We start from the raw sequence: 55,549 nt of genomic DNA on the forward strand, positions 1-55,549 counted from the left end.
GAAGAGGAACTAGAGCTGGTAGAACTTAACCAACAGTTAAAATGTGATTACCACTACCCCTCCTATTGTGTCACTTCCAAACTATATAATGCTACAGAATGGGGCTGGGATAAGATCAAAAACCAGTTAAATGGGCTCTGGCATGCCAATGTGTCCTTAGATATCACGGACCTCTATGAGCTCGCCACTGCCATCAGTGAGGCTAGTCACCAGGACCTGTCCCCCGATAAATTTTCCGAAGATTTCCTTAATTTCTTCAGGCATCCCTGATCTCCTTGGGGATGGCTGGAGCATACATTGATCAGTGTTGCCTTAGGCATCGGTTGCATAGTCTTTCTTTTGTGTCTGATACCTTGCCTTCTACAGCAGCTCCTGAGGGCACTAACATCTTCCTTTACGGCTCTAAAACACGGTATCTGTAGACTGTGCGGTGAGCGCTCACCTCCTCTGGGAGATGCCGAGTTGCAAAACAAAAAGGGGGAATTATAAGGGGTTGGTGCCGACCCCGGGGCTGTTAGGAACCTAGCACTTGGCCTGTTTCCTGGGTAAACCAGACAGGCTTAGTAGGAGTGGAACAGCAGGCACCCAGAGAAAGGGCCTCTGCCCTTGGGAAGCCCCTGTAGTCATCCTACACATGCAGACAGAGTCTGTCCACAAGGGACACACAAGCCCAGAAGGAGGGACCCAGTTGGCCATTACCTAATGATCTTGAACCATTGCCTAACGCAGTACTTTGTTACTTTACTTACTGGAACATCTTTGATACTTTACAGGGACATCCTGCCTCATGCCTCACGTAGCCCATGTGGCTCTGATACCCTATTGCAACATGCCCGAGCATTCCCATGCCCTCATAGACACTGTAGTGCAACATTCTTCCTCGTTCCCATACCCCTACAGATACCTCCTTGCAACAGTCCTGATCTTTCCCATACCCTTGTAGATACCATAATGTTATAGTAGATAACATAGATACCATACATTGCAACAATCCAGATCCTCCCCATGCCCATATCGATACCCATACTGAAACAAAGTGCAACAGTATAGCCGTACTGCAACATTTCTATCCTTTCCCACTGCAACATTTCTGTTCCTTCCCATGCTGTCATCCTCATACCCATTGGCCCCCTGCTTATGATCACGTAGTGCAAACCCTATAAAAATGGATGATTTCTCCCAATAAATCAGAGTCCCTTCCACCTTGACTCCCACCTCATGCGTGCCGAGACAAGGCCTTGGTGGACAAGGACCCCAACACCCTGTGATAATATTCTTCACAGTTATATGTGACATACATGGTCATGAGTCACGCATGTACCAAATTTTAATTCAAGCTCAACCTGAACCAACCTATTCCTAGATCCCTATTCCAATGCCTCATCTTGGCCTGGAGGCAAGCTTGGTTTCTCAAAGGCTATGTCAATGGAGCACAAGCTCTGGCAGGTTCTCCTGTGCTGGAAGGGCTTGAAGAATGATAGATTCAGACTTGGATGGAAACTTAGAAGCTATCTGGTCTGCCTCTACACCCATTTTATAGCTGAAAAGAATGATACTCTAGTGAAGCCACATGACTTACACAAAATCATACAGCTAACAGTGTCGGCGGTGGGTTTTCAGCCCAGAGCTTTTGATTTTTTAGAGCCACTACCTTAACCACTCCACCATCATCATGACCCTAGCTAAGTGCAGAGAGGCTCATTGGCCACTTGGGCATAGATTCTTTGTCCCTGAGATGCCCCAGTCACGTGCACCACCCTACTGCTTCTGCAGCAATGGTGGCAGAGTAGTAGGAAAGGGGACAGAGGCTGATAAGAATCATACAGTTTTAGACTATCGACTTTGACTTCCTTATTGGTACTTTAAATGTGAGACCCTTGTCTAGTGGTGTTTGAAAGGACATACAGCTGGAGGAAGTGAATAGGATCACCTCCCCCAGGGGTGAGGAACCTGTGGCCTCAAGGCCACATGTGGCCATGTAGGTCCTTGGGTGCAGTTTTTTGACTGAGTTCAAGCTTTACAGAACAAATCCTTTGACTAAGGGGCTTTGTTCTGTGAAGTTTGGATTCGGTTAAAGGGCTGCACTTGCGGACCTAGAGGGCCACATGTGGCCCCGAGGCCACAGGTTCCTCACCCCTAAACCATTCATGTAACTATGAAGGAGCAACTAGAAATTTTTGCACCTAGGGCAAGTGAAAGAGGGAAGGGAGGAGGATCATCTAGGGTGTGGCCACTAGGGATAAAGAAGAAGAAAGAAGGGTGCCCCCTGCATAAGGCTAGTGCCACTTTAGGGGACAGAGCTAAACAGGAGAGGAAGCATGCTTCCAAGGTGGTGCTGTCAGTGTTCTTTAAATTTCTCATCCTGAGACAAAGCCCACCTTTCCTCTCCACCCACTCCACAGTTTCACCTGTCACTTGCTTTCCTCTGGGACTACTTTGAAATATGCATTTACTTAATAATTATTTATTAAGTGCCAACTATAGTACTGGGCACCACGACAACACAAAAGTAATCAAGATAAGGTCTCTATCCTCACAGTTTACTATGAACTTACTTGGGCTTAAGGAGAGGGGTTAAGGTGCTATCCACATCTGGAGAAAGAACTATGGAGTCTGAAAGCAGATGGAAACCTACTATTTTCTCTTTTTTTGTTGTTTTTGTTTTGTTTTTTACCTTCTCATGGTTTTTCCCTTTTGTTCTGATTCTTCCTTCACAACATGAGTAATGTGGAAATATGTTTAATATGATTATGCATGTACAGTCTTTATCAGATTACATGCCATCTTGGGGGGGGAGGGACGGGAGGGAGGGCAAACAAAATTTGGAACTCAAAATCTTATGAAAATGATTATTGAAAACTATCTTTACATGTAATTGGAAAAAATAAAATGCTATTAAGTGGAAAAAAGAAAAAATATAAATAGTTACTAAAAGGTAAAAGAATAAACACATATACCATACATTAAAAAAAAGAGGGGTTAAGGGAGGCAGGGCAGGTATTTCCTCCCAAAGTGTGAAAAAGCAGAAAATTGCTTTTGCTCTTACCTATCAGAAGGCTCCCGATCCATCTAAGTGGAAAAATGAAGCAAAAGAAAGATGTAGCAGGAACCAAGTAAATCTGAGGGGAGAAGAATTACCAAGAAAGGGTGGGGGAATAGGGTCTTCCAAGAGACTCTGGCTTGAGACCAATGAGGAAGAGAGTCATTCTGGGGGGACCCTGACCCTTAAAAGAGGCTTAAATCTGTCCCTATATCACTATGTCCCCAAACCTGGAGTAGATCTCAAGGGAAAATCTCTAAAGCAAAACTTTCATATGGCCTATGTTGAGGGTCTCCCTGGAAGGGATTAGCAAGATCTCATTGTCAGTTGGGAGAAGTAGGTAGAGCGCTGGACTTACATTCAGGAAGACGGGATTGAATCCTACCTCAGACATTTACTAGCTGTGGGACCCTAGGCAAGTTACTTAACCTGTTTGCCTCAGAGACCTGCTTACCTGAGTAACTCACAAAGTGCAGATCTTCTGGACAGCTAGGCTTGTTTCTTTAATCCTTTAAGGTTCGAGATGATCCTGTGGGTGCTCATGTCCTCCTCTAAGAAGAGGTAGGTACTGTGGCAGGAATCACTTTGTACTGGGCAGTCAATATCAGTGCAGGAACTTTTAAATCCACAAGGTGACTGTAAGGACTAGAAATTGTCTATTTCTCAGAATCACTAGTTACCTGTGCTAAAGGAAGAAATGCAAAAGCAGAAGATGGTAGGTAGCCAGGGACACAGGTCCACCCAGGCAAACACACGATGATCAACACTGCCATGTGCTGAAGTTGTGAGCCATCAATGCCATTAGGGGAGGGAGAGGGAGAGAAATGCCCTACCGTCCTTGCCGGAGTCCAGCAGAAGTATCCCAAAAGAGGGAGGTGCAACCTGTTTCGTTGCTGCTCTTATAGATTACTGAAGAGTGCAGGCTCCTTCACAAGAGGCCATTCCTCTTTGAGGCAACCCCCAGTCACAGGAACCAAGGGGCCAATCGGGAGCCGCTACATATGTCACACATATCACATAGGGCATGTCAAACGTCCTTTAGCAAAGGGCCAGAGAGCACGTGGCCCTCAAAAAGAGGCTAAATTCCAAGCCCAACTTGTTGGGAAGCACTCTTGTTCACCCTCAGAGTATTTTTGTGACTTTTGCATTTCACCCCCATTTTGTCACATAATCTTGGTAAAGCACCTGGCTATCCTTAAGCATTACATAAATGATAGCAATTATCATTACTATTATGAGACTCAGAAAGCTCAGCTGAATCATTCGTGGTCACATAGCTAGTCTGTGTAAAAGAGGGCATTTGAAAACAGGTGTCCTGATCACAGGCCATTTCTCTTTTCACTAGACCATCTTGTCTTCCTATGTATGACTGTGAATAAGAACTTGTGTGAAGAAGCTGAGAACGTTGGGATGGAGTGAAAGGTAGCTTGTGAGAGCTCGGGGGAGTCATTAAAAAGATTAATGGTTGGGAAACTAGGACTCATTAAGAGAAGTTAAAGGCAGCTTTATAGACAGTGGACATAGCAATCTTTTAGAAAATATAAGCCAAGCAAAATTCTCCATGATCGGGAAAATTTACATAAGTTCCCCCCATACTTCTGTCTGTACATGCAGTCCTTCTCCGGTCTGTCTCATAGATTGCCTTCAGTCACCCTTTCATATATTGTGACACACAAGCCCCACTCACACACATCCTTCTTCACAAATTCTCAAGGCTGGTCCTACTCAGTCTCACTCACCCTGAAGATGAGGGGAGGCAGATGGAGCTCACTTTGAATGTAGCTGAGATGAGGTGCTCTTCTTTCTGCAGCTCAGGGGAGAATCTGTAAAATATACAGCTCCAACAGTGCATTCTGGGAGTAAGGGCCATCCTTAGGGGACTGGGGCCCCCAACAAATTGTACTATGTACCTTCTCCAATCCTCCTCCGTTCCTGAGCATTTTTTTGGCAGGAGAAATCTGTTTAAATTGTAGCCTTGATAAGAAAAAGAAGGCAGGAGAAGGCAGTCTGAGTGTTGTGAGTGGAGTATCACACATTATTTTGCACTATAGTTATTGGTGATGTGTCATATTCTTAGATTGTAAGCTCCATTAGGGTAGGGACCTTGACATATATGTATATGTATATGTATATGTATATGTATATGTATATGTATATGTATATGTATATGTATATGTACATGTACATGTATATGTATATGTGGATGTGGATGTACACACATACACATGCATATATACATATATGTATGTATGTATACACACACATATGTACACACACACACATATAGTCTGTCCCCTGGCAACTAGCTCAGCACCCTATATTCCACAGACCCTTATTAAATCCTGCATGAACTGAAGGGGGCAGAGCCATCACACCCACTTACCTTGGATTATAAGTCTATTGAGAACAGGTACCATGTTTTATTTATCTTTGCATCTCTGGTGAGGGTGGAAGGCAGTTGGCTCTGATTTCATGTTGAAATATGTGTGTTTTTTGTTTGTTTTTTAAGCATTAACTGGGGAAGCCACTTTCTTTCTCCTACCTACTGACTGGGCCCAGGAGTTGGTAATATACCTGTGAATGAAAGGGATTGGAGAGATAGGCCATGGCTTGCTTGACATCAGAGCATTTAGACTAGAGAGATTTTATAAATGTAACACATTTTGGAAGACAATTGTGTGCAGCTTATGCACACCAGAGGGGGATGATAGGGCCTCTGACCGAGCAAATGCTTTACTCAACATAATGGAAAGAGAAACATGAAATGAATCTTTGAGTCAGCTCTTGCACCTTTCTCTTTTTTTTTTAAACAAAAAAGTACAATTTAGGTTAAGAGCAAAAAGGATTGTTACAGCCATGGAAGTCCAGCGTTTTCTAAATGTCTTGTAAAATCAGCTCTGAGCTTTCAAAAACGAATCTAACTCAACGTGTACCAACTCGCACATTTGTACGGTTCTGGAATGTTTGTCCAACCCCTGGCTTCCTTAAGACTCGATTGAAGCATTTCACCTCCTTCAGGAAGCTCTTCCTGGTCTTCCCAGCTGCTGGTGCCCTCCTCTCCAGTTATCTTCTATCCACTCTGCATTTGTCTTATATGTTCTGATATTGTGTCTCTCCCATGAAAACGTAAGCTCCTTGAAAGCAAGATTGTTGTTGCTTTTTCTTTGTATACCCAAAGCTTAGCAAAGTGCCTGGCATACAGCAACCACTTTGTAAATGTTTGCTGATTGTTCATCGACTGATTAAAAACTAACAACCTTGGGGAATAACAAAAGAAATCATGGACAAGAGAGCAAGAAAGTCTATATTGGTTTTTTTTTTTCAAATCAAAATATTTATTTTATTTTATTTTCATACACTTAAATGGAAAATGAGAAAATAAAAAAAATTACCATGTACACAGCAGACCATAAGAGAGGATTCAATATAAAACAATAAATTTCAATTTCAAGAAAACCTATATAGTAAATACTACTACACCTTCTTTTCAAAGCTGCTCAGCTTTTCTTTGCTTCCTTGTTGGTTTTTCTTTGTTCTCTGCTGTGCACTTTTTACTTTATTTTTTCCTTTCCTTCCCCCCTCCCTACCCCAAAGGAGGCTACAATTAAGCATGGGTATATACATAGATACCTATAAACACACACATATATACACATATATACTGATACACATAAATGTAAGACCATACTATGCTTACTTCCTCCTATCATTTGTTTCTCTGAAGGTGGATAGCATCTTCCTTCATAAGTCCAAGTCTTTCCATTTTTTCTAAATTACCCCCCTCATCATTTTCTACACCACAGCAATATTCCTTTCTGGATTCCAATAGCATTTTTCTTCATAGGATCCTTGAGGTTAATTTGGGTATTTACAATAGTTAGAATAACTTGGTTGCTCAAAGTTGTTCTTAAAACAATATTGCTTGTTACTGTATACAATATTCTCTTGGTTCTGCCCATTTCACTCTTCATTATTTTGTGGAGGTCTCTCCATGCTTTTCTAAAATCATTGAACTCATCATTTCTTATAGCAGAGTAATATTACATTATGAACATATGCCACAATTTGTTTAGCCATTTCCCAATTGATGGGCATCCCCACAATTTCTAGCTCTTTGCCCCACAAAGAGAGCTGCTACAAATCGTTTAGAACATGTAGGTTCTTTTCCATTTTCCCTAATTATCCTGGGAAACAGAAGTAATAGTGGTATTGCTGGGTTAATGGGTACAGCAGTTTTATAACTCTTTGGGTATAATTCCAAATCTCTCTCCAAAATAGTTGGATCAGCGCACAGATCCAACAACAATGAATTAAGGTACCAATTTTCCTACATCCTCTCAACATTTGTCATTTTCTACTTTTATCATTTTGGCCAATCTGATAGGTGTAAAATGATATCTCAAGGTTGTTTTAATTTGCATTTCTTTAAACAATAATGATTTAGAGCACTTTTTCATGTGACTATATATAATTTTGATTTCTGCATTGGAAAATTGCCTCTTCATATCCTTTGACCATTTATCAATTGGGGAATGAGCTGCATTCTTATGGATTTGACAAAGCTACATATTTGAGATATGAGACTTTTATCTGAGGAACTGTCTATAAAATTTTCCCCCCGGTTTTCTAATTTCTTTCTGGTCTTGGCTACATTTGTTTTATCTGTAAAAAAACTTTTTAATTTAATGTAATTAAAACTATCCATTTTATATCTCACAACACCCTCTATCTCTTGTTTGTTCATAAATTGTTTACCTATCCATAAGTCTGATATGTAATATGTTCCATGTTCTTCAAATTTTCTTGTAGTATCTCCCTTTATATCTTGGTCATGTATCCATTTTGATCCTATATTGATCAATGGTGTGAGATATTGACCTATGTTCAATTTCTGCCAGACTGCTTTCCAGCTTTCCCAAAAATTTTTACCAAATGATGAATTCTTGTTCCCCAAACTTAAGTCTTTATACTTATTAAACGCTGGATAACTATATTCATTTGCTGCTATAGCTTGTATGTCTACTCCGTTCCACTGATCTACCTTTCTAGTTCTTAGCCATCACCAAATAGTTTTGATAATTACTGCCTTATAATATAGTTTAAGATTTAATACTGCTTAATTAATTAAATAATTAGTTAATAATTAACTTAATTATAATTAACTTAAATAATTAGTTCCTTTGATATTCTTGAACTTTTGTTCTTCCAAATGTATTTTCTTATTATTTTTTCTAGCTCTATAAAATGATTTTTGGCAATTTAATTGTGATGGTATTGAATATATAGATTAATTTTGGTAAAATTGTCATTTTTTTATATTGGTCCTGCCTACCCATGTCCAAAAGGCTATATTGTTAAGAGAAAGAATAAGTTAAGGGGTAATGGAGAAAGGAGTTAATCAAGATAGTTAGGGATACATGAGTATCACATAGGAAAAGATGAGCTATTTGGGGAGCTCAGTTATTCATTCATCTATCCATCAACCATTTATCAAGTGCCTACTATATGTCCAAAGCACTGTGCTACAAATTAGGGGAGATATGGTTCTTAGCCCTCCAAAAGATTGCAATCTAGTAGGAGGACATTAAGATGGGGTCAGATTAAGGAGAAAATAGTAGAGGAGGAGGCTAAAGAAGGAGCTGAGTGGTGAATAACCTGGAGGTTGAATGGGAGATGGGCAATGCTCTCTTCCTAGAATCAAGAGAACTAGGAATTTCCTTCTCTCACTGTGGGTATAACAAACCTTTTGCAACCTCTAGTGGTGACAATGGTCATGGGAAAGAGCTTGGGTAACTCTAATACAGCTAGAAACAGCATTGCTCATTCCAGCCAACAGGGAAATCTCATTCATTACAGAATACACCTCAGCTTTCTAGCTGAGTTTCTTCCTAGCTGTTAGCACTTTAGCCATTGTTTTGAATAGTGAATCCCACCAAGTTTGCTTTTGAGTCCCTACTGCTTGCCCCTCAGATTTCCTCCTCCTAGGTGCCCCTCCAATGCTCCCTATCCCTATGTGGCACCTCCATTCCCTTCCCAGATGAGGCACCATCCTTCCAGGTTTACCTTTCCTGTTTTGGACTTTTTCTGGGCTTTTTCCTTCCACCAAACTTAGCTACCCTACATTATATCTTCAGAGGATCTAATCTCTGTTTGGGAATTAATAACCTAATCTGCATGTAATGGCTGTCAACATAGTATGCTATACAACCCAGGCAAAATATCTGTGATTAATATCACTTGATACTAATAATCAAAGGGTCTTTGAAGAAAGCCCTTGTTATGTCTTCTGAGGGAATCTTGGAAGTAATCTATGATTTAGGCATATATGGGAAATATGTCATGTGTCTGATGCTTCCACCTATAAAATGAGACAATTCTAAGACCATAAGTTCAGGAACAAGTTCTGATCAGCATTGATAGAGGGAGTTTCTTCATTACTAGTTCTTTATGACAAAGAAATCACAGGTCCTGTTTCTCCCTCCCCCTGCCAAAAAAAAGAGTGTATGAAAGTGCTGGAAGAAAGAAAGGGTTGGAAGAGAGTGTTGAAGTCAAACGTCCTTAACCTGGAGTCTGGGAAGTTGTTTTCTTAATATTTTGAAAACTATATTTCAACATAATTGCTTTCGTTTGTAATCCTATGTATTTTATTTTATTCACTTGAAAACATTATTCTGAGAAGGGGTCCATGGGCTTCACCAGGCTGCCAAAGGGGTTCATGAAACAAAAAAAGATTCAGAACCCACATTAGATCAGAACCCATAGAAAAAGCAAGAACAATCCTTGCCCTCAAGGGGCTTACATTTTCATGGGAGAAACAATGTTTAATGTGAGTAAAACATTCTTATGGGGTGTTATTGAGTCATTGCCAAGGGCTTGAGATCAAAAGACCTTTAGCTGTCAGTATGAGACTGGAGATCATTTTGTTTGAGATAGTTTTCTATGTCCCGCTCCTACATACACTTGAGAGACAGCAATAAGAGAAGGAAATCCCTGCTTCTGACTTCAGGAAAGGAGAGTCCATAGCATTCCTCTCCTCTGCTCACCTCTACTTTATTCGCCCTGAGATCTTCCTACTATTAATTTATCATTATTCCTGTTTGCTGCACATACATGAGCAGAAGTGTAACCAATTTTAGATTACACGATTTTGTGGGCTAAGCTTGGTTAAAAGTCCTGGTTCTGATACTTAATAATGGTATGGCTGGGGGCAAAACACTGGGAGTCTTTTTCCTCATCTGTAAAGTAGAGGTAATAACACTTGCTTTCCTGACTTATAAGGAATTGTGAGTAAATCTCAGCTATTTCACTTAGAATCATAGATCTAGTCTGGAATGGACCTCAGGGGCCATGTCGTTCAAATGAGGAATCAGCAATCCAGGAAAGTTCTGACTTTGACCAAGGTCACATGGGTTGCAATCATCAGAGATGAGATTTAAACCCAGGTCCCCCAAGCACAGAGTTAATGCTCATTCCACTGCACCATATTTTCTCCCTTGGACAAAGTCCCTGACCTCTCATTCTCAGTTTCCTTACTGTTAAAATGAGGAGGAGTTGGACAGATGACACAGTGGACAGAGCCATGGACTAGGGAATCAAGAAGACTTGAGTCTGACTCCTACTCCACACACTTAATAGCTGTGTAATACTGGGCCAGCCACAGGACCTCTCTTAGGCTCACTTTCCTCAACTGTAAAAGGAAGATACTAATAGTATCTCCTTCATGGAATTGTTGTGAGCATCCAAGAAGAAAGGGATAGGGACTGGTCTTGGGATTTCACTGGTAGGGGAACTCCCCTCTGAGGAAACTCTGTCTACCAATGTAAGTAGGCATCTTTTCTACAACTTAAAGTTGTAGAAAGTTGCCTAGAGCACTGAGAGGTAAAGTGATTTGCCCAGGCTCAGTATGAGTCAGTATGAGTCCAGAGCCCAGTATGAGTCAGAGATAAGGCTTGAACCTATGTCTTCCTGCCTTCAAGGCCAGCATGCTAGCCACCCAATGAGATAATATGTGTAAAGTGCTTTCCAAACCTTAAGCTATGGAAATGTTTATTATCATTGTTATTGATGACAATTAGAATAATAATAATAATGTAGACTATTACAAGTAGAGATTGTTTCATACATAGCATTTTTATACTTGGCACCTATCATAGTAAGCACTCAATCAATGCTAGTTGACTGACCTAGTAGGCATTTAATAATGCTTATTTGTTGATTAATATTAGATCATCTCCTAAATCCCTTCCAACTTTAAAACTCAGTGATCTTATGTGCTTTCTAAACTGTAAAATGTTGTGTAACTGTAAGCCACATAAAATCTGAATACCCATATTGAAAGGATTTTCATAGCCATTTCCCTGTAATACTTAACAGGGTTAGGAAGTACCTGGCAGGTTTCTCTGTAGTGTGGTGACAAGGGACAAGAAGAAGCCATGGCAGGGATAGCAGCTGCTGAGTAATGAGTTTCTGGACCCAGTATGCTGAAAGATGGTGGGAGCCACTAAAATCCAAGATAGAGACAGTGGACAAGAAATTTCAGAGCCCAGCGTGAAGGAGGACCATTGACACTGCACTGGCCCCAGGATCCATGATAGCAGTGCATGATAGCACTTGATGAGTGAGTTTTGTAGAGGCTGTGACTGAATCACTGGGAGAAGACAGGAGGAATGAAGGTTTAATGGATGAGCCTCACTCAGGTCTGCTCCTGTTACTTTACATTGGGCGAGACACTTGTAGGTCATCCAGAAGTTAAGGGAAAAGAGGTTTACTTAGCCATAGTATAGAAAGGATATTCAACAAAGACACTCACAACACATAGCTCAGAAACAAAGCCTCTTTACTTCTCTATAAAAACTCATCTGATTAGTGAGGCAGCGTATGGTGACTCTCATGGCCTTTGCCAAAACTGAAGAGCTTCAGTTCCCCATGGGTGGGCCTTTTTATCTCCTTAGATGATTGAAAAGCTGTATCAATAGAAACTACTTTGACTGTTAGCCCCTTGGACTACTCAGGTCTTGGGGACAACTTTCTTGCCTTCTAAAGAGAGAATTAGCATAACCTACACAGGGAGCGGGGCCTGGAACCCTGGTAGATAGTGATCCTATCATAGAAGGAAATGGTACTTAAAAGAAAGTGGTCTATAACTATTCCTTTACTAACTGGTTTGAATGTGGGTCTGTGTTTGTTTTTTACATGCCTCTTAAGCCTGTTCTGTTTAAATGATTATTATTGGCCCAATGCTTGAAGAACAACTTAATACCTCTAGAGTATGGCTAGAAAAGAGCCAAATCCAGATGATTCCAAGGCCTAAGCCCTAGATGGGAGTGAAACTAATATTGAATTATTATTGGAATGTCTTAAGACGGAGCCTCATCTGTGTGAGACTGGAGCTGCCTTTCTGAGGCAACAGTTAACAGTATAAACCACACAATCTAGTTGGGCAATCTTTCTTACTGCTTACTATCTTTCTTACTGCTATGTATTTCTTTAATTTGAGCTAGGGCTTAGCCAATTTCCTTTTCTCCCTGAAGGTATAACAAACTTGGATACAATGATTCAGGAGGATTAGTAGGAGCAGTTCTTACCTCCCTATTCTGTCTAATAACCTTTTCTCAGTACATCTTATACAGTTCATTAGTTGGAATACCATCTATTCTTCCAAAATCTATCCCTGCTCTCAACAAATCAGTAAATAATTCTTTTCTTGTTAATCTATTCTGACTTTGATGCCGCTGGCTATTTATTCTTCTCTCTTGAGGAAATTTATCTTTTCCCCATTCCCTAAGTCACTTAACTATGAAATCTCATTCAGCACCTCCAAAAGATGGTGTCCTATTTCCCCAATTAGTAGAGTGAGAATTAGGTGCTTATAAGCAGGAGGAGCCATCTTCACTATTATATTTCTATGAGAAATTGTTAAGGGAGTACCGTGATACACATCTACATGTCCAATTATAATTGTAGTCTTTATTACCTCTTCCTTTAATTCACTCGTGCACTCTCTAAGGAAATACCAGGGTCTATCTCCACTAGGCCACATAGAGTCGGTAGGATATTGTTTTTATCATCCTTTTGTAGCTAAAGCTAACAGATTAGTTCCATTGTTACCTCCTCGCAAGGACTTACTAAATGAACTAAATGTCAGGTACACAACTTTCCTCCCCAAGGTAGGTTGAAAAGAATCTAATCTTTCCTGCCAATATGCATTAGTAGTAAATCACAAAAAGACTCCCCACTCTGCAGGTTAGGAGTCTATCTATGCCTGTCATATTAGCATCTGGTAGGAGGTAGAGAACACCAAGTAATTTGGCCTGTCATTTCCTTGTTTTCTTTCCAGCACTTTTGGTTCCCAAGCCTGCCATTGTGGAGTTGCTAGTAGCATGTGTCTAGGTGGCTCACCATCAAAGCATATCTCTAGGGCCCATATCTGTATACTTATGTTTGCTTGTTTTTCTTTGGTGGGAGAGTCATCCTCTGTCTAGGCTTCCTGAGATTTGGGTTCCTCTCTGATATGGGTAATGCAACAGGAAGAGCTCTGGCCACACTGCCAAGGACTATGGGGAATTCAGACTACAAACCATATATTCATCCAATTCCTGGCCTGCCAGGGACCTCAGCCAGCTCTGCTGCAGACCCAGAACTCACATTATTTATCCTACAAACCTCATTTATATTACTTTGGTGAGCTTTGCCAACATGTTTTTTCCTTTCCCCTAGAAAGTCTAGCCTAAAACTAGAAAGGGAATCTCTGTATCTTAGCTCCATCGAAGATTTTTTTCCTAAAATTCTCCCCCTCCCCCCTGTCTCTCTCTCTCTCTCTCTCTCTCTCTCTCTCTCTCTCTCTCTCTCTCTCTCTCTCCACATACACTACTTCAGTTTTTCATTTAATCTAAAATAACTTCAATGTCAGCATTCCCTTCATCAATGCAGATCACAGGTTATCAATTGAATATTTATTGAGTGGCCTAAGAGGTACAATAAAAAAATGAAAAAGCATTTATTAAGCTACATATTGTATATCAGGCACTAAGCTTAGTGTTGGGGATAAAAATATGAAAACGGGACAGTTCCTGTTCTCAAAGGGATTATATTCTAATAGTAGGAGATAACACTTATAGGGGAGTGGTAGGTAGAAAAGGGTGTTTTAGACTGGGGATTCACAATGGAGCCATTGAGCAGGCCTTTTCCAGAGGCCGTGGTAGTCTTGATATGATTCTTGTTTTCAGAGCAAGAGGTAGAATGGAGTAGGTAGTAAGCAGGTAGAGGGAGGTATGGATAGAATGACTGGATGGGATATAAAGCCTAACCCTAATCCTAAATAAACCCTACCCCTAACTCTAACCCCTAAATATGCACTCTGGATGGTTTGGTCTGGAGTCTGGGGTTGGCTAAATATAGTGTACCCTCCTCACCAATCAGGATAACATGACCCCAAGCAAGAGTTTCTTAGTTGAGTTATTTAGCGTCTCCTGGGTTTGGTCTCTAGAGGCACCAGGGTGGCACTGCAGGACAATGACAAGGCACAGAATTAGAAAATCTCTCAGTTTTCCCACCTCTTCTTCAACTTTTGTCACTTTTCTTTTCTGTCATATTAGCTAATCTGATAGGCATGAGGTGGTAACTCAGAGTTGTTTTAATGTGCATTTCTCTAATCAATAGTGATTTAGAGCATTTTTTTCATATGACTATACATAGATTTGATTTCTTCTTCTGAAAACTGCTTGTTCGTATCCTTTGACCATTTATCAATTGGGGAATGACTTGTATTATTTTAAATATGATTCAATTCTCTATATATTTGAGAAATGAGACCTTTATCAGAGCAACTTGCTATAAAAATCCCCTCTCCCTCAGTTTCCTTCTAATCTGGGCTACATTGGTTTTGTTTGTGCAAAACCTTTTAAATTTAATGTAATCAAAATTATTCATTTTATATCTTGTAATACTCTCTATCTCTTGTTTGGTCATAAATTCTTCCCATATCCATAGATCTGACAGGTAAGCTATTCCATAGGTGTATACATAGATAAACTAATATGCTTATGATACTGCCCTTTATGTTTAAATTCTGTACCCATTTTGACCTTATCTTGGTATACGGTGAAAGATGTTGATCTAGGCCTAGTTTCTGCCATATTGCTTTTTCAGTTTTCCCAGCAATTTTCGTTAAATGGGGCATTCTTGCCCCAAAAGCTTGGATCTTTGGGTTTATCAAATACTAGATTGCTATAGTTGTTTGTTACTCTGTATTATGTACCTAATCTATTCCCCTGATCCACCACTCTATATCTTAGCCACTACCAGATTGTTTTGATGATTACTGCTTTGTAATACATTCTGAGGTGTGGTACTTCCTTCCCATTTTTTTCATTGATTCCCTTGAAATTCTTGGCCTTTTATGTTTCTGGAGGAATTTTGTTATTATTTTCTCTATCTCTATAAAATAATTTTTGGTAGTTTGATTGGTATGGCGCTGATTAGATAAATTAATCAATTTAGGCTTGGCCTACATATGAGCAATTAGTATTATGTTTAGATCTGACTTTGTGTAAAAAATGTTTTGTAAATGATTTCACAAGAGATATCTTTAATGAATGTTTTCTACAGGAAGATGAGTTACAGAAATGCTGCACTGATTCATGAAGTTATGATTTCCATACCCACCTGTGCAAACACTGTCTAGTGCCAGCAAGATTTTGTAAGTCAAAACCCTGTTTCCAAAATACCACTCCTTTGCCAATGGATTAGTGTGTCTCTCTCATTCAAGGTGTGCCCTTCTTGCTGCTCCCAGAATCTATGGAAAGTGGAGAGAAGAGAGGCTTTCTTTTCAGCTCTCCTCAGGAGTCTTGGAAGATGCTTTTTCTGAATGGCCTAGTGGTTGGGGTGGGAGGGAGGGAGGTGTCAAGAGAAGGAGCAGAGCTGTAAGTAGGCCAGGGTAATTAGAGCTTTATTCCATGGTGCCAAAATTTAGGGGATATAACCCTTGTAGTACTTCAACAGCAAGCCAAGAATCTAATTGATAAAAATAATTAGTTAAAATGGGAAGCTACAAGATGATAAACCAGCAGCCATACCCTTGGTGATTTCTTCCCCACACCCACTGCCCATACCCACCCCTCATGTGACAGCTCCCACAGTGCTGGGAGGCATACTTTGTGCCAGTTATCCTGGGTGTGTTTGATGGTACTTTCCTCAAGCACAAAATTTGCCTTGGGGAGGAGGTAGAACATAGGAGTTCTCCACAATTTGCAAACACCTATCAGCAACCCTTTCTTACAACATGGAAGGAACAAGAACTTAACTACCCTATACAACTACCTTATAAAAATAAGCTGTAATGAAAGGCCACACTATATAATAATTACATACAAGCAAAGGAACATAGGATTTAGAAGTAGTCTCAATCCTCTAGTTAGAACCCCTTTTCGTATGGATCAGAAAGCTGATGCTGAGAGAAGTGACTTATCTAAGGTCCCACAGCTAGTGGGTAACCCTACTGGTTTTCAAGTCCAGTTCACCCGATTCTAAATCTGGCCTTCCACTATACCTTGCTAAAGTAGTCAACCTTTATATCTATTTGGTCATAAGATTTTGGGGTCTCATTTGCATATCTAAATTTGTCTACAAATGTGAGGAAATCCCACAGTCCCAACCAGAATGCAGCAGTGTATTGTTGCATTACTTTCTCCCAAATACTTTCAGAAATGTACCTCAAGTTAGCAATGTGAGGGAAACTAGGAATAATATTGCCCTCCTCCACTTCCCTCCAAATCCCCACAAAAATAGAGAGGGAAGTTGGTGGATTGTAATAATATCAGGGCAACTAGGTGCCAGTGTTTAGTGTGCCAGGCCTGAATTCAGGAATACTTGTTTTAATCAGTTCAAATCTGGCCTCAGACTCTTACTACCTGTGTGACCCTGGACAAGTCACTTCACAGTGTTCATCTCACTGTAGCAACAATGCTGCTTGCAGTTGCTGTAGTGGGGTAAGGCCAATAACACCAGCACACAGGAGGGCTGCTAGCACAGGTTTTTTGATCCGCTTTTCTAAGGAAAGTAACTTAAAGGGGTTTACAATCTCACTTTAATTAAACATACATATGTCATTCACCTAGTTCAAAGAAAAAAGTCAGCACCCTGAACTTCAGAGAAAACACAAATAGAAATTATAAGCAGAAATTACAGAAACAGAGCAAATAACACAAATAAAAATCAGGGCTTCTAACTGTCTGACCATAGCAATACATATATACATATCTATATATATATATAGATATATATAGATATAGATATAGATATAGATATAGATAGATATAGATATATAGATATAGATATATGTATAGATATAGATATAGATATATGTATATAGTTACCAGAGAGAGAAGCACCAACATCTGGGTTTTCAAAGCCAGGGGGCTCCTTAATGGCTATCCAGAGTCTCATCTGGCCAAATCACACACTCTTCCAATGAGTGAGCCCCCAAAGCTAACCTCTGAGTATATATATGCTTCTTCAGGGTCAGATGGCACCACAACCACGTGACTCAAACTCATGTGACTTAGGTTTCTTGTGACTTAATCAGGTCATCAAAGACTCTTGATTCAATTAAAGGCAAGGCTCAATCAAAGACACTTGATTGCCTTAGTGCTGAGAAGCACTCCAAAAGGAAAAATGGAGAAAAGTCCCACTTTGCTTGCCATTACACCCAGTTCCTCATCTGTAAAGTGAGCTGTAGAAGGAAGTGGCAAACCACTCCAGAGAACCCTAAACGGGTTCACAAAGAGTCAGACACAATTGATTAACAACAACAATATACTCAAGAAGGCCAGAAGGAATGAGAACAGCTTTGAAAGTGCCATGTTGAATGTTTTATTACTCAAAAAGAAAGTCAAGCTACGCATATTAGAACTTGTTTCAGGTACAATTCTCTTTTTCTATTTTGTGGTATATACAAATTGTTCATTTTATTTCACATTTGTGAATTTCAATTTTTAAAAAATCAAATATTAAAAAAAGAAAAGAAAAAGTAATGTACCTCAAGATCCAAAATCTAGTGACTCAGATCACAAAAATGTTGACAGATGCCCTTTAAATGAAATTGTCCCAAATGAATTTTGAAGTGTTTCCCTGTAAGTCTCCACACAATATTATTTCTTTAATGACCCCATCTAAGTATATACCTCATTAAATGTGCACCCAATAGCTAAGGAAGTATTCTATGGGTCTTAAAAAAATTTGGTTTACGAGACCATCATCCCTGCTAAACTGTTCATGGACACTGCTGAACACAACCGAAGTTGTATAGTCTTTAGCCTTGCATTTCAGCACCTCTCTTTTTCAATTCTTTCTCCATCTCCTTCCCAAGTACCTTCTTTAATATTTTATTTATTATTATAGTATTCCTTCCTTTCTTCTATCTTTTTTCAAACATCACTTTCTTTAGCTTCTCATCTTTCTATTTGTGTAAATGGCATGAATGAATCTCAGGTGTGGAGAAAAGCGCGTCATCAAACTAATGTATGCTAAGGTGTGAATGATAGTTTCTCTTTAGTCCTTTCATGGTGTTTTCTTATTAGTCCAAATTTTGTTGCTATCCTTTGTTTTTACATCATCTATATTTATCAATATAGCTCTCCCCTTTCCATCACCCAGAGAGACACCCTTTATAACAAAGAACAAAAAAGAGGAGAAGAACAATTTTGCAAACTAGCCAACATATCAAACAAGTCCTCCATTATATGCAAATTTCATAGCTCTGTCTGTTAAGTCTGCAAAGAAGGGAGTGAGGTTCATTCTCACATCTTTTCTTTAAGGTCAAGCTTGGTCATTGTGATTTCGTATCATTTATTTTTGATTGTTTTATCATTGTTCTTTCCATTTACATTGTTGTTGCTGATTCTGCTTACTTCACTCTGAATCAGTTCATATAAATCCTTCTATTTTTCTCTGTGTTCATCCAAATGAATATTTCACTGGTAAAATTTCACATGGTGTTGGAGAGAAATTTTGGAGTAAGTAGCCTCCATTAAATCATGCTACTTGTCCTATTGCCATACATACAATGGACCTAGGAGACAGAAAGGAAAAAGTTTATAGATCCCAGCTGCCAGAAACATTTTTAGCTCTCTCTTCTAATACAGAAAGGAGAAAGTCACTGCTCTATTTTCTCTTTCTCTGTCCAGCTTCCTTTCTTGAATCAATGCCCCTATGGCCAGGTTGTATATGGGCTTTCTAGGGAATGATGGGCAACTCCCATTACGATGGAAAGAGAGCTGACCCAAACCAGGTCACATATGTCTGGGAGTCATGTCGAATTTTATCTGATCTAAGGAATACTGCTAGAGAAGTGAGAAGCCTAAATCTTCCTGAGAATCTCCAGAAAGTCTTCAGAACAGCTTCCAATCTAATTTTAAATAATTTTGAAGCTAGGAGGACCTTAGTGCATGGCAGGCCAGCCTGAGATGTCACAGTCAGGATGTGGCATTGATAATTAGTGTGGCATGGTAGAAAAACATTGACCGTATGGTCAGAGGACCTGGATTTGAATCTTAGTGCCATACCTATTTCATATATGACCTTGGGTGAATAATTTAATTTCTCTGAATCTCACTTTCCTCTTCTATATATAAAGGGACAAAATATCAGTCTATACAGTTATCCCATCCCACTTAAAGTAAGTGATACCCTGCCCAGGTATAGTTACATATAAAATGGGACCAGGTTTTCACTGTACAATCACTAAAGTATCTTTCAGTTTTAAATCCTCCTTTGTCCCAGAAAGATTATAAGTCTGGCAAGAGAAGTAGTTCTGTATAGGTTGAAGCTTTCAATCAGTCCCTCCCATTGGTCACTTGTCTACCCCTGGCATACATAGAGTGAGGTTGAGGGGAGACTTCAGTAGGTGGGCAGACTGGAAAACCTGAAAATATTCCATCTTCTCCTGAACTGAAGCTTCAAATATTAATTTTGTCATTTTGTTTGAAGAGTAGTGAATTCCTAAGCAGCCACAATCAAACATGAGTAGAAAAACACCTTCCAAAATGAAATTTAAGTGATGTTTGGCTTGGTATTTCCCATTTTATATTATACGTACCAAGGCCCACCTCATGGACAAATGTCAATATTGGGCCAGCTAGGTGGTACAGTGGTTAGTACACTGAGCCTAGCATCAAAAAGACCTGAGTTCCAACGTAGCCTCAGATACTTACTGGCTGTGTGACCCTGGGTAAGTCACGTAACCTGTTTGCCTCAGTTTCCTCAACTGTAAGATGGGGGAAAACTCTCAGGTTGTTGTGAGGCTAAGATGACATCATATTTGTGCCGTGATTAGCACAGTGCCTGGAACATGGTAAATGCTATATGAATGCTAACAATTATTATTATTAATTGACCATAACCTCTTCTTTTAGGTAAAAATAGGAGAGGACTGACTTTCTAGACTTCTGCCTCTGTTTTAAAGTAATAAAGCTGGTGTTATTATGAGATAGTATCAGGGAGGGGAGGCCATGTCTACTCTCCAGATATAGAAAGTTTGTAGTTGAAGATGAATGGGAATCAATACATTCAAAGCAGAGAAAATTAGTGTCAAAAAGACTACTACCATTCCCTGAACTCAATGCTCCATTTCTCACATTGATACATTTTCAATATTCATCCTTCATGCCTGGAATGCACTCCCTTTTCATCTCTGCCTTTCAGAATACTTGTATTTCTTTTCTTTTCCTCTTTTTTTATTTAATATATTTAGTTTTCAGCATTGATTTTCACAAAAGTTTGAATTACAAATTTTCTCCCCATTTCTACCCTCCCCCCCACTCCAAGATGATGTATATTCTGGTTGCCCTGTTCCCCAGTTAGCCCTCCCTTCTGTCACCCCGCTCCCTTCCCATCCCCTTTTCCCTTCCTTTCTTGTAGGGCAAGATAAATTTCTACACCCCAATGCCTGTGTATCTTATTTTTAGTTGCATGTAAAAACTTTTTTTTTGTTTTTGAACATCTGTTTTTAAAACGTTGAGTTCCAGATTCTCTTCCCTCTTCCCTTCCCACCCACCCTCCCTAAGAAGTCAAGCAATTCAACATAGGCCACATGTGTATCATTATGTATAACCCTTCCACAATACTCATGTTGTGAAAGACTAACTATTTTGCTCCTTCCTAACCTATCCCCCTTTATTGAATTTTCTCCCTTGACCCTGTCCCCTTTTGAAACTGTTTGTTTTTGATTGCCTCCTCCCCCATCTGCCCTCCCTTCTATCATCCCCCCCACCCTTTTTTATCTTCTTCCTCCTTTTTTCCTGTGGGGTAAGATACCCAATTGAGTATGTATGGTATTCCCTCCTCAGGTCAAATCTGATGAGAGCAAGATTCACTCATTTCCCCCTCACCTGACTTCTCTTCCTACAGAACTGCTTTTTCTTGCCACTTTTATGCGAGATAATTTACCCCATTCTATCTCTCCCTATCTCCCTCTCTCAGTATATTCCTCTCTCATCACTTAATTTGATTTTATTTCTTTTAGATATCTTCCCTTCATCTCCAACTCACCCTGTGCCTGCTCTCTCTCTCTATATATATAGATATATACACATACATATATACATACATACTCACATATACATATATATACATAAAGATATATATATACATATATATGTGTATATATATATGCATATTCCCTTCAGCTACTCTAATACTGAGGTCTCATGAATCATACACATCATCTTTCCATGTAGGAATGTAAACAAAACAGTTCAACTTTAGTTAAGTCCCTTGCAATTTCTTTTTCTTGTTCTTTTTCTTGATTACCTTTTCATGCTTCTCTTGATTCTTGAGTTTAAAAGTCAAATTTTCTCTTCAGCTCTGGTCTTTTCACTGAGAAAGCTTGAAAGTCCTCTATTTTATTAAAAATCCATATTTTGCCTTGGAGCATGATACTCAGTTTTGCTGGGTAGGTGATTCTTGGTTTTAATCCTAACTCCATTGACCTCCGGAATATCGTATTCCAAGCCCTTCGATCTCTTAATGTAGAAGCTGCTAGATCTTAGATTATTCTGATTGTGTTTCCACAATACTCAAATTGTTTCTTTCTGGCTGCTTGGAATATTTTCTCCTTGATCTGGGAGCTCTGGAATTTGGCTACAATATTCCTAGGAGATTTGTTTTTGGGATCTATTTGAGGAGGTGATCAGTGGATTCTTTCAATTTCTATTTTGCCCTGTGGCTCTAGAATATCAGGGCAGTTCTCCTTGATAATTTCTTGAAAGATGATATCTAGGCTCTTTTTTTGATCATGGCTTTCAGGTAGTCCAATAATTTTTAAATTATCTCTCTTGGATCTATTTTCTAGGTCAGTGGTTTTTCCAAGGAGATATTTCACATTGTCTTCCATTTTTCCATTCCTTTGGTTCTGTTTTATAATATCTTGGTTTCTCATAAGGTCACTAGCTTCCACTTGCTCCAATCTAATCAGAATACTTGTATTTCTTTAAGAATCAAGTTAGGTGCTAAATTTTCCAAGAAGCCTTCCCTAATCTTCCCAGTTGCTTGTCTAGGGCCTTCTCCCTCCTGAAATTATCTTATATTATCATTGTTGTTTAGACATTTCAGTCATGTCTGGCTCTTTCTGACCCCATTTGGGGTTTTCTTGGCAAAGATACTTGAGTAGTTTGCCATTTCCTTCTCCAGCTCATTTTTCAGATAAGGAAACTGAGGCAAACAGGCTTAAGTGACTTGACCTGGGTTATACAGCTAGCAAGTGTCTGAGACCAAATTTGAATTCAGGTCTTCCTGATTTCAGGCCAGGTACTCCATCCACAGCACCACCAAGCTGCCCCTCCTTTTATTATACTCAACTATGTGCATGGTGTGTTTGCTCCTCCAGTAGAAGGTAAATTCCTTGAAGGCAGGAACTGTTTCATTTTGGTCTTTGAATTCCATTGCCTAGCACAGTGCACTGCACACAATGGAAGAGGAGTGAGATGAATAGAAAAAATAGAGGTGATACCCAGCAGAAATCACTATGGAGGGCAGTTTAGATAGGGAATAGTTTTAACCTCCTTCCATTGGAGGAGAAATAGGTGAAATTGATCATGCCAATGGGTGATAGATCAAGATATGACCTTCTTTTGAAATTTCTACTCTCCGTCCCCTTCTCTTACCTAGGGAGTGGAGAGAAACCCAAGGGTCCTTTGTACAAAATGATCTGTCCTTGTAGAGATAATGAGATCCATTCCTGAGAGTTTTAGCTTTTGGCAAAGGTCCCAGTTATATGTGCCTTCTTTTCTCTGCAAAGGTAGAAAGCTTAAAAATGTAGATAAAATTCATGAAACACTCTGAGCTCCAAGTAATATACTGATTACCAAGCCAGAATGGTGGTCTCCCAGCTAGCTAAATTTGGCAAAATCCATTAACCCCAGGTCCCCACACCTCTTTCTATAGCAAAAACATCAGCACGGTTCACAATTAAAATTATTTTTATCTAATAAACCACTGTTTAAAAAATACAAATAACCCAGTGAGGAAAATTTTAAATAGCAAAACCATGTTACCTATTGCATAAGGCAATAACAGAAGGGAGGAACAGAATAGGGTTAAGTAGATCATTCTTCTAGCAATTTTTCTTAGTACACACAATTCCACTGGATTCTCTTAATAGGCCAAGTGATGAGGCAGGAGGAAAGCACCCTTCATACGCTGCAACTGCTACTGGTGTTACTCCTCCCTCCACCATCCCCACATCTTTCTCTCTATGTCTTTTTCTTGAGAGACTTAACAATTGTTGCTGCAATGGAAAACTCCTTCCCTTTCCAATCCCACAACAGCTTCCTCTCTTTCTGAGCTGGGAAGGAATGCAGTTCTTAGGGTCTTTAGCAACATGAGGCCAGTGGTGGGATTCAAATAAATTAACAATAGGTTCTCCATGGAACCAAGCCGAGGCACCGCTGGCATTGCCGCTGATGTGGCAGTCGCAGGTCCCACCCTCGCTACAACCCGTTTGCCATCAAATTCAACCTAAAATTAGGAACCGGTTCTTTTGAACTGTTGTGAACCGGCTGACTCCCACCATTGCTTGGGTCCCATGAGAAGGCAGACAGTCCAAGTCTTGCCAGAATTACTATCATGGTAGTAAATGAAATTCACAGAGCCCTTCAAAATTTGCAAAGCTTTTTTTACATATATTTTCTCATTTGAGTCCAGGGACCATGTTCTGAAAGACTTAATATTTTCAGTTCTGAAACTTCAGTCCCCTGAAGGCCTTATATGATTTACTATACCTCCCACGACTTGTTATATGTTATCACTCCTTATTAGTTTGAAAGCTTCTTGACTGGGGATCTCACTTTTTTATTAGTGTCTCCAGTGCTGGCTATGATGCTTGGCACACAGTAAGTACTTAACAAATATTTTTTCATTCTTTTATTCATTTGTTTGCTCATTCACATCAACTGTAGTTTTTGTAATTTTTAAGTATAGGTATTTGAATCTCCATTTTATAGGTAAGGAAACTGAAGTTCATTAACTTTCCCATGGTTGCAGAGACAGGATGTGAAACTAGGTTTTCCTGACTTCAAACCTAATAATATGTTTAGTAGGGTTAACGAATATTTGTTGAATTAAATTCTAAGTGAAAGAAAATAATGGATTTCTGGATAGCTTTTGTGAATTCTACAAGCAAAGATTTTTCCTTTTCTTCCTTTCCTTTCCCCCAAGTTCTCATTGATTTTCTAATGAGGGACATTTCTTTATTTATGTTTATTTACTTGAAACACAAATCCAACAAGAAATTTACTCAAGTTGGTGCTGGTCCAGTAACGTCTTGCATGAAAATTCCTGGCCCAGCTGCAAAGGGAAGGAAGCTGCTTGGGCAGCTAATCAGAGGAGACCTGCTGGCCCTCACCAACTGTCCAGGGGCCACCCCTGCCCTACTGCCCTCAAGAATGGGAACACTAGCACACATACTAGCTTCCTGTCATAAGGACACGAAAGGGGATGCTGATTCTGTCCACGGCAAGAAGAGATGAATGAATGAAAAAGCATTTATTAAGTACTAATATACCTCATCTTCAGCATTGTCTTCAATTCTGGGCACCAGTTTAAGAAAGACATTGTTAGTGAAAATATGTTTAATATGAATGTTTAGGGAGAGTCGACGGCAGATTGCACGCTGTCTTGGAGAGAGGGGAGGGGAAGGAGGGGGAGAAAATTTAGAACTAAAAATCTTATGAAAGTGAATGTTGCAAACTAAAAATAAATAAATGAATAATTTTTAAAAATTTTTAAGCAAAAAAAAATACTGATAAACTAAAGAACAAAGAGAGGAGGACAACCAGCATGATGAAGGGCTTTGAGTCCATGACATCATCATCACCATTATAATCATAGTTAACGTTCATATGGCACTTACTATGTGCTAGGTACTGGGCTAAGCAGTTTCTAAATACTATTTCATTTTATCCTCATAACAGTACCAGGATGTAGGTGCTGTTTTTATCCTCATTTTGCAGATAAGGAAATTGAGTCAAACAGAGGTTAAGTGACTTGCCCAAGGTTACACAGCTACCAAGCACCGAGCTCAAATTTTAACTCAGGTCTTCCAGACTGACAGCTCTATCCACTGTAGCACTCAGCCTCCATTAGAATGTAAGCCGTTTTGAGCATAAGCCTTTTGAGGGGATATAAAGAGAGGCAAAAGATAGTCCCTGTCTTTAAGAATCTCACAATCTAATAGCCACATACAGGATAAACAGGGAGTAAATAAGACAGGTAAGAGGTACCAGAATTAAGAGGGGCTTGGAAAGACTTCTTGTAGAAGCCAATATTTTAGTTGGAACTTATAGGAAGCCAGGGAAGGCAGTAGGTGGAGATGAGGGGGGAGAGCACTCCAGGCACAGAGGACAGTCAGAGAAAATGCCTGGAGCTGGGAGATGTTTATGGCACAGTCAGGAGCCCGGTGTCACTGGACTGAATGGTATGTGATAGGAAGTAAGGTACAAGAAGACCAGAAAGGTAGAAGGGAGGTAGGTTATTGAAGGGTTAATGAAATATAAATATCTTCCCTGTACATTTATAGGCCTCCATGACTACATATGTTGTCCTTTCTCCTTGAAGCAGGGGCTACATTCCCAGGACTAAAAGGTCAGGTTATACCTGGCCATTTCCTCTTCCTGGAAGGGTTGGCCACCCTTCTAGGAATATATGGAGTCAATCCTGTGTCCTTTTGAATGCAGATGCTTGGCCACATCAATCACAGATGTCTTGCTCCTTTGAACAGTCCCGCAGCTCCAACACATCCTGTGCTGAGTCTCATAGGACTCCTGCACTGAACCAATCAGGTGCTAAGTCACATATGGCCCTGGCACCAAGCTTTGAAACTGGATATAATCTGGAAAAATTGATGTGTTCTTTGGAGTCTTACTTGTGGGGAAGACGCTTTGCCCGAGATGTGTTCCCAGCTGAGGCTCTGGGAGCTGAAATCAAGGGACTCTGCAACACGTAAACTCAGATACTGGTGCTTCCCTGGTTTGGTGATGCATGTGAACATTTCTATTATTATTTTAAGCTTTATTTGTATATTTCTATATCTCTTTAATCCTGTTTTATATTGTCCTCATGTGCAGGATAAATGTTACACTGATTCTAATTTGGTGTGAAAAGTGGTCATTACACTGTGCAATCTGATCCTAAAAAATACTTAAAACAGCTACACGTATCTCCTTCATGGTACAGTTATGAAGGTCTTTGAACGCCAAACAGAGAGTTTTATGCATGATCCTGGAGGTGGTAGGGAGTCACTGGAGTTACGGGGTGGGAGGTGGACATGGTCAGACCTGTACTTTGGGGAAATGACTTTGGCAGATGAATGGAGGATGGATTGGAGTTAGGGAGAGACTTTCGGCAGCGAGAGGAACCAGTAGTATATAGCAATGATTAAAGGATTGGGTGATAAAAACCTGCATCAGCATTGTGACAATGGTAGAGGAAAGAGGGGGATGTATTTGAGAAATGTTGTGAGGGTGAAATGGGAACTGAGGAAGTCCCCAAGTAAAACAGTACAGTTGGAGAAGAGTTGGACAGAGCCCGGCGGGATACTCACAATTAGTGGGCATGACCTAGATGAGGATCTGACAGAGACTGAGAAGGAACAGTCAAAAAGGCAATAAAAGAACCAGGAGACAGTGGTGTCCCAGAAACCTAGAGAGAAGAGAATAGCAAGGAGAAGAGGGCTATGGGCAGTGTCAAAGGCTGTGGAGAGATCAAGAAGAATAAATACGGAGAAAAGACCATTGGATTATCTTTCCTTTTGTATGTATCCCTAGTGTTTAGCACAATGCTTGGCTCATAGTAAGTATTTTATAAACATTTTGTCATTCATTTATTTGTCAGACATGCTCTAGTGGGGATTTCTTTTGTGTATGGGTTAGACTAGATGGCCTTTGAGGGCTCTTCTAACTCTGTGATTCTGTATATATGTTCCAAGCATTGTTCTACGTGCTGGGGATACTAATATAAAACTGAGGAAGTCCCAGCCCTCAAGGGCAGGGTCTATCAGGGAAGAAAGCATATATAGGGGAATGGTGGCCCCGAAGCAATGGTTTGGTTTGAAAAGTCACAGGGATGGTAAGTGGAGCCAATACTAAATAGCAACTCTTTCTCTTTTGGCCAGGACCCCTGAGGGTCTTCCCCTCCCAGTTTGATTTTTTTGTTTGTTTTTGATTACAGGGGCCATCCCCTGATTACCTCCTTAAAGAGGCCTATTTTGTAAAGGCCTTAGCCTGAAAGTGACAGGGTCTCCCATTGCATCCTGAGCCATCTCCAGTCTTCCTGGTGAATATCAGGCCACTGGACCCAGATGGCTCCAGAGGAGAAAGTGAGGCTGGTGACCTTGCACAGCCCTCACTCACTCAAATTAGTCAACGGCAAGTCATGTCATTATCTCCCTGATGCCATGGTCCTCTTACAAAACGAAGGACAAACACAAGATTGAGAGATACATCCTATGAAGTTACAGTGGCAGTATTAATCTGATTATGGTTCTGAGCAGGAAAAGTGTATACAGCAGGGCAGATGGCAAGAAGTGAATCATGTATGGTGCTGTTTAGATATAGTGGGTCATGTGAGGCATTCACTAATCTATTGTTGTTTGTCTTTCATTTTCAAAGAGGACCAATGATATCTTGGGGTGATGTCTTGACTAATGTGTGAATTGGATTTAAGTGAGGCAGAGCTGCACAAAGTCATCAGCCTCAACTCTCTTCCAGAGTCATCCAAGTCCTGTGGCAGGACAAAAGTCAAGATGTCTGGTGATGGCCTGGGATGCAGTGCATGACCTTGGTATCTTCAATGTCTGACCAAGCTCTAAGCACTCCACGGTGCTTGCTTCACCCACCTTCATGACCATTGGGACAAATTGTTCTCATCTGTCTGTTCTGCTAAGGGAAGTCTTCGCATGCCCAGGGCAGACATTCCTGTAACTCACCAACAGGTTTGAGGCTTCAAAGTTACCCTCAGCCTCTTTTAGCCTGTCTGCTGAGGTGATTTACTGGGGTATGACCATTGCACATGCTACAGCTTCTTGGAGCCACAGTTAAAGTTGAGTGCCGGGTAGACACCAGAGTTGGATAAGTAGCTCTGAAAAGGGCTCAGCTAGCTCTCATGTCAGAGACATGCCAGTCCTCCTGGAATACCCCATACATATTCACTGTTGGGACAACCTGGGATGTGGTATGGATGTTACAAGACTGAAAGGGTTAAGGCTTTCAGGACATGGTCTCTGGATCATAGGATCATAGATTTAGAACTAGAAGTGACCTTAGACCAACCCCTCATTTTACAGATAAGAAAATAAGGTGTTAGGGACACTTAATGACCTACCCAAGGTCAAACAGATAGGGTTGGAGGCAGGACACGAATACAGGATGCCATAATGTCTTTTATCAGCCAATGCCAAAGAGACAGGGCAATCTATTTCAATGATTGAAAGCCACCAGGGTCTCAATACCAAATAGAACACTTCCATTTTCCTTTCCATCTCTCCAGAAGTAATGGTAACTGTGATATTGCTATTCCTCCCTCCTATAGAAATATGACAGAAGACCTAGGTCCTGCTCTGGACCACCTACAAAAATTATAACCAACTGTGGAAGATCCTGAAGGGCAGAGAGAAAGCATTTACCAGCTAACAGGGCACATATGAGTAGTGAGGTTTGGGGAACTTTTCTTCAGACAGCAGACCCTGATCTCTTATGCCCTATTGCATTCCTCTACTACACGTGTATAGATCACAGAATCACAGATTTAGAGCTGGAAAAGACTGTAGATGTTTCTGGTTCAACCTCCTTAGTTGACCAATATGTACAGCATTTCATTGCTGATGAAGCTTTTCATACTCATTTTCTCATTAGAGCCTCATAGTAACTCAGGTAGGTTTTGCTTTTATCCTCATTTTACACAGGAAGAAACTGAGGTGGAAAGAAGAGTTAATTAATTTGCCCAGAATCATACAGAAGAGTGGCAAAGTCAGGACTTCAAAACCAGGTGTCCTGGTTCCCATAGTAATCTTTGGTAGATCTAGGGACCAAGCTCTACAAGAAGACTCAAGGATGACCAGGAAGGCATTGCAACTATTCCAGCTAGGGGGATGTGGGCTCCATTTCCAACTCCTGCTTCTGGGCCAGGCAAGCTCTGACACACAGTGGACCTACTTTTGCTTTTTTATTTTTAACCAGTCCTGTGATTTTACCTAAAAGGGGAATCTGTGAGGGACTGGTGAGGAACTTGCATCAACAATGCAGATTGGGAACTTTCCCACAATTTTGGAGGATTGCCTGGAGGCATTGAGAAATTGTGACTTGCCAGAGTTAGAGTCATAACTTGAACCCAGGTCTTCTCCACTACAAGTCTGGCTCTCTATCCATGATGACACTGTTTCTCAGGGCATACCCTACTTTATGGAAAAAGAGATAGAGAGACTTGGGGGAAATACTTCATTTCATTTTATCCAGATCAGGGATTTCATTGATATTGGAGCCTTTGGTGATGAAATTACCCGTACATGTGCAGCATCAGAATATTCTTGTAACCCGTGGTCTCAAAGAGTTGTCTAGGGCATGGAGAATTTGAATGACTTGTCTGAGGTCACCACAAAAATCCCAAATGGGGTCACGAAGAGTAGGACATGACTGAAAAATGAAATGTATGATATTAGACAAATCCCTTGGATTTTCTGGACCTCAAAATCCTCACTGTAAAGTGATGGGGGGGGGGAGACTAGTTAGTCTCCAATGTCCCTTTCAGTTCTAACCCTTTGATCTTATTATCTTATGAAAATGAACAAGATCAGAGTCTGAACAAAGAATCAGGAAGGCCTTGAATTTGGGTTCAATCTCAGCTTTCCTACTTACCACTCTTGTGGCCTGGTACCTTAATTTGCTCACCTGCAAAATGACACAGATGTACTAAATTAAGAGTTCTTAACTGTTTTTGGTGTCATGGACCACCTTGGCAGTGTGGTGAAGCCTATGGACTCCTCAGCATAATGTTTGTGATTTACATTCATAGTTGAAGGAAACGCTCAATTTCATTTAGAAGTTAGTAAAATTAAAAATGTAATTTTTCCTCCATCTAGATTGGAGTCCAAGTTAAGAAATGCTGGATTAAACGATCTCTAAGGTCCCTTCTGGCTAATCTTCTGACACTACTCTTTAGCTGAAGTCAAACCGGTAAAGTGTACGTATTTTTGATAAGAGCTTTTAAAAATAAATCTTGCTAAAGTTTTCTTCCCCATGAATGTCCCCTTGTGGGATATTTCCTAGCCCTTGTTCCTTGAGCTTGGCCTTTTGGTGCCCCCAAAAGGCGCCAGATTGGAAAGCCTGTGAAAGTTTGTTCTTGTAGTTAGAGATCATTTGAAATTCAAAGCATCTGGAGAGGGCTACCCCTAAGAAACATCTTCGAATAGGCAACGTTTGCCTTGGCTTGGCGTTCCTTCCTCAGTTACTGTCTCCTTTCTCCTTTGTACTTATGACTGACCCCTGGCTGGCTAGGATGCCTCATTTATACTTCTTCACCCAGAGAATTCATGGTCTGGAATTTTGCCTCATTGTCAGCCCCTGGTCTAATTTTACCCCATTCCCTCAGGGTCCTGTTCTCTACTGGATGACAATGAATCAGAGACAAATCTGTGCTAGTGTATAAGGAGTGAAGAGCACTGGAAAGAGCTGGGTATGGTTGAACTAGATAATCTCAAAAGTTCCTTGGAGTGCTGACATTCTGATTCTCATGTTATCTCTACTAGTTAACATATATGCTTCTTTAAAAAAATCTTGAGATTTTTATGTATTTTGTTTAGGATTTGTTTGGGGGACAGGTTGGTTGTTGTCCTTTATTCTCAAAGAGGACTGAAATGACATCACTATGTTGGGGTTAAGGTACAGTGTGTCTGACTGTGGCTGATCAGACAAATAGGAGTGCAGAATACTCTACCACAAGTTGGGCACAAATAGTCCATATGAACATTTGGAGTGGAGATGTCTCTAAATTTGTGCATCTCATGTTTCTTTTGAGCTACTGCAATTCTGCTTTGCTCATAGAGCATAGCACTTTCTTTGATGTGGGCACGCCACACTGGTGGTCCTGTGCCGGTGTATCCCACATCTCACAATAGATTCCAAAGTTCTTGAGAGAGACCTTGAGAGTGTCCTTGTATTGCTTTCTCTGACCTTTGTGTGAGTTCTTGCCTTGTATGAGTTCTCAGTGAAATGGTCTTTTAGGCAAAAGTATGTTTGGCATTGGAATAGCCCATCAGAGTTGCATTCTCTGCAGCAGAGTTTGAATGCTTGGCCAATCACCAAAGCTTAAAACTCATGTGTCATCCTCAGCTCCTCTCTCTGTCTCTGTCTCTCCTTCTTTCTCTCTCTCTCTCTCTCTCTCTTAGTCTCTCTCTGTCTCTGTCTCTGTATCTGTCTCTCTCTCTCTCTCTCTCTCTCTCTCTCTCTCTCTCTCTCTATCTCTCTCTCACTCTCTGGCTGTCTGTTTGTCTCTCACATACACACTCTATATCTTTTGTTGGCAGTGAGCATTTCACCAGTTTAAAAAGAAGAAATTTTTTTTTTGTCAATGCAGTAGCTAAGATTACAATTCATCTTTTTTTAAAATAGGTGTCTTCTGTTTTTACATCTTTACTTCTTAATTCCCAGCTAGGTATTGCAGTGGATAGCGTGTGGGGCCTGAAATTAGGAAGATCTGTATTCAAATGTGACCTCAGACACAAACTAGACTTGCAACCCTAGACAAGTCACTTAACCCTTTTTAAGACAGTTTCCTCATCTGCAGAATGAATTGGAGAAGGAAAAGGCAACAGTATCTTTGCCAAGAAAACCCCAAATGTGGTCACAAAGAATCAGAAACAACTGAAATGACTAAACGATAACAATTACTTCTCAATATACCCTTTCTCCCTAGCCAATGACATAACAAAGAATTGGAAAAAAATGTTTAGCCAACCTAACCAACACATTGTTGGATAATATGTGCAATGTTACATGCCCACTGTCCCCTCTCTCTGCAAAGAAAAAAATGTATTTTCTCATATCTTCCCACGGCTAAAGTTTAGTCCTTATAATAATATAATGTTTAGCTTCTTTCTTTCTTTCCTTCTTTCTTTCTTTCACCCTTTCTCTCTTTTTCTTCCTTCCTTCCTTCCTTCCTTCCTTCCTTCCTTCCTTCCTTCCTTCCTTCCTTCCTTTCTTTCTTCCTTCCTTCCTTTCTTTTTTCTTTCTTTCTTTCTCTCTCTCTTTCTTTTTCTTTCTTTCTTCCTTCCTTCCATTTATATATTTGCAGTGTTATGTATTGTTTTCCTGGTTCTATTTACTTCACTTACTTCAGGTCATATAAGTCTTTCCATGCTTCTTTAATGCTTCTCTTTCAATAGAATTTATCAGTTGGAAACCTTTGCTTTGCTCTGCTCTATGAAGTCTGGCAGGAGCATTACTGAAGGCAGAATACAAGAAGCTTTCTTGGCCTTTTTGAATCCTAAATTTCTGCCATTTGAAAGCTGACTCCTGGCCTGGGCATTCTGAGCAGCACATCATTTGGCTAATGTTTTTTTTTAGTTTGCCAGATATTTTTAATGACAATTATAAAAAACCAAAAACATCTTTTTCCCCCAGACTGCCTTTTTAAACAAATGATTTGCTTTTAGTTACAAATACTGTATGACAATGCCTTTTTTTCCCAAAACTAATACAAGAACAATTTTTGAACAAAATGTCTGATTTTCTTCTGAATTCTTTGGGAGTTGGGGTGAAAAGGTAGAGAGAAAAGCCTAATCTTTAAACATATTTTACTCAGAACTTTTCCCTAACCCTCTAACAAAACTGATATGAGGATATGAATGAATTTTTTTTTGGCTACGACCTTATGAGTGGCAGGTGTGGTACAGGCTTTGCCACTCTAGGTGCCCAAGTAACCCTTACACTAAGTTCAACTTTTGCAGATGTTTTCAAGTTGCCTGATACATCTCCAATACCCTAGCCAGGAGCAGCCAATTGAAGGCACAGTCAATACACACCCCTCCCCTTTACTCACCAGTGGCATCCCTTCTGCCAGCCTCCTTCCCCCTTCCTCCCTTTCTCCAAGCCTGCCTGACATAAGAAGAAGCTGAATCTGTATCTCCAAAACTTATTTCCTCTTTTCTATTATTTCAAGGAGTAATCCTTAAGTTCAGCAACGATGATTTGGAAGCAAATTCTTTTCCTCTCCTGCCTTACTGCATTTGTGCTTTTAGCTAGTAAGTATGAGCAACAGAGAAACCCCAGATCTTTTAACAGCAAAGACATACTAGATATCTATACTTTCTGCCTTGATGCCATAGGAGGAGAAACTGCATTTTCTAGAATGCTGCAGAAGGTGTGCGCACGCGCATGTGTGTGTGTGTGTGTGTGTGTGTGTGTGTGTGTGTGTGCTAAAGAAAATTACACAGAGCAGCCTGCTTTGTGGTTTCCTAGGAGGGCGTATGTCCTGTCACTTGGATGTGAGAGAATGAATTCCCTAAAGTAGTGATTAGGAAACCAGACTTTAAGGATGTAACCTTGTACATGACTGCAGGTTAAGGGTTTCCCCCATGGGATGCTAGACTTCTTCATTGCGCTCAACTTTGTCTCTGTGTTATTTTTACCTAGTTCTTGAGGCTGGGGAAGGTGCAGCTGTGGGCTCTAAGCAAGCAGATGGAGAAGAGGATAAAGAAAGTAAGTAGATCTGCTAGTTCAGCAAAGAGGGAAAGCCACCACGTCCTGCTAGCTGTCCCTAGAGCATCCCAGTGGCCCTGTGGCTTTTGTGATTAGTCAATGTTTCTGCTTCCAGATTTGAAGAAGATTTTCCTCCAGGAATCAGATGCTTCTAATTTCTTCAAGAAACGGGGCAAGAGATCCATCAAATCCCGGGATGAGCTGAACGGTGGGTGAGGAGACTGATCGGTGTTTGTGCCAAGTTACTTCCCTTCTCTGTCTCCTTCTCCTGCACTGGCTCCTAGGAGCCAGGAGTAATTGTTAGACTGAGGATAAAAGATAAGAAAAGAGACTTTCATTCATTTAAAATTAGAGAAAATATGCTTTTGTTAAGGTTCTCTTCATTTACCATACTACTCAGCAGTGTTTATTTGTGTATCCTGATATACACTGGTATGTAATTGTATGTATTTTAAGTTTGCATTTTGTATCTATGGATGGCATTTTATGAAGGAAGAGGCAGTGACACAGAGTAGAGAAAGTGCTAGATTTGGTATCAGGTCCTCTGACATTTACTAGCTGGGCAACCATGAGCCAAGTTTCTTAACTTCTCTAAGCCTCACACAATTTTCTAAGACTTATTTACTAAGTTATCTGACTTGGTGGAAGATATTCCCAATCTGAGAAAAATCACAGAGCACTGATTCATTGATTTCTTTCTCTCTGTGTCTCTATTTGTTTATCTCTGACTCTGTTTTTCTATCTCTCTTTCTGTGTCTCTATCTCTCTGTCTCCGTCTCTGCCTCTGTGTGTGTATCTCTCTGTCTGTCTCTGTATGATTGTCTCTGTCTCTGTCTCTATCTATGCCTCTCTCTCTATCTCTCTGTCTCCGTATCTCTGTTTCTCTGTTTCTGTCTCTCTGTGTCTCCCTCTCTGTCTCTCTGTCTCTCTCTGTATCTCTCTGTCCCTGTCTCTCTCTGTCTCTGTCTCTCTGTCTCTCTTGGTCTGAACCTGTAATTTTATCAGTGTAGGGAATTCAGTGTGGAAACTTCCTCCACAGAAGCAGAAATGCCAAATTGTCTATACGTTATAGTCTTAGACAAACACCTTTGAAAGACTTGAGAACTCTGATCAAAACAATAACCAACCCTGATTCTAGAGGATTGATGATGCCACTTGCTGTTCATCCCAGTCAGAGAGGTGATAGACTCAGGCTATAAAACAAGGCGTACTTTTTTTGCACATGCCCAATGTGGGGATTGTTTTGCTTGACTTTACACATCTGTTATGAGAATTTTGTTTTCTTTCTTTTAATGGGAAGAGGAAGTAAGGGAGAAGATTTAGATTTTCGTTAACTGAAAAACATTTTAATTTGTTTCTAAAAACTTACAGTTTTTGGTGAGTTGTCTGGAGCACTGAGAGGTTCAGTGATTTGCCCTTGGTTACACAGTTAGTAGGTAACAGAAGTAAGGTTGGAACCCACGTCTTCTTGACTCCAAACATGGTCCACTGTTCATTATGCCACGAAGGCTCATATATGTGCATAATTTGTTTCCCTGGTGGCACATAGCATAGTGTCTTATACATAGTGGACCTTCCATACGTAGTTACTTGATTACTAACTGGCTGGTAGAAATAATTTTTTAATGTGATGGGGATGAAAGGGTTAAAGAGTTTAGGGTTAAAATATCTGTCTCTTCTGAGTTAGATAAAGAATGCTTCAATAAGAAGATAAACATCTGGCTCTCACATAATTTTGGATTCAGAATTTTTATTTTTCGAACATAACTAAAATTTGATTAAATTTTATTTTTTCCAACTGAGGAAAATTAACCTTATCTCCTTCTCACCTCCCCACCCCATTGAAAAAGAAAGGAAAAAAGAACGCTTGTAACAAATACTATGGTAAAGCAAAACAATTCCCACATTTTTAAAAAATCATCATTTTTTGATTAACCAGGTAGTTTTCAAAAGAAGGGCTCCAAGAAAATAAACTCCTGGAGATGTTTCTGCTTGAAAAAGAGGCATTTCTTTAGGAGATGGCAATGTTTGCCATCCTTTTAAGTTGACTCCAGCCAGGGAGGTGTGGTTTGAAGCTTTCAGAAGTTCATTATAGACAGTGCACATAGTGTGTGGAATGAGCTCCCCCACATGCTGCAGGAGGCACAGGATAGCCTGGTGGACACTCAGAGCTCTACAGCAACTTCTCCTTTCAGTCTTTCTAGGCAACTAACACACAGTGAACTTCTGGGAATGGTGCTGAATGATGGGCACCGTGGCTACCCCTAAGGCCATGTGGGACCAAGGGCAGACAGCATTTCATAGTTGTTGCCAACACATTGCATTAGTGTGTGTACCCAAGGAGCTTTACTTTTATTTTTTTATTAAAGACAAGTATTTATTGAGTACTTGATTGTAAAGGACATTATTTTTATTTGACAAATGTAAAAACTCAAGAGTTTTAAATTAGCAGTTAAACTTTAAAAATGAAACACAAAATATTATTTGCTGGAGACATGAAGATGTGCAAAGAAAAATCTGGGTTTGCCTATGAAACCTGTATTAATTAACTTAAGCACAGGTAAGCACTTAATAAGTACATCTCTCTCTCTCTCTCTCTCTGTCTCTCTCTCTGTCTATCTATCTATCTATCTATCTATCTATCTATCTGTCTGTCTGTCTGTCAGCCAGTCTGTCAGCCTGTCTGTCTGTCCGTCCATCTACCCATCCATCTATCTATCCATCCATCTATCTATCTATCTATCCATCTATCTATCTAAGCAGTCTGGATCAAATAACGATCAAAATAAGTTAAATACTTTGCAAGCTTTGAGCACTTCGTATATGTCAGTTATCATGAATATCGTGTTATTTTGTCCAAGTCACTACAAGGCAAGGCTAGGCATCAGTTTATCTGAAAAAGACCCGGCAGTCTCAGTTGTCAATCTGAATAACAGCTCAGCGTGGCAGCTAAAACTGCCTAGGAGATTGGAGGTTGTAATGAGACAAAGCATCTTGCCCAGCATTTCTAGGCAGGTGATGGTCCTGCTACAGTGAAGAATTAAAACCCCAGTGAGCAATACCTATACATCTGGCATGTAGCTATTTATTTACACTTCTTCTCCTTACAATATAAGCTCTTGGGGGGCAGGACGTGTTTTTGCCATTGTTTCCTCAGCGATTAGTCCACAGAGTAAGCTCTTAATAAATTCTTGTTGATTGATTCACTGAAGTAGTTTTTAAGCCTTCCCTATAGCCCATACGTGCTGTGTCCCTCTCTGCTTCCGGGCTATGTCTCAGATTTCTTCTCTTCAATTTCAACAAACAATTTAGGTCCTTTGGAGACTGCACAGCACAGTGGAAATGCATTGGATTTAAGTGAAGGCTAGCCTTAACTTTGTGCCGAGTCGCTTAATTATCCTTACTACGCAAGTCCAGACCAAAATAAAAATAGTAAGGATAACTATTTATCAACAATTACTTATATCAAAAGAAATCCTTTTTCTTTTCATGACTAGTCGTCCTTATTCCTACAGTAAAAATCATGGGATTTAGAGGTAAAAGGGGCCTTAGAGGTCATTTAATCTAAAACTCATTTTTCAGATGAGGAAACTGAGCCCCAGAGGCATTAAGCAACTTGGCCAAGGTCACATAGTTACTGTTCGCCAGAGGTTTCAACTCTTCACTGTAACACACATGACTTGAATGATCACAAAGCAGTTCATTGTCTGTGCTACAGGGAGTAGAATTTCTGCCATTGAAAATATGTTTATGAAAGTAATATTAATCTTAAAAACATTCTTCTTTGAGACCATGCTACTCCCCAAATCTTGCAACTCTATTCCTGGCCTAGGTCCACTCATTAGGTAAATAATTTACCTCTCCTTCGTGTTAGTCTATATCTGCTTTTCCCCAGAGACAGATGCTATGAGAAGCAATCATTGGGCTTAATGACTGGGTTCTCCTAAGAAATTCGGCATTTCCTTCCTCCTTGTAAACTCTGTAAATTCTCTTCCACAGCGGAAAATAGGCAAAAGCTTCTAGCAGATGAGCATCGGCGGGAGTATTACGAAGAGCAAAGGAATGAGTTTGAGAACTTTGTGGAGGAGCAGAATGACGGTAAGGATCTTCCGTGTGTGTGTGTGTGTGTGTGTGTGTGTGTGTGTGTGTGTGTGTGTAAATCACATTATTCCCCCCTCCCCTTAGCATTTTTATACCGGTAGAAATCTGGTTTGAATTAATATCAAAGGCTGACTTCAAGGAAGAAAATAGGGATATGCCACAAAAGGGCAAAACCTAGAAAACTGTTAACAAAGCTGCACTACCCCAGATCTATTAAGGTCCAGCAGTCTTTTCACCTAGGAATCTTTGACATTAGTGACTGTTAGAGTACTCAGTGGGTTGAATTCCATTAAATATACAGTTTTTGCTTAAGAGTTGTTTAATGGAGACTATCATTAGAGAGAAATTTCTAGCTCAGAACAAAGACATTAAAAATGCCTATATGATGAAATTGAAATTCTAATAATATAAAATTATATGGCATGTAATGATTTTTTAAAGGAGGATGATAATGGATACTTCTCCTGATCCCAATTGGTTCTATCTGGATGCCAGGCCACTTGTATTTACTTACTCCTGGTAGAGAGATGAAGAGGGAAAGAGAAAAAAGACCTTTGGTTGGTCCTCTGCTCACTGGAAAAATAACCTTCTAACTACTGCCACTCATAGAAAGAGCCATAGTGTTTTCAGTTGCTCTTCAGAAGAGAGGCAGAATGGAGAGGTCTATTCTCCTGCCCCACCAAAAGGTCAAAAGAATGACCAGTATCTTAAAGCTCTACCCCTTTATGGGCACCAAGTCACCTGCTTCTATCTCATCTTCTGTGTTCTAAACTCTGACAGATTTACAGGTGAGTAGAGGTGTCTCCAACCTTTTGCAAGGAAGAAGTCAGTTTTGTTTGTTTTGGGGGGGGCAGAGCAATTGGGGTTAAGTGACTTGCCCAAGGTCACACAGCTAGTACATGTGTCAAGGGTCTGAGTCCGGATTTGAACTCAGGTCCTCCTGACTCTAGGGCTGGTGCTCTTCTCATGGCACCACCTAGCTGCCCCCAAGAAGTCAGTTTTGAAACAAAGGAATTCCGCCCATTTATTTTGGGAAGCTCAGTCTCATCAACAAGATTCACTGAGGACCACAGTTTTGACTCAAGAGGGTCCTGCCCTGTTCACAAACAGAAAGCCATTCCTTTAATCTGGTTAACCTTAAACACCAGGGAACCACTTTTTCCTGAGGGGAAAGAGAAAGGAACACGCATTTATTAAGCACCTCCTACGTACCAAGCCCTGTGCTAAGTGTTTTTTTTTTGTAAATAGTATTTTATTTTTTCCAATTACATATAAAGATAGTTATCAACATTCATTTTTTATAAGATTTTGAGTTCCAATTTTTTTTCTCCCTTCCATTCCTCCTCCCCAAGATAGCAAGCAATCCGATATAGGTTATACATGTGCAATCATGGAAACATATTTCCACATTAGTCATGTTGTGAAAGAAGAAACAGAATATAAAGGGAAAGCCACAAAAAGTGACAATAGTATACTTTAATCTGTATTGAGATTCCATAGTTCTTTTTCTTGATGTAGATAGAATTTTCAATTGTGAGTCTTTTGGAATTGTCTTGGATCATTGTGTTTCTGAGAAGAGCTAAGTCTGTCATAGCTGATCGTTGTACAATGTTGCTGTTATTGTGTACAATGTTCTCCTGGTTCTGCTCACTTCACTCTGCATCAGTTCATGTAAATATATCCAGGTTTTTCTGAAACCCACATGCTCATCATTTCTTACAGCACAATGGTGTTCTATTATATTCATATACCACAACTTGTTCAGCCATTCCCCAATTGGTGGGCATTCCCTTAATTTCCAATTCTTTTGTGCTAAGTGTTTTACAAATCTTATTTGAGATTTACTGTTTTGGCTAAAGCCCAAAGAAAAGGCAAAGTATCCAAATAGTTAGAAGATAACTGAAGGTCAGCTGTTAACATAAAACATTACTAAGAATGACCCAATGGGAAGGTTTCTAACAGTGTGAAGAATGGATTGGAGGTAAGAAAGTAGAGGCGGGAAGACCTGTTAGGCTCTTGTCATAGACTAGATGGGAGATAATGAGGGCCTGCTCTAGAATGATGGAAACGGGAATTTAGAATGAGGGGGACCAATACAAGAAATACCGTAGAGGTAGAATCAATAGGATTTAGTAATTTATTAGATATCCGAGATAAAGAAGAGAGAATAATCAAAGAAAATACTGAGTTTCCAACATGAGAGAATGGGCAAAGGGTGATGCCACAGAAAGAAAATGGTCAGAAGGAAGAAAAAATTGGAGGGAAAAAATAATGAATTTGGTTTTTGCTATCTTGAGTTTGAGGTACCAGATAGGGATATCTGTAGGCAGATGAAGATGTAGGACTGAAGCCTGATTGGAGATAAATATTTGAAAGTTATCTCACACTTAGGGAAACCCAAGAGTCTGTCTTGTAGGTCCTCATTTAGTAAATTTCTGGGATGGGGAGAGGATGAAATTAATGACTTTAGTTGAGTCTGTATTTGGCTCATGACTCACTTGTGGACCCCCACAGACCTTTTGACTATGGCTCTAACTCAATTACACTATACCTACTTGCCCATTCTATTACTCCAAATTTCCCTGCTCATACCCACGGCAAAACCCAGTAATGAGAGGAGTTGTATGAGGAGGCAGAACCTGGCTGTTTTTCCCCTGCCTTCACAACTCATCCAATAAGTAGTGATGATGGTTGCAGTGGGATACTTAGCTCATTTCCAAGTAGCTTGGACAGATGCCCAACTTTTGACTCTAGTATCTAGTCCTTCCCATCACCCCTGGCTTTGAAAAACCTCAAGTTTTATTTACCACATTTCTACAGAGATCTAACCTCAGGATGGGAGCAAAGAACAGTGAATTAGAAAAGAGATTTGTAAAACACGAGTCAGGCACACACACAGGCACAAATCATCCAACAATGAATGGTATTGAGAGATGCCAACCTTCCCAGGGCAACATGGTAATACTGCTACCAATGGCCTTTGTATGTTGTTGTATCCTGATCACTCAGATGCCCAGAACAATTTTTAAAGGCCCCCAAATGCTGCATTTTCTAATTAGTGAGGTTTTTATATATCTTTGCAGAGAAATTTTATATTTTCAATGAGGCGTTATTCTTGCTATGTGCACCTTCATAGGGTAATAGATTTAAATTAAAACTATCCTTAGAAGTCAACCACTTCATTTTAAAGAAGAGGAAACTTGGGCCTGAGGGGGCTAAATGACTTACCCAAGGTCACCTAGTAGTAAGTAGCAGAGCCAGAACTTGAACTCAGGTTCTCTCACTCACAGTCAGCTCATTGAGCCACTACACCACTTTGCTGCCAAGGGTGGACTGCCTCGCTTTAGACGGGAATCAATTTCTAGGAAAGATTTAACGGCAACTAGATCTTCCCATTGTCAGAACCCTTTCTCTGGAGATCTCCAATACCTGTTTGAATGAGAAGTCTTAGTAATGGTTTCGTATTGGGATGCATTTTGTTGTCATTGTAGAGTTGTTTTAGTTGTATCCGACTCTTCATGACCCCATGTGGGGTTTTCTCGGCAAAGATGCTGGAGTGCTTTGCCATTTCCTTCTCTAGCTCATTTTACAGATGAGGAAACTGAGGCAAACAGGGTTAAGTGACTTGCCCAGGATCACACAGCTAGTAAGTGCCTGAGGTTGGATTTGAACTCAGGAAGATGCTTCTTCCTCATTCCAAGCCCAGTGATCTATCACTGTACCACTTAGCTGCCCACTGGGCTACATATAAGCAGACAGTCAGGTTACCTTCTAGACTTTGAATAAACTAACCCAGAAATGTACATGCACATGTTCTGAGAGGAATTCTTAATATTTCAGGTTTATACATGGCTAGAAATTTCTCAGTAGTTCTGGGGTTCCATTTAATTTCTTTGGATGGCTCTGAGCTGGATAGAAAGCCTCCCAGATTTTGTTTCTTATTTTTCAGATACTTCCCCCTGCCAAAACTTCAGGTCCCTCAAAAGTCCAGATACCTTGGGCTCACTGGGGCTTTTGGCAGCATCATGGCGTTATCTTCACTTCTTGGCAGGCTGGGTTTCCTCCCTGCTGTCAGTAAGTGATGAGCTTAATAGGCTGTAGATGAGTGGTAATGTGTGGGCTAATATAGAAGACGATTGCTGTATCTTACTGAATAAAATCTGAAAGTGACCTTGTATAGAACTCTTTGAATCCTGTACTTCACTGCATAATCACCACGGATTTTATGCCAAAATTTTATTTTTGCAAAAAAGTGGGGTGTGGCCATTAAGCGAAGCTTTAAAAAATTGTGCCGGTATTACTTAAAAATCATGTATTACTAAACTGCATTGCTGGCAGATGAATTGTACAGGTTAGCTAGCGTGGGATGATGCAAGCCTTACCATATCATGTGACTTACTCATGGCAGCTTCGCCTGCCCACCCACGCCCCCTGGCGCCTACAGCTCTTCATTGGGTTGAGTAACAATAACGTTAGTACTGAAGAGAGCTCTAAACAAACCATGCGAGTCAGCTTTCAAAAATATACTGTGCTGAGAATTCTAGGCTCCTGGCTCGCAATGCAAGAGAGATAAATGTCTATCCATATGCCACTGGTGAATACATTGCTGCTCTGTTTACATTTTAAGTGGCGTGACAAACAGAATTATACCATGTGATGATTACTTCATGAAAAGTTACAAACCAGCTTTTGGACTGGGGGTGCACACCCAGGGTGCAATGATTATGCAGTAAAATATGATATAGTGAAATTATGATAATTCCTTTGGGAATTAAGGGCCCATATACCCTTGTCAAAAGAGGGAATCTCTGTGTTCTAGTCCCTGTTTCTACAAAAAGCCACAGGGGATGTCAGAGCTAGGAATAATCTAGCTCAAGCCTCCCTGGGTCTCTTCCACAGCTAAGAACTTGAATTTAAGACTCTTAAAGAATTCCTATATTGATTTATATCCCCAAAGTAATGAGATGGTTGTAAAGCCTTGGCTATGGTAAACACCCAAGAGAGTTCTTAATGGGGGCTGTCCAGTTGGACTTTGCATACATAGGCAGTGCAAGTGACATAATCAGTGTGAATCCCTCCAGTGTGCAAATGAGATTGTTGCTAAAGCCAGGAAGGACATATACTTAGGGGAAAAGGGGACCAAACTCCTTTGATAAAGGGACATGGAGGGTGCTAAATTGACCTAAAAGTTCATCCATTAAATGTCGAGGCCTGTAAGCTACAGAAGATGCTAGATCCACAAGGCAGATTGGGGTTTGGGCTGTAGGACAAGAGTATACTTGCTGGTCAAGGCTCCTTTAATGAGTGTGATTCAGTAGAGGGATTCTTCAGTTCCACCCCCAAACCTCCCACAGAAATACAGACAAAGAATGGCCCTGTGACTTCACTGGTCTAGGGAGTTCTCTGGTGAGGAAACTCCCTTCACCAACACAGATCAGCACCCGCTCTTCCACTTGTGATCTTTGAGAGTTGCCTAGAACACATGCCCAGGGTCACACAGCCTGGGTTAGAACTACATCTCTTCTTGCCTTCCAGGCCAGCTCTCTATTATGCTATGCTGCTTCTCCGAGATGGATGATACAGATAGAAATATGTAGATAGATATTCTCCTCCTCCAAAAGTCAGCCAGTCAACAAGCACTAAGTGCTTACTGTCTGCTAGGCCCTGTGCTGAGCGCAAGGTATGTAAAGGAGGGCAAAGATACAATCCCTGCTCTCAAGGAGCCCATGCTCTAGTGGAAAACGAACAGACAGTTTAAGTAATTTGCCCAGGGTCACGCAGGTAGTAAGTGTTTGTAGGAGAATTTGAACTCACATCTTCCTGACTCTGGGTCCAGCACTGCACTCAATATCCACATAGGTTGACATTTTTTCCTTTTCTTTTTTTACCTTCCCTAGAGGTCTCTCCCTTGGGGATCCATTCATAGGGATTGTTTAGGGACCTTGATTGTTATTTTGAAGATGGTGGAGGTGAGGAAAGGAAAGACCTATAAAGTCTTAATGTATCTACCCATGGCCAGTGACTCCCAATGAGTTGTCTTATCACTTCCTGCCCTGGGACTATTCAATGGGGCTAGTAGTATTCCAAGCGCTTTTTATTAGGAGCCTTTTTTTTTCCAGGAGACTCGAAGGTGGTGAGGTTGGGGGAGAGTAGAAGTGAAAGGGAGGCCATGGAACTTTCATTTCCATCCCTTTTTTTATGTGATGGGTGGGGAAGGAGGAACAGGCAGATGGTGTGTCCTTTAAAAGGCTTTTATATGGAAAGACTTGCTCAAAATAAGGAAAAGCAAAACTGAGCAGAACCAAGAGAACACTGTATACAGTAACAACAATACTGTTTGAAGAAAGGTTTTGAGCAAATAAGTTATTTTGACTGTTTTAAATACTTAAACTAACTATAAAGGACATAGAAGGAAAGATGCCATCTGCATTCAGAAAAAGAATGATTAATAGATGTATGTATAGAATAATTTTACATATATATCTATTTGTGTTTGATGGCAGCCATCTCTAGAGTGGAAAGGGGAGGGAAGGAAAAAAGAGAAAAAAAGAAGAGAAATTTAGATGATAATTTTATTATATATATTTAAAAAGAATAGCAAGTTGTACATAATAAATTTGCAGTTTCATGTGCAATCATCTTATTTTAAAAATTATACTTTGTTATGGAAATGCTTGTTTTGTTCCATAAATTAAAAATAAAATAAATTTGTTTAAAAAGAGAGTTCTTTTATGTAGACCTCCTTCCTCTGATCCTTACTGTCTCCATCTTGCTCTGTTTGTGCTGGGACCGGCTCAGACCAATTGCAGTGCACTGCTAAGAGGCAGTGAGATGTTCTTCAGGGCAACAAGCCAGTCAATGTAGTCCTGAGGTCACTGGCCTCTCTGCCTGTTTGTTCTGGACTGCTGTGAAGTGTACTCTTACCCAACAAACTTGTGTAAAAAGAACACAATAATAAATGATCAAAGAGCCGTTAATCAATTAGCCATTAATACTCTTGAGAGGTGACAGGGCAGCCCCAAGTGCGTGAGTACTGCCTCAGTGAGTGGCTGTCAGCCAAGAAACAGAACAGGGGAACTGACTTTACTCATTGAAAATACAAACTTCTCTGGGAATCCATTTAGAAAACTTAGACCAAAGTACTTGCCAGAAAATACAAATATCCTGGAGTTTCACCCCTTTCACTTGAGACTTAGTGAGTTAGTACATTGTTTAAAAAAAGTCAAGCATATATAGAATTGCAGAGTTAGAGGGTAAGAGGTCCTCTAGTCCATCCTCTTCCCAGCTACAACAGGGAAGAATGAGCTCTGATGTTATGTCGACCTTGTTATTGTTAATATTATTATTTAAAGAAAGGGGCAGCCAGGTGGCACAGTAGATAGAGTGCTAGGTGTGGAGTCAGGAAGACTTCTCTTAAGTAAGGTCAAATGTGGCCTCAGACACTTACTAGCTGTGTGACCCTGAGTAAGTCACTAAATCCTGTTTGCCTTAGTTCCTTCATCTCTAGACTCTAAAATATGCTATGGGAATACGGGCACCATAATTAGGCTAACATTCATTTAGGGGCTTTTATTCAGTATTTCATATACTGGGATATTATATTTGTTAGATGGGTTAGCTGGCAACTCCAAATGTGTCTATGTACACATACAGTTTCTAGCTAGTAATGACAATCTGTTGCCATTTGTAAAGGAAAATGGTATTCACAAAAGTGAATGGATGGCACTTAGAAATCTAAGTAGCAAACATATCCTCATATATGTTGTGCTGTTTTATGACACATCGTGGTCATTGAAGCCACAACCCTGGCACTATAGTTTAGTATGCCCTGCCACAGTACTACAAATGTTGATTCTTGTTGTTGTTTTGTCATTTTCAGCCATGTCCAGCTCTTCATGACCCCTTTTTGGGGTTTTCTTGGCAAAGATGCTTGGAGTGGTTTGCCATTTCCTTCTCCAGCTCATTTTACAGATGAGGAAACTGAGGCAAACAGGCTTAAGTGACTTAACCAGGGTCACATAGCTAGTAAATGTCTGCAGAAGATTTAAAATCAGGTCTTCCTGACTTCAGGTCTGACACTCTATCCACTTCAACATCTAGCTGCCCTTGGCTCAAAAATTTCTCAAGATGTGGAAGGTGGAATGTAGTCACTCAATGAAAACCTCATGGGGTTTTAGGGCTACCCTGTGGGGCATGGTGACCAGGACTAAAGAGTCAATAATCATGTTGTATGTATTCTGCCCTGGAGTCAGACCTCTTCTGGAGTATTATGTTTGGTTTTAGAAGAACACTCACAGATGGAAGAGTGAGAAAGGACACAGAGAGGTTTCAAGTTCGATTCTTAAGAGATCAGTAGAAATAGCATTTACATAGTGTTTGAAGGCTTGCAAGGCACTTTTTCAAATATTATCTCACTTGATACTCATCAGAACCCTAAGAGGTAGTTTCTATTATTCCCGTTTCACAGAAAAAGAAACCAAGTCAGACAAAGAGTAAAGAACTTGCCCAGGGCCACACAGCTAGTAGGAGTCTGAAGCTGGATTTGAACTCAGGTTTTCCTGACTCAAAGCTCTAACTGCTGTACTAATTGTACATTACTGTATATTGCTTAAAGAGAACTAGATATGTCTAGCCTAGATAGAAGAAGATTTAGAGGAAAACATGGTAGCAGTCTTTAAGTAGGGCCGGCATATAGAAAAGAGACTTTTTTTTTCTGTTTGACTCCTGAAGGCAGATCTAGGAGTAAATGGGTCTGGGTTCAAACCTCACCTCTTACACATATTAGATATGTGGCCCTGAGTAAGTTATTCAATTTCTTTAGAGCCCAGTTTCTTTATCTATTAAATGAAGGGACTGGCATCACAGTGCCTCCATAGTCAATGAAATGAATCGGGGCCATGGTGCCCATGTTCCAACTGCCTCTACTGCCATAGTCATGTCGATCACACATCGAATGCCTTGGAGGGTTGTTTGTTTTATTGTTTAATTCTTTAGATATTACACATTGGGGACAATGTGAAGAGGGGGGAAGTAATTTTTTATTTTGAAACTTAAACATATCTTCTCAGACACATTTCTATATACTTACACTTAGATGCACATGTACATGATCACTGACACAGTTTCTTAGTGATGCCCCTTAACTTTTTCTCTTGGTTTTGTTATGGTCCTTAGTTGCCTGGCCCCACATAGAGATCCCAAGTTCTCACTGTGGTGATCCCAATCAGTGCTGGCCCGTCTCATCTAAACTCCTTCCCAGCTGGTTACCCCAAGGAAGAATGACCCAACATGTTGAGAGTGTGACTTCAGAGCTTCTCAAAGGCTAAGGCTCCATATCCGAAACAGAAAGAGCCCGTAACTCTGATATGTGACAGAACATCTCATTCTCTCCCCTGCAGAACAAGAAGAGCGGAGCAGAGAGCAGATTGAACAATGGCGTCAGTGGCACTATGACGGTCTCTACCCACCATACCTCTATAACCGCCATCGCATCTAACCTCAAGCTGGGAGCAGATCTATCAGCAAGTTTGAAAGAACATTTATAAATGTTGGCTACACACACACACACACACACGCGCACACACACACACACACACACACACACACACACACACACAGAGCTGGGACACATTGGTTGAGAGATATTGACAGGAGTCTTAAGAATCTCATCATGGTGTCCACTGTCACCCATGGCCTTGTAGAGCCCCTCTGGTTGGTTGGCTAGGAAGGCCAGGGCTTTTACTTCTTTATTTTCAGATGCTTACTTTTGTGTGTGTGTCCTGGAGAGTCCAGAAGCCAAAGTAATCTAATATAGCAGGCCCAAATTTATAGTAGTTTCTGTTTGTTTTGCTCTTCAAAGCTGGATGGCTGATCAGAGGAACAGAGCCAAAACAAAGTCAATAAATAAAATATATATTTGCTTCCAGATTGCTTTGTAATTTATTTGAAGAATACTGTATTTACGACATAATATTTTTTTATTCTCATTTCCAGTTCTGAATTCTCTCCCTCCCTCCTCCACCTGTTGAGAAAGACAAGAAATATGATACCCATTATACATATGAAGTCATGCAAAATAGATTTCCACATTAGCCTACACAACACTTTTTCAAAGAAAAACTTAGCTGCTACCACAAGCTAAGCCCTCATCAAGTGGTAGAGCTCTCACCAGCTATAAGTCTGGTCTGACAGTGTGATGGTAGAAAGGGCCCCAGTTCTAGTCAGAAGGCCTAGGTTCAAACCCTACCTCTCTAACTGAAACCAACTCTCTTATTCACCTCTCTGAGGGGAATCTCAGTGTCCCTTCCATTTAGATGCATTTTTTTTGGTGCTAGAACCACATAGCATAGGCTAGAGATCTATCTCTGCTAAAAGCAGAGGTGCTGATATATTTTGTCTTGTCTTGCTGAAAATTTCACCTTTCAGAAGATAGAGGAAGTGTTGAGAAAAACTGTTTAAAGGGATAATCATTCATCTTCCCTTGCTAAGACTCAGAATGAGCACAGGTAGGCAGATACCATGAAACTAATTGCACATTGTGTATGAATGTATGATCCAAAAGATGAGAAAACAGAGAATTTTGAATTTAAAGTGTACATGGGCAAATGGGAGGGCCAGATTCCAATTAATAAAGAAATGACTGGAGAGAAGACATGATAAAAACCTTGGGAGGGTTTCTTGTGACCTTGGGAAAGTGTTGATTCCTGGACCACCCTCCAGCACTGAATGCCATTATCCAAGAAGCCTAAGAGTCACATTTTACTTCATTCTCTTCTCAGTGGAAGCCATTACAATTTACAATTTAAAATAAATATTCAATTTTGGGGGAATCTATTGTTAGACTACATTACAGCAAAAATTGAAGGACTCTCCCAGGTTTTTTGTGATACTTTATGTCATTTGGTTGTCTCAAATAGTGCTTGAGATGATTTAATGTCTCAGAATATTTTTGTTATACAGATATTTTGGTGGTGGCATTTCTTATAAAAGTGTTACTATTATTTAATCTGTCCATGGGATTCTGAATTGACTCATTTAATCAAAGGTGTTTCTAATAGGAATCTAGTGGAGAGGGGGAGAAGGTTCTCTAAGTTTAGAAAAACATCTACAAAATATTCTGTTGAAAATTGCATTTTGCCATTTTAAAATGTTACTCGTTGCTTTTGCATTCCATCCCAATTTCTCTACTGGCAGCCTCCTTTTCTTATCTTTAAACCAGGTATCATAGCTCCCTGTAGTGGACGTTCTCCAGCATAGCTTAAATTGTCTAAGACAGAGGATCAGCCAGCTGTTCATTAGTGAAAGATCCAGGACATTGGAGTCTGAAGGCCCCTCTAAGGCTGATTCAGGGCCTTGTGCTTGGATGGAGGAATTGCATCAGGCAGCATGAATTTGGAAAAGGGAGGACAATCTTACATATTGTGGTGAGGAGGGGAGGACTCTGCTCTGGGAGACAGGTGTGAGTTAAGAGAGGGAGAGAGAAGTGAGAAAAGCAGGGCTGCCAGAGATAGAGAGCAACCTAGCAAAGACCAAGAGGAACCCAGGAAGAATCTTGATGACTCGAGTCAGGCTGAGACATTTTGGCAATTTCTACTACGCTCTCTGAAAGGTTAGCAAATCTTTGTGCTGTCCACCAAGAGCATGTTAGTGATAGATGGGGGACCAATTGACAGTACGGTCGCCTCAACTATCCAAGTGCTGATGGAGTTTCCCTATTACCTCATAAATTCTCTCTGAGAGGTTTCAATCCTGTTTCTCTTCCCTCCTTTTCTCCACCCCCCCGCCAAATTTGGAAAGGTTTAGGAAATTGTACTCGTCGTATATGAATATACACATACAAAAGGCCTCTTCTGCTTGATTTTTTTCTTATTTACATTGCTTTCATTTCTTAATTTGATGTTTTTTGTTTGTCTGTTTTTGGCAAATTGTTTTATTTCTTTCTTATATGTTCTAGCAATAGAGTTGTACTACTATGGTGGTTACTCAAAATGACCACAATGAAGGCTTAAAAAAAAGTGTGAAATATATACACTGTTCACGGTGTGTTTTCAGAGAACACTAAATATCTCTCCCAGCCAGATTCCCCAAGTTGGTCTAAATGTGGCTGATTAGCGCTGTACATCCCAATGAATGAATCAATAAACTATCCTTGGCAATTCACATGCCCTCGGGTCCATTTAGATCAGAAGGAAAACACGCCATACTCCACGTGCCTCGTTGACTCCAATTCCATGCTTCAAGTTGCTGGAGGTAAATGTTTCAACTTTTTAATTAAAAAGTTGAGCTATCATGGTAGTGTAATATCATGTGCTCTTTTTTAAACTCTTAAATTAAAATGTGATGGCAATAGGGAAAAACAGAAGTCAGGGATTTTGCTGATGCCTTCACATTTCATGAGCGTTTTTACTTACCTGATGAGACTGAAACGATTATTTATGTACAAGCAAATGGTTTTGTGGTTTTAAAATGCAAATCCCACCAGAAGCAGCATTAAGTCATGATGGTCAATGCCACTGACCCAGTCTAGACTCAGATGTCTTTGGTCTTTTTTTTTTTTTTCAGTAGAATGCTGTAAAGAGAGACTAGTATAGGGAGGTCATAGACCAGTCCTTCTCTGGATTATTGGGCCAACTGCAATGGGAAAGAAAGCCATATACATATTTTATAGTGTTGCTCCCCTCCCTCCTCCTGACCATTTGAAATTGTGTTGAGGAGCATCCTGCCAAGCAGAGGTGCTTGCTGGCTCAGGCCAACAAACTCCAATGGAGTTTATTAATTCCTAGCCCCGCTCCAAGATAAAGATCATGGTTGATGCATTTTCTCTAACAAAGAGAGACTTAAAAAAAAATGTTCTCTGCTACTGGACCTACCAAAGGAGGATAGATGGTTACTTGTCTTGCCTATCTAGTGTACTCAGCAATGCTGTAGTGGTGGAACGAGAAGATCTCAGAGGTCCTCTACAGCTTCTCTGGACCCATACTTCAAACTGAAGTGGAGGTGGATGACTAGGCAGCAGCAGAGCCTCTATGTGAGTGACTACAGCTGCATTAGCCTATAAACTAGATCAGGGATGGGGAACTTGGGGCCTCCAGGCCACATGTGGCCTTCTAGGTCCTCGGATATGGCCTTTTGACTGAGTCCAAGTTTTACAGAACGAATCTTTTTATTATGGGGATTTGTTCTGTGAAGTTTGGATTCAGGCCTGCACTTCAGGACTGAGATGGCCAATGTGGTCTCAAGGCCGCAGGTTTCCCACCCCTGAGCTAGATCAAACCAAATCAACAAACATGTAATAGGTACCTGCTGTGTACAGGGCATTATAGCAGGAGCTGAGGTGAAATTTTTAAAAAATAGATTAGATAAGGTCCCAATCCTCAAGAAGCTTAGTTTAGTGGAGAGATGCTAAATAGCAACCCAGACACCAAAGCCTCTGAATGTTAGGCTCTGAACATCTGATTAAAGGTATAAAACCCCCATGTTTAGTTGTGCATTGGAGACATGGCAAAAGATTCTGACCCTGCTGCTTTTATCCTTGACATACCAAAAGAGAATTGTGTGGATTGTAGCTCACAAAATTTTGGTCTCACCTAATGGTGAAGGCAGTGATGGACGGTTGGAGTGCCAGGGACTGACTGGTTAAAGAGTGGGGCATGATTGGAGTACTCACCCTCCAATCACCCACCAGGTCAGTTCTGCCCAAGGGCTCATTCCAAGTATTGAGTAAATTATTTCCTTCAGACTAAGGGAAGTAGGATTCAGGAGGCTCTTGGGTCCTAGAATGGCAGCCTTAGAGATGCTAGCCATGGGAGCGGAACCACATGGTCACAGATATGGCAGCAGCCAAATAACATTGGAGTAGCAAGAAGTATTTTACACAGACTTCTTTCCAAGAAGTTTGGGTTAAGGAATTCATTCTCTTCTGTTGGGAAGGCTAGGTCCACTTCTTGCTGCTTTGCCATTACCTCTGGATGGTATCATCTCTCAGACCATTTGGTTTCTCCACCCATCATTGTCATCTCTGGGCCCAAAGGGTTCCCTGGAGTGAGCTTCATGGATAAAGACTCTTGCCTCACCAGGGAACCAGATTTGCTCCTGTATCTCCATTTCTGTTCAAGGATCTTTCCATGGCCCACAGTTGTCCACTCCCACCCATAGTTCATTTCTCTTCCTCCCTCCCCTCACAACTGATCAATCATCCTCAAAGAGGTATGAATGGGTCAACAAGCAATCAGATATGGGTAAAATTCAAATCAAGCAAGCAAGCTATAAGGATTTATTAAGTGTTTACTACGTGTCAGGTACTAGGCTATGTGCTGAGGACAGAGAGAAAGGCAAAAAGCAATCCTTGGCCACAAGAAGCTCACATTCAAATAGGGGAGTCAACATGCAAAATAAGGCTTTTAATTTTAAGTTGTCCAGGTCCACATCTAGTTCTATCTATCCAAGAAGCTAAGGAAATGACTTGTCTAAAGTCACACAGTCAGCAAGAGGCAAGGCTGGGAGACAAGCCCAAGTCCCCTGACTCCAAATCCAGTGTTCTTTCCACATCATGCTAACAGAAAAACCAATGAGCATCACCTTTTATATATGCCTTCCATACACACATTTCCATTAAGTGACAGAGGGCCATACAGATTTTTAAAAACCAAGAGTTGTTTTGGTGAGGAGTTTTCCTTTTCAGTGGCTAGACTTGGCAGTCTGGCTCTGGATCAATAATCCTGACCGGAAATGTTTACTAGGCTCAACCATAAATTTTATTGCCTTCTTCCCACCCCAAATTCTTAACAAGGGCTCTGTTATACCACATAAGTTTTCAAATACTGTATTAAATTCCAGTAATATCCTTGGCAGGGCAAACCACATTCAAGCAAACACTGCCAAGGATCTGGGCATTGTCACATTTAAGTTAGAAATTAGTAACATAGGGATTTGTACTTTTAGACAAGCAAGTCCCTTGGTAAAATTGTGAAGAAAATGTGCCTTCAGGGCTCTTTGTCTCGTGTTTCTGTGACATTTTTCTCCCAATCGCCATCTCCCTCTTGCCCAAGAATGTCATATTCTCCAACTGGCAAAAGCCATATAAGTTTACAAAGCTTTAGTGTGAATAACTTTAAGGATAAAAACTCTTCCCAGGAATTGTTATTTTAGTAGATAAGAAATAAGCATGGCAGAGGAAAGAAAGTTAGAATCCTAAGCATCAGTTGATGCAGATGTGTTTAGGCAGTGGGGCTTTTCTCCAGCACCTCAAATAATCCCACCAGGTGACGGAGGCCAACCTTGCTTTGGGACATTTAGCGTTTTTTTTAACCTTTTACTTAGCTCATAATTACTACCCCTCTTGCACTCATAGAAGCTCATTAAATAAATCTTGATTCTATAAATATTGCTCTTTTGAGCATTTTGTGAATCTTAAGGAAGCATGTAGAATCACAGAATCTTAAAGAGGTTATCAGGTTGGCTTTCCAGCACCTACCTTATCCATTCCAGGAATGGGGAGCTCCCTCTTTAAAAAAAAAAAAGTCATTTCATAGAATTAAATTGAATCTGCCACCTGAAATTTTCATTTATTATCTCTACCTCTACCCTTTGGAAACACAAAATAAGCAAAATTCCCTTCCCACAACAGCTGTTCGGACCTCTGAGGACAGTCATGGTGATCTCTGCTGTTGCTCCAAACTCATGATGTGGCCTCCATATACTTTTCATCCTGTGTGGGACCTAGTATGCATGGCATAGGGTGGTGCTTAATCTGGAGACTGTGCTACTGTTAATATAGTTATGTCACAGTTTGCTGGTTTTGTTTGTGGCCACCTAAAGATTCCAGTTTTCTTTTTTTTTTTATGTGAACTGACACCAATACATGTCTCCCCCTTAGAATCATAGAATGTTAGAAGAGACTTCCTCTCATTTTGCAGGTGGTAAACTGAGGCCCGGAGATTGACTTTCCTGGGGCTTACAGACAGGGAAGAGCTCAAGCTAGAAAGCAAGGTTTCTGACTTACAGTTCAGTGCACATTACTTCCCAACCTAAATGTGGAAATGTGATTAATTCAATTCCAGAAACACTAATTAAAAATTTAAATATTACTTAAAACATGCCCTGCAAGCCACCCAAAGGATGACTGACACAAGGAGTACAACATTCCAATCTATCTCCTTCTTTGTCATCCAGTTTTCCCTTTTTGACTGATTACTTACAGAGAATCAGAGGACCGGGCTTGAATCCCAGCTATGACAATTACTTCTTTGGAGCCAAGTCACTTTAGCTTCTCTAGGCCTGTTTCCCTTGACTACGTTTAGACTAGATAACCTCAAGGATCCCTTCCAGCTCCGAATCTATAATTCTATGATTCTCAGTCCATCTGGAAGGTTTGATAAAGCCAAGATGAATATCTGATCTCACAATCTAAATACTGTGGAAACTCAAGTAACCAATGACCAAGGTTGAGAAAAGGACACATGTTTATTAAGGAAACATTTAATACACTGCAGAGAATAAGGCTAAAGGAGGTATGAGGTTCATTTTTGTAGTGAGAGGTAAGCTTCTTATTACTACTGTATGAATATTCATACATGAACACTGGATCCCAAAACCCATCCTACCAGCCTGGGGTAAGCTTCTTATAAACACTGGATCCCCAAATTAATGCTACCAGCCTCGTTGAATAGCTAAGGCCGTCACTTAGCCACTAAGATCAAAGACCAGCACTATGAGTCTTTCTACCGCCCAGGTAACAACACGGAGCTCTCTCCAGTCCATCTGGTCCCTCAGTTTGCTCAAGGGAAAAACAGGTTTGACGTGTAGCAACAGAGCGTTCCCAAGGGCCAGGAGGATCTTCAAAAAGCCCGTTTGTATTCAGGTTCTAAGGAAGAGCTTGTGAAATGCTTTCCAGGACTCAGCTGCTTTAATCCAGTAGCTGGAATAGCACATTCATCTGAAATGAGCCATTGCAAATGCTGTGGTGTTTCCCAGTGTTTTCTGGCTCAGTGAGCTGAGATAAACGATTAGTCTTCTTCATTAGTAGACGCTAAAAGCGCCTTCTTGAAGATGTGATATTCCAGAGAGTGTGGTTGTTGTGGTACGTAACTTCAAGAGAAACACAGCACCCACCTGCTACTATATTAATTCAGAGTGCCTTGGTAAACAGGATCTTATAGCTCAAGGTCCCCAG

General features: G+C 40.4%; 1 protein-coding gene across 1 annotated transcript; it reads left to right on the forward strand.

Annotated features, from left to right (window-relative positions):
* The first annotated feature begins 33,763 nt into the window (after positions 1–33,763).
* UCMA (upper zone of growth plate and cartilage matrix associated) lies at positions 33,764–47,875 on the forward strand. Its single transcript, XM_036758406.1, has 5 exons — positions 33,764–33,821; positions 34,213–34,278; positions 34,394–34,486; positions 38,278–38,376; positions 47,778–47,875. Exons 1-5 carry the CDS (start codon positions 33,764–33,766, stop codon positions 47,873–47,875), a joined length of 414 nt encoding a protein of 137 aa, XP_036614301.1.
* The last annotated feature ends 7,674 nt before the right edge of the window (positions 47,876–55,549 follow it).

This window comes from Trichosurus vulpecula, chromosome 5, assembly GCF_011100635.1.
Source record: "Trichosurus vulpecula isolate mTriVul1 chromosome 5, mTriVul1.pri, whole genome shotgun sequence".
In the NCBI taxonomy this organism is placed as follows: domain Eukaryota; kingdom Metazoa; phylum Chordata; class Mammalia; order Diprotodontia; family Phalangeridae; genus Trichosurus; species Trichosurus vulpecula.

Excerpts from the sequence above, each read along its gene's own strand:
- UCMA (XM_036758406.1), top strand. The coding sequence starts at position 33,764 with ATGATTTGGAAGCAAATTCTTTTCCTCTCCTGCCTTACTGCATTTGTG. Across the intron at positions 33,822-34,212 it reads TGCATTTGTGCTTTTAGCTA|TTCTTGAGGCTGGGGAAGGT; the intron begins GTAAGTATGAGC and ends ATTTTTACCTAG. Across the intron at positions 34,487-38,277 it reads ATCCCGGGATGAGCTGAACG|CGGAAAATAGGCAAAAGCTT; the intron begins GTGGGTGAGGAG and ends TCTCTTCCACAG.